The following is a 72,089-nucleotide window of genomic DNA, read 5'->3' on the forward strand; positions in this document are numbered from 1 at the left end:
CATTCCTTAGAGTCTTAGAATTTTATAGAAAATGGAACTATTGATTAAATAAACCTGAATCTTTACCCTCAGCAAAGCTTCTAATCCAATAACTTAGTTCTAGTTTTGTATAAATTTGTATTAGAGCAATAGAAAACTAATTCACCACACAAATATGTAGCACATGAATGAAATGATGTGTTTTTGAAGAAAATATCACAGTTGCTTAGGAAAAGCATCACAGTGTACTTTTATTCTTCACAGATACATAAAATATATTGAAAAACAGAGACATTGTTGAACCAAACACATCCTGTCACATGTGTTTGGTTCCATACACACATGACTTGGAAAGTTTATGTTGAGAAAGTTCAAAGACAAAAGAAAACATAACACATATAACATGAATAACATAAAATGCCCATCCATTCACATTTTTTATCTAATTTTTATTTTTTCTAAATAATCTTGAAGATTTGACTTTCAGAGATTTATGTACTGCAGGATTCATATATATGATGAGTAAATCATAAAGATAGATCATTAAGAAATAAAGAATCAAATTATAAATTTATGTATTATGAGATATATGTGTTCATTTTTTACTCTCTAAAGTAAGTGCTGATCTATCTGTGGGTCAGGGTTCATCACAAATTTGTCTGATATGTGCATTCTCTAAATATACATAATTAATAGACATGATTAATTACATGAGGATCAACAATAAGTATTGATTATAGAGCACATACTTAAAATATGACTGAGATACTTAAAATTTCAGAAACCAATATTTCCAGGATGTTAGTGGTTGAGAAGAGTCAGGAAAGGAACACACTGTGAATATACAATATAAATTGAGATTTTATAAAAGAAAGAAAGTTCATTTTTTATAATTGTTGTTATCAATTTGTTGTCTGGGAACAATATTAGGAGAGACTCAGCTTGATTTTCCTCATTATTGCCTTGTGGAAAGACCCTTATATCTAGAGGTCACTGGAGGATTCAGAGTATATCTATACTGTGATGTTACTTATCTTTTAACAAATATTCGAGATTTCAAATATTCGAGTGACTGTTCTTTGTGAAACACTCATTCGATGCATTCAAATGATGTTGCTATTTCCAGAGATGTATATTTTGAATTGCCTTCAAAATCTCTTACTCATTCTTTTGAATATCCTACATGGTGGCAAATAATTATGCCTTAAGGCTAGATTTTAATTGAGGTAAAAACCAGATGCAGTTTTAAATAGAAAGAATAAGATGGGTTATCAAATTGGATAGCACCATTTGTGGTCAAAAAATAAAATGTGAATATATAGTTATGTGATGTTTTTTCTTCATTATCTTTTAAAATTGATATTAACAAAAAGCAGACATTAACAAAAATTCCAAATATGGCAGCATAACTAGGTAAAAAATTGGGTCACCCAAGGCAGTCATATCAAAGGACAAGACTCATTTTTAGTGTAAGTTTTTTTTTTACATTAAAAGGTTCTCATCTAGAGCCAGAATAGATATTTTGCACATGTGAGAATGTAAATTTCCATTTTTAAAGAACATGTTCATTGTAGATTTGTCTAAGCATGAATTTTGTTTAGAAGATTTAAAAAATAAAATAATAAATAAGTGGGACATAACTTTACAATGCTTAAATACTGATTAATCCAGTAAATAAATAATTATTAAATGCCTAATTATTGGGCAATATCTTATGTACATGGTACACATTTAAAAAGAATATCATGCTGATAATATTTATGGCTTTAATGATGCTTACCTTCCAATGAAGAAAGGCCAAAAAATGTATATTCTATAATAAAGGAATTTTTAAAAAGAACAAGTTAAGAAAAATCAATATTGAGATGGAAAAAGGCAGATTCAAATTTCAAATAAATGGTCAGCGGAGACTTCATTGACAAGAAAACATGTGGTTAAAGACTTGGAGGAGGTAAGAGCCCACAAAGATATCTTTTGAAAGCACAGTCAAGGCACAAGAGACAGCCAAACTCTAACTGGCTCCTCTGACCAGCTCCTAGAGCTGGAGCATGTCTTTCTTGTTAAAGAACATAGTAAGGTGGCTGCTGTAGCTGCAGATGAGATGTGCATGATCAAAGAATAATATGCTGTGAACATAATTGCCTTCTAACTTATATGAAACAAACGGAGAAAAGCCAAGTAATACAAGGACAAGAGTCTATAGTATATGCAAAATAAATGGTTATGACTATGAAATTTAAGCTGGAAAAGGAGAGGAGAGAGGTATTGAAGGGAAGAGTGACAAATGCAAAATCAGAGATCTCACTGGCATGTAAAGATTGTTGGAACCGGGTGTGACATGGTTTGGCTGAGTCCCACCAAAATTTCATCTTGAATTGTAACTCCCACAACTCCCATGTGTCATGGGAGGAATGCAGTGAGAGGTGATTGAATAGTGGAGCAGGTCTTTCCTGTGCTGTTCTCATGATCATGAATGAGTCTCATAAGATCTGATGGTTTTAAAAATGAGAGTTTCCCTGCACAAGCTCTCTGTCTGCCGCCATCCATGTAAAATGTGACTTGCTCCTCCTACATTTCACCATAAATATGAGGCCTCCCCAGTCATGTGAAACTTTTGAGTCCATTAATCCTCTTTCTTTTGTAAATTGCCCAGTCCCAAGTATGTCTTTATCAGCACCGTGAAAACCAACTAATACAAAGTGCTAAAGTGTTGGCTTGAAAGGTAAAAGTTGGTGGTCATTGGGATACATGGAATTAAAATTTTGAAGGACTGTAGTTATTGGTAATGAGAAGTTCTAGAGCATAAACATAGGGAGACATAATTGAGGAGGGGTGCAGGGTAAGATAAGAAAAGGAATTGAGGAGGTACGATGTGGAAGGGATGAACTGTGTTTTTATTTTAATAACCAAGGAATAAGGTAGAGTGTCAGGAGCTTAAGTAATTGAAAAATGAGAGTAGGTTCACAGATCTACTCTCATTTGGAACAGAGAGTTTTTAAAGAGATGGAAAGAAAACTGAATAAACAACATGAAGGACACTTGTATAGAGGCTGTGGAGGGGAGAAAAAAAGCTCCAAACTTCAAGAGAAAAGCATAAAGAGCAGTGTCTGGGGAGAAGCAGATTTCTGTATGAGCAAAAAGGTAAAAGGAAGAATAGTAATGAGTTAGACAAAATGCACTGGCTCTACCTACAGGGCTAAACAAAATACTATTTAAACTATTTGGATAATTAGAAATATCTTCCCTATAGGCTTATAAGAAGAATTTAAGAATAAGTTTAATATTGGTTTTCTTTTATTGAGACAGTGTCTTGTCCAGGCTGGAGTGCAGTAGTGCAATCATGGCTCACTGCAGCCTCAACCTCCTGGGCTCAAGTGATCCTCCTCCCTCAGTCTCCAAAGTAGATGAGACTACAGGCATGTACTACCACATACAGCTAATATTTTTTTAATTCTTTTTTTTGTAGATATGGGGGTCTCACTATGTTACCCAAGCTGGTGTCAATCTCCTTGGCTCAAGAGATCCTCCTGCTTCAGCCTCCCAAAGTGTTGGCATTACAAACTTGAGCCACCACACCAGGCCTAAGTGTAAGATTGTTGAACTATTATCACATCCTGTCTTGAAGTCAATTTTGCAGTAGAATGATATTGTAAAATCACATGAGTTCTTAATTGTTAATCCAATTACCTTTGTCTTACCATGAATATCAAGTTAATCAGGTTAATCAAGTTAACGTCAAGTTATTATAATATATCGATTCAATTTTTGGGACCACATTTTAAGATGAAATTTGACAAAAAAGAGTACTTCGGAGCCAGAAAGATTCATGTGGTTACATTCTATATTATATATATGAATGGCTGAAGAAATCGAATGTATTTCGATGGGCAAAGAAAATATAAAGACATCATGGTTATCAAAATATTTTTAAAATAACCATGTTCAGTCGGAGCCAACTCCTTTCATGTTTTCCAGGGATGAAGAAATAGGATCAATAATTGAAAATTATCAGGAAAGGGTTATTAACTCATGATATTAGGTAAGATTATAATAATTACAGCTGTTCTTCAACAAAGGTAGGGGCTGCTTCTCAGATATTAAATGAAATCTTTGTCATATGAGGCATTTACTCAAAGTTTATTTGTAAATTACATGAAAAGGTATTTGCATAATTCACAGGTGTTTGAATAAATGATGGATTTTAAATATTCAGATTATTAGTGATATTTATTCAATATCCATATGCATAACAATTTTTATAGCTTCTTCTGGCTGTATATTATTGGGGAGGTATGTTTATAGATTACTCTTTAGTCATGCAACATTTTTATATTTGTTGTCATTATTCAAAGGCATATCTTTGGGCAAATATACTTAAATACAGTATTTCTCATTTCAGGAGATATACCTTTGATAGATCTCTTTATAGCTCTATGTTTCTTTATTTTTCACATTAATTTACTATGACAAAAAAGTCAAATTTAAAAGTTAATGTTAAAACTTGTATCTGGGTTTATTGATTGACTTTCTATCTGCTTTTATTTGTCAAACCTGCTACAGATATTAACTGTTTTCTAGAGCATTGATAATTGGTAGGGTTAGGAATTTTATTCTATGTCCAATCAGAGAATCAAATCTAGTCTCAGCCAGAATTAAATCATTAAAGTGCACTAAATACTGTTGAAGGCAAAAAATGAAAGCTACAATGAGAAAACACATTATAAAAGACATTTTGAATTTTGCTACAAACTGCAGAACTTAAAATTCTTTTGTGATTTAAAGTTTGTTAAAACAGCAAACATATTAATGTCATGTCATCATGGGATCTGAGAGAGAATATTTGCAGGGCAGCAGAAGTGCTAAAGCAGAAAGGAGAGGCTCTCAATGAAGAAATACAATCTCCGGAGCAAGTAATGATGCAGTTACGTCAGGGCTTGAAAGAAATGTAGTAGTTAACATGCCCCCAAATTTAAAGGCTTTTGAAAATGTTGGTTTTACTGCTAAGTCTGGAAAACCAAAAGTAGCTTTACTTCCTCTAATTGCACAGATATTAACAGAATGAATCATAAGCCATTTCAGTTTAAGCTCACTCAGTTTGAGAGAGGCACACATCTGTGTTTTGTGGGTGTTGTGGCCTGGACTATTATAGGAAATCCTATTGCACACATAGAAACATTACAATAAATGACATGGTGTTGTAGTGAATTCAGAAATTTCCATATCCTGGGAAGCTTTAGTCCCCCAGATTAGTGTAATTTTGTAAATGAGAAAAGTTCAAACTTTAAAGGAAGTACTATGAAGTATGTCTTTTGTGATGCTGCTTAATACTTGGTTTCACATCCTAACTGGCATACCCAGAGACAACACTGGAAACTTCGTGTCTTTACAACTTTAATATTTAAAACATTTATTAACTAACAGGTACAACTTTTGTATCCAAAAAAAGTGTGGCGACACCTGTAAAAATGATGGTATTTGTCTGATCTTAGCAGATGACATAGACACAGATTGAACTTCTAACTCAGTATTGAAACTTGCCCTTGAAAAAGGGGAAATATCTGTTTACAAGAAGCTTATTTTTAAAGACGATCCTAGGAAATCACTATTTTGATGGTCTTCTAGATATTAGATATAAGACGTACCAGTGCAAATTCCTGAAACATCAATATACACTTGACCTTGATTTACACAATTATAAACATGCTCTGTCACAAGTGTGACCTTGTCTTTTCTTGATGGCTCCCAAAATGGATAAATATTAGGAAACCTTTTATTTTAATGTGAGATATTAAGATAGGTAAGAAGTATGCTTGGCATGCAAATAACACAGCAAATGTCTGCACCACTATAAAGGAGAAACCATCTTTCCTGTGCTTTGATCCTTCATAATAATTTCCGTTGCCTGATTAGTTTAGACCAATGCCTATTTTTGATATTACAGTTATTGGTTCTTTTTTAAAAAAATTTATCTCTTTATTCTTGTCTGTTTTTTTATTGGCATAGCATTTCGTTGGGTTTCCATAAGCGATTTGCTCTCTCCTGCAGTGTAGTTCATTAATATTTATTTTTATTCTCATGTTGCGTCCCTTTTGAACATTGCCTGTTAATGTCAAACAACAATCAAGATATGTCATGTTCTGGGCCAAAAAGCACATCTCAATAAAGTTTTAAAAATAGAAATCATACAATGTATGTTCTCAGACCGCAGTGTAATTAACCTAGAAATCAATTACAGAAAGATAACTGGATATGAATATAAAACATCTACTTCTATGTAACACATGAGTAAAAGAAGCTAAAAGAGAAAGTAAAAAAGAGAATCTCTAAAGAAACTAAACCAAGATGAAAACACATAAAAAATCTGGCGTGCAGCAACAGCAGCGCTTAGAGAGAAATTTATAGTATTGAGTGCATACGTAAAGAAAGATCTAAAATCAATAACCTAAGTTTCCATCTTAGGAAAGTAGAAAATAAAGAGCAAGTTAAACCCAAAGTAATCAGACAACTAGAAAAATAAGAGTGAGGACTGACATCAATGACATTAAAATTAGAAACTCAATAGAGGGAAAAAAAATGAAACCCAAAGCTGGTTCTTTGAAAAGACAGATACAATTAATAAAACATTATCAGTTTCCAGGCTAAGAAAAAGAAAGAATTCAAATTACTAATATCAGAAATAAAACAGAGGACATCACTACAGATGTCCTAGTTACTGAAGGATAATAAAAAATATTATGAACAACCCTATACCCACAAATTTGCCAACCTAGATGACATGGATGATTTTATTTATTTATTTATTTTTTGAGACAGAGTCTGACTCTGTCGCCCAGGCTGGAGTGCGGTGGTGCGATCTCCGCTCACTGCAACCTCCGCCTCCCAGGTTGAAGTGATTCTTCTGCCTCAGCCTGCCAAGTAACTGGGACTACAGGCACACACCACTGTTCCTGGCTAATTTTTTTGTAATTTTAGTACAGACTCAGTTTCACTGTGTTAACCAGGCTAGTCTCGAACACCTGACCTCAGGTGATCCACCTGCCTCGGCCTCCTAAAGTGCTGGGATTACAGGCATGAGCCACTGTGCCAGGCCAGATGAATTTTTTGAAAGACAAGCTTTCTGTGAAATTTGATAAGGGAAAATATTTTAAGTGTTCTTACCACCCCCACCCCCCCACATGCTAAATACACGTGAGGATGATTGTATTAATTAATTTGGTTCTAGTAATCATTACACAAGCTATGTTGTGTTGATTAAATATTTCCAGTTTAAAAATCATGTGCTTAGGTGGTCGTTTGTTGGCATTTATGCTGCTTGGTGTTCTCTGAGCTTCTTGCATCTATAAGGTGGTGTCTACATTAATTTGAAGGAAATTCTCAGTCATTATTATTTTCATTATTTCATTATTCTGTTCTTTTCACTCTTTCTTTACTTTCGGCTAGTCCCAAGCCTTTCATAGTTGTCCCACAGTTCTAGATCATTCTGTCCTGTTTTTGTCAGACTTTGTTTGCTTTGCTTTTTCAATATTGGAAGTTTTTATGGAGATGTCCTTAAGCTCAGAGATTTCTTCCTCAGCTGTGTCCAGTCTAAAAACAAATCCATTAAAAACATTTTTAAAAAAATTTTACAGTGTTTTTAACCTCTAGGTTTTATTGTTGCTGTTGTTCTTAAGATTTCCATTTATTTACTAATGTTAGCCATCTGTTCTTGCGTTCTTTCAGCCTATTAATTGTAGTTGTTTTAAATTCTGATAATTCCAATATCCTTTTCAGGTTTGGTTCTGCTGCTTGCTCTGTCTCTTCTAATTGTGTGTTTGTTTTTCCTTTTATTGTGCTTCGTGATTTTTTTCTTGATAGTTTAACATAATGCATTTGAATAATAAACTATTGTAAATAGGACCTCAATAAGGTGGCAGTGAGGTTTAGGGGAAGGGAAATACTTCTATTGTCCTATGATCAGGTCTCTAGCATTTAGTGAGCCTATGTCACTAGACTGCAAACTTCACAAATGTTTCTCAGTCACCCTCACTTCCCTTGGGTGGGGAAGGATGGCTACCTTACTGTAGTTGAGTATTTTCCTTTCCTTCAGGGTTTTTAGATTCTGATAATACCCCAGTAGGTTAGGATCTTGCTAACAAGAGCAGAATGCTCTAGTGTATTCTTTTCTCCCTCCCGCTGCTGAAAGCATGAGAGTATTTTTCTTTAAAATGTACTGTTAGAATCTGGTGGTAAGGTTTTTATGTTTTGTTGGTGTTTCACATGCTGAATATAATTGCCATTGAAAACTATTTTTAAAAACTTTTAAAATAAGAAAATAAACTATTCATTGATTTGACATTGAAAAAAAAAGTAACTTAGAATGAAAACAGTCACAGAACATAATAGCTGGGTGCCCATTTATGAGTGAAATAAATTAACTACAAAGCGGTTTATAACTCTTAAAAGAAACATACACGTGGTTGAAGCCTTATATGTTTTTTATTAAGATGAAATTGAATGCATAGTCAATTTCAAATCTCTATGTCCATGAAAGGGAATAGCTCTTAAGAGTACTCACCCAGATGCTAAGGCTCATTAAAAGGGTGGTGACCTACTTCTCTAAACAACTTGATGATATTGCAGGACGGTGATCCCCCTACATTATGGCAGTGACTGCTACTTGTACACTTATCAAGGAAGCTGTAAAGTTCACAATGGGGCAAGATCTGACAATTTAGGTCTCCCACCAAGTGACAAGAAAGTGTATTGGAAGCTAAGGGGCATCACTGGTTAACACGCAGCAGATTGCTGCAGTATTGGGCCTGCTGCTGGACATCCCCAACATCCACTGCATTTATGTCAGTCCGTACACTCTGTTAACCTAATGCCCATTACCAAGGACACCTTAATCCATGACTGCTCCAACGCCGAAGAGGAAATATATATCAGTAGAAAAGATTGGCAGAGCCGCCCTCTTCCTAGTTTGGAAGACATATGGCTTGTAGATGGCAGTCAGTTCAAGGAAGGATGTCAAAGAAGGGCAGGATGCACAGCTGCGTTCCTATAAGAAACTGTCAAGCCTAAGGATCTCCCTGAAGGGACTTCAGCCCAACAGGCTGAGATAATAGCCTTAACCACAGCCCCAGCACTAGGAAAGGACAAGGCCTTGATTTGTTTACACAGATGCAAAATACGTGTTCTTTGTGGTCCATGCCTATGGTGCAATCTGGAAGAAAAAAGGGGACTCATCAATGCCACTAGTAAGGAAATCAAATATGCAAAAGAAATATTGGCAATTCTGCAGGTAGTGTAATTGCCTAGACAGATTGCTGTAGTCCATTGCTGGGGTCATGCGATGGGGACATTGAAATAATAATGGGGAACAACCTGGTAGATGCTGTGGCTAAATGAGCTGTAATAGGGTAGGTCCTAAACAAGAGAGGCAGGATATGAATGCCCAAAAATCTCAGGTGGGCTATTGTAAAACATTCAACTGAGTCCTCATACTAGGGCAAGAAGGCTATACACGGCTTCTCATAATGAGAAAACCAAGGAAATGACAAAGTGATGGATTACTGTTTCTATTGTCCGAAAAACCATGCTCAAAACAGACCTCCCGTACCTCCTTTGGTTAAAGTGATACAATTCAGGGGAACCTGCCAAGGAAGACTGGCAGATTGCTTTCACTCTTCGGCCTATGACTCCTGGAGGATTTAAATAGTCTTTTATACTTGTTAATATCTTTATTGGTTGGATAGAGGTTTTTCTCTGCTGGACTAAAAAGGCAAGAAGTCATAATGGGTTTACTTCAAAACATTACCCCTCCATTCAGTTTTCCTAGGTCCATCTGAAAGGATAATAGGTCTTCATTAACTTCTAACCTAATGACAAAATCTTCCATGTCTTGGGCATATGATGGGAGTTGCTTGCTGCCTGGAGACCGCAATTCTCAGGGTAAACTGAAAGGGCTAGCAGAATTTTCAAGGGTGCTTTAGCCAGGTTTTGTCAGAAAGCCAAAGAGAATTGGTTGAAGCTATTACACATAGCCTTGGCACACATAGCCTTGGCCCACATACAAGCAGCACCTAGGGGCAAAGTGGGGCTTAACGCTTTGAAATGTTATATGAAAGGCCTTATCTGCGCCTGACCAGCTGCCTTTCTTGCCCAGATGAGCATATAGAAAGAGACACAAAAACACATCATTCATTTGGGTTTCACGGTAGCTGCTCTTAATCCTTTTGGCAAACAAAGCCTCACAGTTCCCTCCGAGGTAAAACTTCACTCATACAACCCAAGGGACTAGGTATAGCTCAAGACCTGAAGACCATTTTCCCCTAGGACAAACAGCCTCGTAAGGGTAGAGCCCACCTAACTCTTCTAACTACAAATTGTTCCCTTGAACTCCAGGGAATAACTTCTGGGAGCCAACACTCCAGAGTGAACAAAGTCCCCTGAGAACCCCTCTGCAGCATACACTTGTGAACCTGTCGCAGACCTTAAATTGGTTTTCAGAATAAAAACCTCAGATAATTAAAATGTTTCATATTCATCCTTTTGCCATAGTAAACAGATTTCTTATCCTTATAGGAATCTTCATGCTTATTGTCCTTTTATACACTGTTGAGATTCTTAGTTGGTAATGAATCCCAAATCCCATTGAGACCATATAATATTTTAGAGTGAACCCTCTCTTTCCCTTATCCTGGTTGGCCATTTTAGCCTATCGGCCTCTCAGCCAGTGGTCTCTGGGAAGCCAACACACAGTACACGTCTCCCATGTTGTACCCACTGGGAATAATCTGTCCAATGTTGAGTATGCCATAGGCATCTCCAGGCTCCCATGAGGTGGCCTGTTGCTTATCTTTGAGGGGAGACATTAACCTCAGGGTGGCACCTGAGCCCATTGTGATCTGAATGGGTCATTTCTGGCCTATACATTCTGTGGAACTCACCCCTAAGGGCCGTGTCACCAAGGAAGAGGCCTTGTTCATTTAAATAGTTCAGGAAAAGGGAAAAGTGTCAAACATGCTATGGAGAGGAATCTGTTATCTACCCCTTTACCTTTAACCTCACTAGCACCTGCACTCTAAACACCAACCACTAGTGTTTTCTCACAGAGGTCTATGGGAACATAATAGACCTAACACTGGTTATCATAATCAGTGTAAACTTTGTCAAGGGATAGATAAATTCCTTGGGTATGGGAAACTATTATTTCCCACCCTCAAAGCTGTTGGAAGAGCTTCAACCGGATAAGTAAATCTTAGTCTGACTTATGGAGTACCCTTATTCCCCTAAACTGATGGGACCACCTCTTTCCCTTCGGGCCTGCAATTGCTTGGCTATTAAACTTCATTACTCCCAGGAAGGTGTGTGCACCTCCAGGACACGTTTTCATCTGTGGCTCACCCCACCACAAGCCCCCTAGTTATAAATTCCCTATGGTTTAATCTACTTGCAGTGGCTCACCCCTGTGTTGACAATGTAATACAGCTAGGACAATGTACTGTGGGCCTTCTGGGGCCCATCAGATAATATTTCATAATGTCAACACCCACTATAATAGACCTTAAAGGGTTATTGCACTAATTCTGGCTGCCCCTTGTGAGAATTTTGCCTACCTTGAGGTCACCCTAAGACTTTAAGCTGAACACTAGAGACTATGGGAGTTAAATCAAGGGAGAATCTCCAAAGTATGCACATTCTTTAAATTCACTAGCTAATGTAGTATTGGATAATCAAGTCTTAGACTATTTACTAACAGAACAAGAAGGGATATGTTCAGTCACCAATATCTCTTATTCCACCTGGGTAAACACCTTTTGAGAAATAGAGTTTAATATAAAGGAAATATTTAAATAAGCAGAATAGCTGGATTCCTTCAACCAAAAGTTTAGCTCAACCAACCAGATTTAGAATGCATTCTCACTTCCCCTGGTTTCTTTCTCTGCTTGGGTCCCTAGGGCCATTTTTTTCAGGGTACTTTTTGTTCCCTGTACATTTAAATTGATAGTAGACTTTATATCCTCAAAACTCCAGCAGTTCCCTCTTCAGCTTGTATTATTAATACAATACTAGCCCCTTCAAGCTATTTTAGGTAATCCAAAAACTTACGTGAATTCAGCAGCTGGGGAATTTAACTCCTCTAACTTTCGAAGACTCTCAGTCAGTATGAAGTAGTTACAGAAGAATGAGCTCCATCTCTAAACCTTTTAAGAATCAGGGGTGGAATGTGTCAGGGAGATTTGCAACCCAGGGTCCCCATATTTTTAGAGGCACACTGTGAAAAAGTACCTAACAATAACTGTTGGACCTTGAGTTTTTGTTGCACCAAAGAATTACAGGTGGAAGCCCAGCCCTGGCAAACAAAAACATGTTGGATCTAGAGATGCCTAAATTGGAGACAAACTTTTGTGAACTCTTTGCATTACAATTTTCTGTATTAGTCTGTTCTCATATTCCTATAAAGAACTACCTGAGACTGGGTAGTTTATAAAGAAAGGAGGTTTAATTGACTCACAGTTCCACAGACTATATAGGAGGCATGGCTCGAGAGCACTCAGCCATGAGTGCTTACAATTATGGTGAAAGGCAAATGGGAGAGCAAGGACTTCTTCACATGGCAGCAGGAGAGAGAGAGTGTGTGAAGAGAAAGGGGAAGTAGTTCACACTTTCAAACAACCAGATCTCATGAAAACCCACCCACAGTCATAAGCAAGGGAAAATCTGCCTTCTTGATCCAATCACGCCCACTATGTCCCTCTCCTAACACTGGGAATTACAATTTGACATGAGATTTCAGTGGGGACAGAGAGCCAAACCATGTCACATACTAACACCCATCCCAGAGAGGAGCTTATTCACCATTTTCTGTATATGTGATGTGTGAATAAGTATGATCCATGATTGTGCCTGTGCTGCCTTTACCTATCCTTTACATACAGTGACTCAGCCGAACAACACAGTAAATGCCCCAGTTTCACCCTTGTTCCAAGAGGCACTGCTCTGGGATCTGTTTTCCTACTTGTGATAAGTAACAAAATCCTCTTCCTTAATCCTGCTTGGATGTAGTCATTGAGCTGTCACCTGCCAAGAAATGGAACCCACCGATATGTGAGTAACAGTTTAGATTTGGTAAAATAATATGGCTAAACAATTTATGTCATTATTTATTTGTTTCAAAATGGATTTAAGGTAGGTATAAACATGAGATTTATTTTAGTGCCATACCTTAGAATAAGTCTTATCTTACCCTTTTTATACTTATGGCAAAAAATTTCCATGAACAAAATTATATAAAAAGTATACACTTAAACAAGTAATTAAATCCAGGCCTCTTGGCTCAGAAATCCATGTAATTTTCACCATATTTCATTACTTCATTGAAAAAATCATATAGTATATTTCTTTAGCTTTATTTAATGCCAACATATTATATGCCATTCTAGTTATTAAAAATTGAATATAATATTTAATTGAAGGTATTTTAAAGGTATATGGATACACAAATGCAGTCACACATATAATTTACGCACTATCATGCATACAAAATTATTTAATATTTTCCAAAACAAAATATAGTTTACTATTTGTCATGTCATTTCATTTGGAATTCTTCATTTCTTCACTGATCTGGTTTTGTAATAACCAACTATTGCTAATTTCAGTGATCAATGTAGTAAATTTTAAAATTTCAAAATTTTCAAAAAGACAGATCCATGATTAAGGGGTTGTTGAAATTCTCCAAAGTGATATTTTCCTTTAATTATGTCACTGGATTCTGGAAATGTTGGGTTATTTTCTAAGGACACTAAAGTGGAACTGATTTGGGTTTGGAAATGGAATACTCATGTTTGATTAGACAACAGTGCTACTCAGATAACTAGGAGGTTTTGCAGATTCAGCCTTCTTATGAAAGAAAACTGATTTTTAAAACTTTTTATTTCTGATTAGTCTACTAGAAATCCCCAAGGACTTCCATCTAAAATGTGCACACATATTCCGTGAAAATTCTGTGGTTACAGTATTCTCAATGCAATTATATTTCTTGTATGCAAACCATTTCTCTTTCACTAAAAGTGATGACATCATTTTGACTAAGTGTGTACTAGAAAAGCTCATTTAAGGTCAAGGAGTCTTTCCTGGTTTATGGCTATCATAAGAGTTTAATACTGGGCTTTCAATATGGAGTCTCTGGTATTAAAGCATTCTTACCTCAAATAAATACCATTAAATATATTTTGTTGCATTCTAATTTTATGGTTGCCTGATTTCCAAATATCCAGATTACATTTTACAAACTAATTCAGGATTCTCGATTAAACTTTATGGAAGAAAGAACTGCTTTCTTAAACTGTAGACAGGGAAGAACTGATTAGGTATGCGCAGACTGGAATTTGTTCTAATGGTTTATCTTTGTTGCTAGCAATTTTTGCTTGTGTATATTTCCACCTGTTAAATTACTCTATAATTTACTGTTTCCTGCTATTTGACAAGAAAACATTACAATCACAATAAAAAGTAATTTAAGGCTATTACCAATCAATGAAATATGTCCCAGTCTAAAATGAGATTGAAATAATTTATGGGGATTTTACAGTCAAATTAGAATGGAGAGTATTCCACAGGGGGGAATCAACTTCTGCAAAACTGCAAGCATCATATATTTCTTAATAAGTTCTCACAGCTGAAACAATGTTATTATTGGAAGACAGCACAGGAAATTCAGTGCAATCAGAAGAATCTTACCAATAAATGCTGTCAAAAACAGGGTATTTGTGGACCCATCCCTGAGTAATGGATTTGAAGTTAATGCAAGATGAAGTTAATGCAACATTAAACCTAGCAGGCACATCAGTTTTAGTGCTGTTGAATTATTCTCCCCAAATATGGTTTGTTGACTGACATTTTTATACCCTTAACCTTAGGAAGCCTTCCTGGTAACATTTAGCAATTTATCATTAGTATACCAGCCCTCCCCAATTGTTCATCAATACACAAAACTGAAATGTCCTAAAACACAAACATTTTATTTCAGTGTTGAAAAGCAATTACATTCAGTTTTTCTTTTCCTGGGAAATGAAACCTTGGATTTGAAGGCTTTATGAGCAATAACAAGATTTCAATGTATTAACTCACCATTTCATACTAAGAGTTCATGCAATGAATTTTACTTATTTGTAAACCAACTCACATTCATAAAAAATGTGACAACATTTGAAAAATACAAAAATTTGAAAGAAACAAATACTTAGAAGCTACTCAACTCAACAAGATGATTGAAAAATGAACAAATCTAGTGTAGCGTTCTTTTGTTTCCTTAATAAACAAACATAAAATACTCGGTTACTCTCTGCTAAGCTTTCCCTTTACCTCTCCCCTGCTCTCAATTCTCAAAGTTTAACTGCCCAATAGTTTTCCAGTCATCCTGTGGATAATAAGGAGTTGAAGTCTCCAGATAATATAGATACATGGAAATCAAACTGTCATGCGTATGAGAGCAAACATGTTGACTTATCTTTCCTTCAATATGGATTGACTAAATTCAGCTTAAAGCCAGACTCTACTTTTGATAAGGTCTATTAAAAAACAAAAAAGGAACATTACAAAAGTGCTAGAATTTATTTACTTCATTTAATGACAAAAGGAGCAATAGGGCTTCTTATGAGACTAGACACTATATGAAGTATAAAATTATTTAGGTAGTTATTTTTAAACTGATTTTAATTCCCTTGAGTAAATAATGTAATTTCCATTTAAGTTTCAATGAAATAAAACTATCCAAAATATTAAGATTAAATCCAAATGCATGTCAAATGTTGTTTAATGTATTTTTGAGTTATCCAGGATCCTTATCTTATTTAAAATTTTAAAACTTTCCAATAATCCCCTTGAAAAGTAAATGTTACTTTTACACTTAATTTGTTCTTTAAAAAAGGAGATATTTGTTATGCAGATAAAGTGCAGTAGACAGAAATACACATAAACTGTAGGTTGTCTAGTATATTATTAATATTTCTAACAGCATTCAAAACATATACCTTACATTATACCTGTAATTGCCACATTTACCCATTCCTTACTGTTTTGCTTTTTAAGACACCAGCATATTTATCCTGATAAATCATGCCAAATTAGAGGTTTTCTCTATAAAAACCAGTGGCCTATTTGATAGCAATAATAACATATAATTTTTGGTTCATAATATATGTAAAAGTAAAACATATGCCAATAATAGCTCTTAGAAATGAAAGAGTTTAAGTAGGTATATACTTTTGTAGGGTTCTTTAAACCTGAAGTTTTATAATATTATTTCAAAATACACCGAAAAAGTCAAAAATACATACAAAAATCACTAGAGTAAGCACTAAATAAGCAAAGATGTATACAAAATGCCATAAAATAAAATAAAATATTTAAAATGCTTGATTAATGTGGAATAATGCAGGAAAGATAGAACAAGAACACAGAAAACAAATGACAAATGATATGGTGGTTGATTTAAACCTGTCTTAATACTAACATAAAATGTAGTACATTAAACATTTCAAATAAAAGCAGAGATGGTATGGTTGAATAAAAAGTAAGGCCAATCTGAGTATTATTACAAGAGAAAAACTTGAAATATAAAGCTGCAGGTAGGGTAAAATGAAAAATATGAAAAAACCCCATGCAAACAGTATTCACCGGAGGGCTTCTTTGTAGATGTCAGATAAAGTAGATTACAAGACACGGAGTATTATTAGAGAAAAAGAAAAACATTTCACAATAATAAGAGAGTGAATTCATTGACAAATATAGTCATCCTTAATATTTACCTATATATAACAGAGCTTCAGGTCCATAGAAAAATGACAAAACTAAAGGGAGAAATACAAATAAAATTTAAGATTTAAACACATCTCTTAATAATTGGGATAAGAAAACAAAATGTGATAAGAACACAGAATTCTGACATCTTCCATCAACCTGATTGACACTCATACAATTCTGTACCCAAACAATGTATACTTTATTTTTCTAAAACACATGAAAGATGAATAAGATGACAATATGTGAGAACCTAAGATAAATTGGAATACATCTCCAAGGATTTGAATAATACAGAATATGTTCTCTGAGCACAACTGAATTATATTCCATGATGTTCTTATTTCACATTGCATACCCGTCAAAATATTTCATGTGTCTCATGAACATATGCACCTCTATGTGCCCACACTTCATTTTAAAAAAATAACAAAATTAAAAAATAAATAATGTCAGTGCAAAAAGGTATCTAAAGTATCCCAAATATACGAGCATAAAGCTAAATAATTCTAAATAAATTATAGAAGAAATAGACAAGAACAAGACACATTAGAAAAAAAGTAAAATTGAACTATAATGAAAGCACAGTATAGCAAAACTTGTGAGATGGATACACCCACAGTGTGTATAAAAAATGCATATTTCAGCTTTAAGTGTTATAGGTGAAAATGCTCATGCTGGAAAATAAACATTTAAGATTCTACATTAAAATACTGGGAAAAGAAGAATAAATTAAACTAAATGAGTACTAAGGAAGAAATAACAAAATATAGGTGAAAATCAATAATTTGTGCAAATAATATATAAAAATCATGAAACTAAATTTAAGTACTTTGAAAATTAATAAAATTAATATAGCTCTAGTAAGCCTTATTGAAAAAAGAGAAAGGACAGAGCTCATTTATTGGACATTAGAAGCAGCTCACGATAACCTCTTTGCTAGGGCAGGCTAACTACCTATTGCATTTCCCAGATCAATGAATAGAGAAGACTTCACTTTATATTCATGATTTAATTAATTGCTTGATCCGGTATCTAAGTCTGCGTTCATGATTTAAGTTGATGCTGGAACTTTGAATTACCCCGAAATTACTAAAGATATCATGGACTTTTCCAAGTTCTTACCATGAATAAATGTTAACTACTGTGTGAGCAGGTTGAATGAGGAAGTGAGGAAGACAGAAGATGAGTATTGTACCAGTGTAACCCATGAATTTTGCAAATATCAGCCTTATGAAACTGTGTCAAATAATAGCATTATTTAGAATGAATGTCATGTATAATAGGAATATCGACTTTTCTATACAGAACACTTTCAGATAAAAAACAGAGCTCTGGTATAATAGAGTTAAGCCTTAAGAAGTTTTGAGTTGCCAGCAATTGCTTTGTGAACAATCTAAAAAAAAGAAATACAGAATTTCTGGGGAAAGTATGATTTTTACTAAGAAAAATTGGTTGCCAAAATTTAATTCAAAGACCAGATAAGACTGGAGAAATTATTCTAAACTGGAAATCAGTTAGTCATTCAAACCTCCTTTCCCTGATACCCCATTGGTTTATGCCTCAGTCTTTAAGACCTGTAATTAGCAAGTGAGTAAAAGCTCAAATATCTCCCTAAGACTTGGAGAGCACAAAGCAGCTGTGGTTATTGGTGCCCACAGCCTCTGCAGCAATAGAAGGCATTGCCAGCTGTTTTGGCAGCAAGGTAAAACAATGTCTCAAGGCAGACACCTTCACCCTCCACATTAACCATTGTCAATCTCAGAGTTCAGGAGGTGCTCACAAATTGCCTAGAAGAAGAGATTAACTGGACCTGAACGAGATACTTAGGAAGGGGTTTCAATGGTAAGCATGCCTCCTGGATGTCAGTAGAAGTCGTCCAGCGGGCGTAGGCAAAATGTGTTTTGAAAAATCTCGGACTTCTTTGGGAGACATTTGAGATCAAGCTAAAATTATTACTTAGCAGAGCAGCTTGGTGCAGATGAATGTTTCTTATTAATACTATTGAATCTTTGTTCTTGTTTTTGCTCCCTTAGTGACGTGACTAGCCATCGATTATAGCCATGGGATCTTCTCTTTGCTGGTCCCAAGGGCGTAACTGCCCAGTTATCTTTAAAAAACTCCCCCCACCAATAATCTAGCTGCTTACTAATTAATGTTTTCATGGCACTGGATATACTTTTTAAAGAAATAAGCATTACCATAGAGTTTTATTTTTTTTAAACAACATTTAATGCATCTTACTGAGGTCTAGCATTGTTGACATAAGCAATTCTAAAAACTCAGATGTTACTTTTAAAAGTGTTTTTGTCCAATAAAAATAAAAATTTACTAAAGACAATCTAAAATATTTGAATAAAAACTTCTTACAAATGTTTTTAATAGTTTAATGGCAAATAAAAAAAACCCATTCAGATTAATTTAGAGTCTGAGTGACCTCATACTGAAGAATTCGGTCTAACATATGAGAAAAAACAAGGTGTGGATTTAGAGGTAGAGCGATCTAATGCAGATCCTAAGCTGGTATATCATACTTGCTCATAAATTGCTACATTATAATTTTGGTCCATGTTTTCCATTTAGGTCAACATACACCTGTTGGATATGTTTGCTACATAGTTTCAGGACATGACATAATTTAATAATTTTCTACATTAAACTTTTCAGATTGGCAGTTTATCAAGGAAATAGAGTGAATGCAAGTATACTTGAAATATTCTCAATAGAGTAGATTATCCAATTATTTTATGACACACGCATCTGACTAACAATGTTAATACCTGTTGCCTTCATCCCCTCAATTTAAAAGGAAAATAATAGAGTAGCTCAGAATAAAATTGTTTCTGATATTTTAAAGTCACCTAATATGAGTTATGCAGAAATTGAGTAGCACATTTATTTCAAAGATTAGGCCTTTCTAAGAATACAGTAGTGAGGTACTACACTAACATGTTTCCCAAAGCAACATATGGGCAATGCCTCAGCAGTTACAGAAGAAAAAGATGATGGGTTCACATAAAGTTCGAAGATCCTTGTTTCTGGACTATGTATCCTCTTCTAATCATAACATTTTGAAATAAGTGCCTCCTTTAAACTACAAATAAAGAGCTGGATGTGTGAAATTCATATGGCTACAAGGGAGGCTTTGCTGTGTGTGAGTTCTGAATACTTTGAACGTACCTATGTCTCACCTTTCCCCTTTCTTTTTGTCTTAACAAAAAGAAAGTCCCTTTGTGTTTGGAGTACCCCTTTCATTTTATGCGTCATTTCTAGGGCAGTTCCAAAGCAAATGTTTCTGCTTTATCCATTGTCCTCAGAAATATTTCTGTCATTAGGAAATGGTGCTTGCTTGATTTGAGATTTGTTATCTCCCTCAGTGATTGCTGGGGTGATCTGATATAGGTCAGGCATTTGTTTCCCCTCAGGCTAACTCAACTGTAAAAGTATGGATTCCTCATACTTCTCTGATCATAGTACTGATTCCTGAACAAAAGCCTTTATTAATATTTATGCCTTATGCAGAGAAACATCTTTTTAAAAAAGAGGATAGAGTGTTGTAGTGAATAATCATTATCCATCTAGGCAATAATTCACATTCCTCATCTCTGAAGTTTCAGTAAAGATGAAGTTTGTCTTCATAGCAGACGCAATGTTAGCCTGGAGGAGTATATTAACTTTCGGCATTCTGTCAGCTTCTCTGTAAAACTGAAGCAATCCCTCCTCACGTAAATCCTATTTAAACACTGAACTGTAATTACATAGGATTTGCTAATTTAAACTTGAGGTTAATATCAAGAGGATTAGTTTCATTTTTAGTTCAAAAACTTACAAGCGTGTTGTAGGCTGGATGCTGTAGGCTGCGTGCTTCATATTTTTCCTAATAGGAAATTGTAGATGTTTTCATCTATGAATTATTCCTGTAATTTAACATTTTTAGGAAATACATCATTAGTTTGCTAGTTTTTCGAACACCCTAATCAATTAGTAATATTGTGTTATAGATTTAAAACATGTGCAATTGAATGACAAGGGACTTGCCTTCTAGTTACCACTCCCTCAATAATTATCCATCTACCATGGAATCGGTCACTTCTTCTCCTTGGGCTTTGCTTTTCTCATCTGTAAATTGAACATTAAGTTTGCATGCCATTTTTTTTCCTGATCTAAAACTCTTTGACAGATAGGTATCCAGAGCAACTGATTCATAAACAGAATTGAAATCTTTATCCTCAAGTTACATGCAATCCTACACATATACCCTCAGTGTCTGTGTGAATATCAGCGTGGATCTAAGGCATAACCTAAATAATTATGAATATATATATAAGCCAATTCAAATTAGTAAGGAGAAACATGATAGTAGGTGACTTGCAAAATGCTAGTTGTGAAGTGGGATCATTGGCAAGAAACAGACCTCTTGGAAACTAGGAAGGAAGAGGTGTTTTTTTATTATTACGACCGGGAGTGAGGTGACAATTTGTCTAACAACAAAGCTCCCTCAACAAAGGGAAGCTCTGGCTTTATACAGGCTTACACTCTGGATATTACACGTAAAAAATCTTAGGTTTACAGCCTTAGAAATTACATGTGAAAGGGTGTTGGTTGATGGAGAAGAAGTGGATGGAGGAGGAGTGGGTGAGGATTTGATCTTGTTTGAGTAAAAACAAAGTCTTCCAGAGAGATTCCCCCATATCAAACCTGCTATCTATAGGAAGGTGATTTAGGAGGCGCTAGTAGGCCAGTCTTTTCTTCTGTCGAAGTGCAATGTGGAGGTCAAGGGAGAGGTGGCCTTAGATGCTTGGGTCTCCTTCCTCAGTTGGATCTGCAAAGATAATACATTTAGAATTAAAGAGTGGCTTCCTTGTCTGTGTTTTAACCACACAACCATTCTGTCAACTAGGCGTATTGTAGTTTGGTGGGAGAAGCATTTATGTGAAACTTTAATGATAAGTAAATCCATAGAGTTTAGGTTAAACTGTTTGGATTTATTATTTTTTAATTCTAGATCTGCTAAACCATGAAAATGATAGAAAATATTTATGGCAGCTGCAGAGGAAGGACAGCATGAGAAACAAGGGAGAGTTTGGGACGGCTGAAGTCTTTAAAGGTGAGGAATCTGTGGCTTCCCAGAGAAGAAAACAAGAACTGGAATGAAAGAATTCACCCTGAACTCCCTTAGGTGAATGGGGTTTATTGTCTCTGGTGTTTGGGCTCTTATCTTTAGATAGGTCATTTCAAATGTCAATTTAAAATCCTAATGGAAAGCCATTGAAAAGTACTATAAAAGTTAACATCAAGGGAAAAAATATTATTGAGGAAAGTTGATCTTTTTAACAAATTCATTTTTCAGTAAACTTTATTGTAAAAGTTGAAGACATGTGTCTAAGTGGAAATGAATTACATCTCAGCTGTGATTCACGATGTGGCATCTCACACATCACGGTGATGCATCCAGGGCAGGTTTTCTGAAAGTGCATCCGTTGAAGTCATGACATAAAAGCAATCTCTAACAAAAGTCACAGTAATTCTGTCTCTATTTCTAAAATAGTAACTTTTAAGGTTTAAATAGTTTTGTCATTTACCGTAATTTTTGTGAAGTAATGTAAAAAGATTGGCAAAGAAAATTGTTAATAAAAATGTCTAAGTATTAAATACCAACAGAGAACACATATTCTTAACTTAAGCTGTGAGTGAAATTTTAAGGAATCTCTGGGCTATGTGAAAAAAAAATCCAGGTTATGCAACATGTTTACCCAAATATTTATAATTAAAAGTTTGAAAGACAAGGAATGTTGAGTCTAATCTGGAAATATATATATTTTACATATTACTATGTTTATGTACATTTATATACATAATTCAAATTCTAGGCTTACTAATTATATAAAGAAACAAAATATATTTATTTGATTAATCCCTTTGACCCATGACTAAAAAAATCGAGAGTTAAAATAGACTTTTGAGCCCATCCTCCCTAATCTCCCTTCTGATTTGGTTGATCTATTTACACATGTGTACATAAGTGTGTATGTGTGTGTGTATACAAATATATATCCAAGATTTGACCACTTCTGTTCACCATCTTCTTTGTACTAACCTAGTCTAAACAGTGATCATTTCTCCCTAAGGCTCTTACTGTAGCTCCCTGTATCTGGTATTAATATTATTTCTTGGAGAAAATGTGCCTCACAGAGAGATTCTCTAAGGTCATATGACTCCCTCCTCAAATTCTCCAATGGCTTCTTCACTCATAATAATACCCATGAACTTAGATTTTTGTAGCTTTCCAGTCATCCCTCCTATTACACTGTGGACTTCATAGAGTTATATTCTCTTCCTTGTTCAGATACACCAGCTACACTTGCATACTGGCTATTATTTCATTATACAAGGTCTACTTCTGCCCCCAGAGACTTTGAACTTAAATTTCAACCTTCCTGAAATATTCATTCTCCACATATCTATATTCCTTTTTCCTTCTTTCTTTTACATCTCTGCTCCAATCTCCTCTTATCCAAAAAGCCTGTTTATCTTGTTTAAAAAGGCATCCACCTCTTTGTCATACTGACTTATTTAGTTTGCAATATTGGCCTCCACCTACCATATTATTATATACTTTGTATTCATTTATTTATGTTAAAAGCCATATCTATTGATCTGTGCTGATGACAATCTGTATATTCAGCATTATCAGAAGTGAGAGTAGCTTTGGTTAAGGGGAGCTAAAACAGTATACAGATTTTTATCCCTTTTACAATTTATTTTATTTGTAAGGAATCATAACAAAAGCAATAGGAAATGAGAAGCAATGGTCCTTTTAAGTAAAGATACACTAGTCTACCTGGCTTACTGTTAAGTGCTTCCTGTGCAGTCAGTAATGTTTGCTAGGCATAAATATAAAACACACACACAAAAACACGTCTTTTGCCCCTCCTATAAATCCATCCATATTCTCATTCTCTGATCTCATTTTATCAGACCTTCTAAGAACCCTGACCAAACATTAAGTCATTTGTCCCTTCCAAGACATATATATATATATATTTTACCTCAGGTAGATCCTCCCTCTACATAAGATGAAATAACCAAATATACCAGTTATAACTCAGAATGTGCCTGATTAGGGTTATAGTTCAACAGCAACCCACTTTCAGGTCCGTCAGTGAGCTGGAGTGTCCCAGCCTCCCCACGGTCGTTGTGACATGGATCTTTATCAACACTGTCATATAGAACTTCTGACTTTCACATTATTCCTTGAATTGACACCTAATTAAACTAACTGTGCATTTTTTCCTATAACTTCTAAAATAAGAGAAGTTAAAAAATTAGTAATAGTTAACAAAGTTCTCAAAACAGTAAAATGAGACAAACACAAAATTGTTCAAAAGCGCAAGCCAAGGATATCCTTTTACCTGTGCTTTATTCCAGTCCACTATAGATGAGGGTCTTAATGATTGTACCAGGAGTTATCACAATTTCGCTCCTTAAAGTAGGGAAATTTTTATTACTGTCTAATCAGTGAGTAAGCAGTTTTAGAATCCCCAGGGTCTGCTCTCTAGAGTTACTTCTATTAATTATTATTTTGTGGAAAGCAGGTCTATGCAAACTTACCCACAAAGGCCGAAAACTGCGAGGAGGAGAAAGAGGCTCACAAATACAGTTTCTCAAGAGAGAAACATTCAAGAGACTTGGCAACAGAAGTCACGTTTTGTGGTGAGATGAGATGATAGATCCCTAGCCATTATCCCCTAGACCCAGAATTTACATACCTTAGAAAAATTGCCTGGGGTGGAATTTACGGCAAGTGAGTATTTGTAGTAACATCAAGGTTGTTTAACCTAAGGCAGCATTTGCAGTAAGTAAGTGAAAGTGAAAATCTTAGAAACATTTCTGGAACTGTAGTTAATCAGAAGTCAAGAGGGCAGGTTTGCAGCCAAGATGGGGTTGCTTTAGCCTCCACAATAGTGCCTTAGCTTATGTTCCCTAACTGCACAGTTTGAACAAGGTCTTATGTTAAATTTCTTTATTAGATGTAAGAATATGAGTTGGGGAAGAGAAAACATGAGATGAGGTAGAAGAAAAAGCCTGTAGAAGGTATAGTTATTGAGATCATCACGATGAGAGGCTTGTTTCAGCAGGGATCTTTGGCGAAGAAGGCAGAATATCTCCAACAGCGATTTGCTTTCCAATCAGCTCTTATTTTTTTCAGCACTGAGGAAGACCCCTGAATGACTCCGCTATCTTTTTGAGGAACTCTTGCCATTTCAGATGGCCACTGTATAGTAAGAGTCCCAGGGCTAAAAACAAAGTGGGGATATACACATGAAGCAATGTCCTGTCACCTTCAAGTAAACTGTGGCCTGAGAAGTCTGTATGGTGCCACCCACCCAAGGTTTGAATGGAGGAATAAATAAGACTAAGTTGATGTGAATTAGGCAACTGATATTTCTGTTACCCTCAGGTTTGCAAGTCAACTGTTAAGCGATTTGGGGAAAAATATAATTATTAGGTGTTCAAATCAGGCACGTAGATACAGTCTTCGGAATTTAATTATACCCCTTCTTTAATAAAACATGTCCAGAAAGCACATCCTCTCTCTAAATGTTTTACTCATTTTATATAATTGCAGTAAGATTTTAATAGACATTATAGAAAACACAAGGGAGAAGATTTGAAAAAAAATCTTCAAATTAAAAAAAAGGAAGACTTTCAGATGTTAGCTTGATCATAAATGCCAGTTTCCAGATACTCAATTCCATAGGTCGATGCTATAGTTGGAATGTGCCCCCCTAAAAGCATGTGTTGGAAGTGTAATCCTAAATGCAATGATATTGAGAGGTTGGGCTTTACAAGAGGTCTTTATATCATGAGGGTTTCACCCTCCTGAATAGATTAATGCTGGTTATAAAAGGGCTTGTGGCCCAGTTCAATCTCTTGCTCTTTCTTCCTCTCTCGTTGCCTTCTATCATGGGATGATACACCAAAGAGACTTTCGCCAGGTGTTTAATCCTTCAACTGGGACTTCCCAGCCTCCACAAGCAGAAACCAATAAATTATGTTCATTATAAATTACCCAGTCTCAGGTATTTTGTCATAGCAGCACAAAATGGACTAAGACAATAGACTTTTTTAAAATTGATAAGACTGAATATCAATATATTAACCCTTGATTTCCATCCCTCCTTTCACAGTTGTTTCTCTCCCATTTTTTAGGCAACAGGTGTGTTGTTTCAGGTATGAGACTCTCCAAGGCACCAAACAAAGGCACCGTTAGGAAATGCGCTAAGCCTACAACTAAGAACCACTGAAGTAAACCAGAAGAGATTTAACAAGACACTCCAAGGGAAGTGGCACTTTATTGTTGATTTATCTATTTTTGTTTTAAAATTAAAATTCAGAGTGAGAACATCTTTATATGGATACCTATTAACCAATTTATTTACATTTAAAAATAAAGTTAGGTTGTTCTCAGAGAAATTATTTCTAATTTGTTTGTTTCACAACTCAGCTACATAGCAAATACTTTACAGAAATGAAGTGAAATAAATCTTTATCTTCAAGATTTAATGAATATATATTTATTAAAATATATTTATCATGTAGTACATTGGGATATCAGTGTTCTCCAGAGGGACAGAACTAATAAAACGTATGTATATATAAAAGGGAGTCTATTAGGGAGAATTGGCTGACGTGATTACAAGGCAAAATCCATAGGCCATCCACAATCTGGGGAAAGAAAGAAGCCAGTAGTGACTCAGTTCATGTCTGAAAGTCTCAAAATCAAGGAAGTTGACAGTGTAGCCTACAGTCTACTGTCTAAAGGCATAAGAAGTCCCAGGAACCTGCTGCTGCCAGTTCTAGGGTACAGAAGCTGAAGAGCCTTGATATGGTTTGGCTTTGCACTCCCACCCAAGTCTCATCTCGAACTGTAATCCCCATGTATCAGAGAAGGGTCCTGGTGGGAAGCGAATAGATCATGGGGATGGTTCTCCCCATGCCATTCTTCTAATAGTGAGTGAATTCTCATGAAATCCGATAGCACAGATGTGTGTGGCAGTCCCCCCCAACCCCCACCGCTGGCACTCTCTCTGCTGCCACCATGTAAGACATGTCTTGCTCCCCTTTGTCTTCTACTATGACTGTCAGTTTTCTGAGGCCACCTCAGCCATGTGGAACTGTAGGTCAGCTAAGCCTCTTTTGTCTATAAATTACCCATTTTCTGGTAGTTGTTTTATAGCACTGTGAAAACGGACTAATACAAACCTTGTGTCTAATGTCCAAGAGTGTTAGGAGCAGAAGCAAGCATTAGCCACAGAGAATAAGAAAGACAGTATAAGAAAAGTCAGCTAGCAAAGCTGTTTCCACCTTCTTCTGCCTGTTTTGTTATAGTCATGCTGGCAGCCAGCTGGATGGTGCCCACCCACTTTGAGGGTGGGTCTTCTCTACCAGTCCACCAACTCAAATGTCAGTCTTTCTTGACAACAGCCTCACAAACACACCCAGAAACAACGTTTTATCATTCATTGAGGCATCCCTCAATCCAGTCAAATTGACACCTAATATTAACCATCCCTGAATATAAGCCTTGAAACTATCCAAAATTATGTTAACATTGTATATTGTAATGTTTAAATGTGTTAGGGCTAGTTAGATCATTTTATAAAGGTAGTAAGATAGTAAAAATTTTCAGTATAATTAAAGTTAGAAAAGGATTATTGATTTTTGCATTTATTAGAATATTAACAGTAAATATTTTAGTAATACTGAAGGGAATATCTTCCAAATTACTAGTCATAGGCTGAAATAAAATGTATTCGAGTATCAAATACCCAAATAGGTAGTCAGTTGATTTCTGCAATAACTCAGGAAGAATGTCCATAGAGGAAATCAAACAATTTCTTGATTGCAAGTGTTGCCATTCCACTCCTGGGGAACAGATGGCTTCAGCTAAGTATATATGTGTCCTCATCAGTGGCTTTGTTGGTGCATTACACCATTGTTAACAATTTTAATTGAATGCTTAAGTGGCAACTGAAGCTTGGCTTCATGTCTTTGTTTTATTATATAGTGTCCATTTGAAACCACCACCACAACAAAAACTCAGTTCTTTTATTTTTCTCTTTTCCTAATTCCTTTCATGGTTATAGAACTATAAAGTTTCTGGCTGAGTTTTTATCCATGGGATTGAAAATGATATTGCTGAAGCAATATAGTCTATATAACCATTTTAACTTTATTAAGATTTAATATACAGATCTCTCCTTCTTTCTTGCTAAGATATAAAAACATAAAGTAATAAAAGTTTAAATTTATTGATTCAGATTTTGAATTAAAACATGCATAATTTTTTTCTTTTTGTGAAATCATGAAAAATATTTTGCCAAATAGCACAGGCCTTGGCACATGGTCGGAGTTATATTAAAGAAATTAATTCTAAATATTATTAATTTATATTCCACTAAATATCCCTCTCCATGTCTTTAAAGATTTAAAGGAGTATGTAATATGTTTTCTGAAAAAAAATAGTACATTTAATAATAATTATTAGCTCTTTGAGGAATTGCCATTCTGCTTTCCACAATGACTGAACTAATATACTCTCCAACCAACAGTATATAAATGTTCCATTTTCTCCACAATCTTGCTAGCATCTGTTATTTTTTTTCTTTTTATTTATTTATTTATTTATTTTTTTGGGACAGAGTTCACTGTTGTTACCAAGACTGGAGTGCAATGGCATGATCTCGGCTCACCACAACCTCCACCTCCTGGGTTCAAGCAATTCTCCTGCCTCAGCCTCCCATTTTCTTTATCTCTTTACATGATGAGTAGCTGGTACTACAGGCACACACCACCATGCCCAGCTAATATTTTGTATTTTTAGTAGAGACAGGGTTTCACCTTGTTGACCAGGATGGTCTCGATCTCTTGACCTCATGATCCACCTGCCTCAGCCTCCCAAAGTGCTGGGATTATAGGCGTGAGCCACCACGCCCAGCCCATTTTTTGACTTTTTAATAATAAATATTCTGACAGGTGTGAGTTGGTGTCTCATTGTGGTTTTGATTTGCATTTCTCCAATGATCAGTGATATTGACCTTTTTTTCATTTGCTTGTTGGCCACTCATATGTGTTCTCTTGAGAAGTGTCTGTTCCTGTCCTTTGCCCACTTTTTTATGGGGTCCTTTGTTTTTCACCTGTCAATTTGTTTAAGTTTGTTATAGATGTTGGATATTAGAACTTTGTCCATTGCATAGTTTGCAAATATATTCTCTCATTCTTTAGGCAGTCTATTTACCATGTTAACAGTTTCTTTTGCTGTGCAGAAATTCTTAAGTTTAATTAGATCCCACTTGTCATTTTTTGCTTTTGTTGTGATTGCTTTTCATGTTTTCTCATTAAATCTTTCCCCATTACTATGTCTAGGATGGGGGTATTGCCAAGGTTGTCTTCCAGGGTTTTTAGAGTTTGGGATTTTACGTTTAAGACTTTAATGCATCTTGAGTTGATTTTTTTTTTATTTATGGTGTAAGGAAGGAGTCCAGCTTCAATCTTCTGCATATGGTTGGCCAGTTATCCCAGCACCATTTATTGAATAGGAAGTTTTATCTTCATTGCTTGCTTTTGTCAGCTTGCTGAAGATCAGATAGTCATAGATGTGTGGTCTTATTTCTGGGTTCTCTCATATTTTCCATTCATCTGTATGCCAATTTTTGTAACAGTGCCATGCTATTTTGGTTACTGTAGCCCTATAGTATATAGTTTGAAGCTGGGTAACATGGGGCTTCCAGCCCTGTTCTTTTTGCTTAGGACTGTCTTGGCTATTCTGGTTCTTTTTTTTTCTTTTGGTTCTATATGAATTTTAAAATAGTTTTGTTTAGTTCTATGAAGAATGTTGTTGATAGTTTAGCAGGAGTAGCACTGAATCTGTACATTGCTTTTGGTAGAATGGTCATTTTAATAACATTGATCATTTCTATCCATGAGTATGGAATGTGTTTCCATTTGTTTGTATCTTCTTTGATTTCTTTGAGCAGTGTTTTGTAATTCTCATGGTAGAGATCTTTCACCTCCCTGATTAGCTGTGTTCCTAGGTAGTTTATTCTTACTATGGCAATTGTAAATATAGTTCAATTATGATTTGGCTGTTGTTGGTGTAAGGAAATACTTGTGATATTTTTTAACATTAATTTTGTATCCTGCAACTTTGCTGAAGTTGTTTATCAGTGGAGGAGCTTTGGGGCTGAGACTATGGAGTGTCCTACATATGGAATCATGTCATCTGCAAACAGAGATAGTTTGACTTCCTCTCTTCCTATACAGATGTCCTTTATTTCTTCTACCTGATTGCTCTGGCAAGATTATTGTAGTGAACTCCCCAAACTGAAGAGATCTCCCCTCAAATTTAGTGTGAATGTCCAGACTGATGATGCCGCACACACTAAGAGATTATGAAAAGTTTTCTTATTTATATAAATGAAGATCTTTGTAGAAAACAAGGCAACCCTCTCAAGCAAGTCAAAAATGACTTGAGAAAACAGGAAAGGAAACTGGCTCAAGGTTTTACTGAGACTAGGTGTGGGGCTGGGGTAAGAGTTCCCGTTCATGGTGTAAATCTCCCACTTGCATCAAAGGAGGCAGCATCAGGTTGCCCAGAGTTGGGGGACAAGGGAGAAGCAAAGTATAGTGTTATGAAACTGTTATCAATCAATCTCAGAAGTAGAGTCAGATGCTTTATTACAAAGTTTTAGATCTGAACAACTTAGTAAATCACTGTCATGTCAGGAGGAAGCAAATTAGAGGGCGGAGCAGTACTGGACAGGGCTGTGGAGTACAGTGTTCTCCTGTGTGCTTGTTATAATTGAGATGTCTATTAATTTTATTAGCTACCCCTTCTAATTTCTTGCCTCTTTTTTTCCTTCTGTTTATCATAATTAAAGGCAGTATTGATTATAATTAAAGGTGTCCAGTAGAATATGTTACATAATTAATGACCTCATGGTCCAATATGGCAGCCAAGTAACCTAACAATCACAACGTATGTGAAAAATGCTGTTGAAATACCACTTGGATACTAAAGGATCAAAGACAGTTGGCACCTGTTGCTACTTGGATAAACAGAAATGTTTTGTGGAAGAAGTAACATTTAGCTGAATCCTGAAGGAATCAGAAACCTGGATAAGATAGAAGCTGAGTGTGTTAGGCTGCTTTCACACTGCTGCAAAGAACTACCTGAGCCTGGGTAACTTATGAAGAGAAGAGCTTTAATTCATTCACAATTCCACAGATTTAACAGAAGGCATGACCTGGAGACCTCAGGAAACTTATAGTCATGGCAGAAAGTGAAGAGGAAGAAGGAGTCTTCTTCTATGGTGGAAGGAAAGAGAGAAATCAAAGAGGGGAGTGCCACACATTTTCAAACAACTAGGTCTCATGAAAACACTCTCACTTTTATGAAACAGCGAGGAGCAGGTCTGCATCCATGATTCAGTCACTGTCCCCGTGTCCCTCTCCCAATGCTGAAAATCATAACTCAACATGAGATCTGGGTGGGAAAACAGAGCAAACCCATATTATTCCACCCACAATCACTCCCAAATTTCATGTCCTTCTCACATTGAAAAAGCAATCATGCCTTCCCAACTGTCCCCCAAAGTCTTAACTCATTCCAGCCATTAACTTAAAAGTTCAAGTCCAAAGTCTTATCTGAGATAAGGCCTATGAGCCTGTAAAGTAAAAAACAAGTTAGTTACTTCCCAGATACAATGGGGGTATAGGCATTGGGTAAATGCTCCCATTCCCAAAGGGAGAAACTGGCCAAACAAAGGGACTACAGGCCTCATGCAAGTCTGAAACAGAGCAGGGTAGCCATTAACTTTCGAACCTCCAAAATAATCTCTTTTGGCTCCATGTCTCACATCCAGGGCACACTGATGCAAGGGGTGGACACGAAGGCCTTGGGCAGTTATGCCCCTGTAGCTTGGGAGAGTACAGCTCCCAGGGCTGCTCTCAAGGGCTAATGTTGAATGCCTATGGATGCCTGCAGCACTTCCAGTATACAGGACAAGCAGTCAGTGGATCTAGCATTCTGGGGTCTGGAGGATGGTGGCCCTCTTTTCACAGCTCCACTAGGCAGTGTTCCAGTGGGGACACTGTGGGGCCTCCAACTTCATACTTTTGCTTTGCACTGTCATAGTACACATTCTTCATGAAGGTCTGCTCCTGCAGCACGTTTCTGCCTGGACATCCAGGTGTTTCTGTACATCCTCTGAAATCTAGGTGGAGGCTCCCAAATCTCAGCTGTTGTCTTCTGTTCACCTGCAGGCACAACACCACCTGGAGGCTGCCAAGGCTTGGGACTTACACCTTCTGAAGCCATGGCATATATTGTATCTTGGTCCCTTTTAGCCATGACTGCAGCTTGAGGCTCTACAGAGCAGTGGTGATCTGAACCAGGCCCTCAAAACCCCTTTTTTACCCATAGGCCTCCAGGTCTGTAATGGGAGGAGCTGCTGTGAAGGTCTCTGATATGCCCTGGAGACATTTTCTCCATTATCTTGACTATTAACTTTCAGTTTCTCTTCAGTCATACAAATGTCTGTAGCTGCCTTGAATTTTACCCCAGAAAATGGGTTTTTCTTTTATACTATATGGTCATGCTGAAAATTTTCCAAACTTTTGTGTTCTGCTTTCCTTTTATACATAAGTTCAAATTTCAGGCTATCTCTTTGTGAACACATATTACTATATACTGTTAAGAGAAGCCACACCAAATCTTGAAAACTTAGCTGCTTAGAAGTTTCATCCACCGGATACCTAAATCATCTTTCTCATGTTCAAATTTCCAGAGATCCCTAGAGCAGGGGCACAATACTTTCAGTTTCTTAGGTAAAGCACAGCAAAAGTAACCTTTGCTTCAGTTCCCAATAAAATCCTCATCTGTCAGCTTGAACTGATCACTGTCCATATCACTATCAACATTTGGTCAAAATCATTCAACAAGTCTCTATGAAGTTTCAAACTTTTCCACAACTTTCTGACTTCCGAGCCCTCCAAACTGTTCCAACTGCTGCCCCTTACCCAGCTCTAAAGTTGCTTTCACATTTTCAGGTATCTTTATGATAATGTTCCACCCCTAATACCAATTTTCTATATTAGTTCATTTTCACACTGTTATAAAGAACTACCTGAGACTGGGTAATTTGTGAAGAAAAGAGTTTTAATTTACTCACAGTTCCACTGACTTAACAGGAAGCATGACTAGGGGGCCTCAGGAAACTAGTAATCTGGCAGGAGGTGAAAGGCCAACAAGGACCTTCTTTACATAGTGACAGCAGAGAGAGAGAGAGAGAGAGAGAGAGAGACTGAGACAGAGAGAGATTGCGAGACACAGAGACTGAGAGAGACAGAGAGAGACAGAGACAGAGAAACAGAGACAGAGAGAGAGAGATGGCGAGACACAGAGACTGAGAGAGACAGAGAGAGAGAGACAGAGACTGAGAGAGACAGAGAGAGATGGCAAGACACAGAGACTGAGAGAGACAGAGAGGGAGAGACAGAGACTGAGAGAGACAGAGATGGCAAGACACAGAGACTGAGAGAGACAGAGAGAGAGAGATGGTGAGACACAGAGACTGAGAAAGACAGAGAGAGACAGAGACTGAGAGAGACAGAGAGAGAGAGAGAGAGAAGGGAAAAGTGCCACTCATTTTCAAACAACCAGGTCTTGTGAGAACTCATCATTCACTATCATAAGAACAGAAAGGGCAGATCCACTGCATGATCCTATCACCTTCCACCACATCCATCACCCAACGCTGGGGATGACAATTGATCATGAGATTTAGGTGGGGACACAAAGCTAAACCGTATTGCTGGATAAAACATTTATGGGCAGAACAAGCAGCATCTGCAAATATATGGAGGCATTTATGACTTCTTATTTGTAAGACTTTGATTCTACTAGTGATAATTAATTCTTAAGTTCTGATACATGTAGTTTACTTTCTGTTTGGAAGTACAATTTGATTTATATTCAGTTTTTGGTAATAGATAATTTAATTATTTGGTTAACATTAATTTGGAGATCAGTGAGTGAAAGGACCTAAAATCTTCTTAAAACCATAGGGTCCAGGTTAAAGGGAAACTTCTAGCATGTGTTATACATAAAAGTAAAATAACTTCTCGTTAAACCTCAGGATATCTGAGCATGTCTATGCACTTTGCTGCTAAACACAATGCTTGGTATTTATAAAATTCTCTATTATTTTGATAGCTCTGTCCTGTTCCATCATATTTCTGGTCTGATAATATGTGATAATGCTGTTCTATTGATTTAAGTCTTTTTATTTTCTAATTATTTTCTGGAGAAGGCTAAGGCAATTCAGTAAGTTTCAACTAATTTTAAACTATGTTGACCAAAAGTGGCTCACTAATTTTGGATTGAGAAACAGCTTGATAAGAACGAAGGCTTTGACCAACTAGTGCTTCTTGCTGTGGTGGAAGGCTGGAGTTGCACTGTAATAACAGTGTGTTGAATATTTAGCATTAAATATTTAGAAAAAAATCATCATTTCACCTTGTTATCCCGTTTAAATGCCTCTAATCCCTTCTTCCCATGTCAGGTCCCCATTCCTATTCTACATCCAATGTTGTTATGAGTTGACTGTCAAATAATTATAAAAATCTCAAGATTTTAAAACTACAACACACCACCACCCAGGGAGAGTGTGTTTTGTCCTCGTAAATGAGTCCAATAATTTTCTAAGTGACTTTATATGTTGTCTGAATAATGGGATTTTAAAATATCTGCACTGGTGTTTTGTATAGTGATCTTTTCATATGCTTCGCAGTCATTTGCCAGTGCCTGCTACTTTCCTCAAAACGCTGTCTCTGTCTCCTTGGACTTATTTTAAAAGTCCAAGTTGTATGATTTCTGGCTTGGTTACTTGCAATTCCTGAAATAGTATTTTACTAGAGTTTAGCTACTATGTTTTTTTGCCAGCTTTCACAACTCTGTTAACAATTATTTCTATTAATTAGTCTAGTCCCTGGACCAATATGGATGCATAGTCAGTATTTGCTATTAAAGCAGTGACAGCTAATACTTTGAGGAGTACGGGGAGTTCAAACTACTCTGCAAATCTGACTGCCCAAACAGAATCACACCATTTGATGTCTGTTACTAAATAGTTGGTGTAATTAGTGTTCATTGCAATGCATCAGATGTATTCCTTAGCAGTCACTAATAGATAAAAATGGCTCTAATACACAGTACAATCTGTTTCTATAGTTACTGTGGAAGTGACTTCCTTTGGCATCAAAGCAAATGTCAAAAGCGCAATCTTAGACAAGGAAGGCATGGTGCCATTATGTTAGCTTTTATCCTTCACACAGTCTTAATTTCATTTTGAAGTAAGACTTCAAACTAAGAGAATTGACTGAAAAACAAGCACTTGTTGAGAAGATAATTGTTTAAACTAAAATCTCTTTTAAAATAGCATCCTTTGTTAACAAAATCTACAAAAATATCATGGCCAAATAAGAGACCACCATACTGTTGACTGAATCAAAGAGAAGAGGCAATGAGGCAGGACAGATTAAATGCAAATATAAAAGAAGCAACCTTAAATGAAAGCATAATATACAGCAAAGTGAGATAAAAATCACAGACATACATAAATCACATACTTTACCCCATTTATTCTGCAAATTATTTGTGTTACTATTGGATTGAATCATCTCTCTCCTAAAAGCAGATTAAAAAGAATTAGTGCCCTTCTGTGTACCAACATTACTATAAACTAAAAGCTTAATGTATTATTGTTAAAATATGGTAGACATTCAGAATAGTATGATTATTGCTTAGCCTCATCCTAACTTAGGAATTCTATTTCTATTGAGTAATGTTGTTCAGGGAAATAGAACAACTTTTCATTTTTAACCCACAAATCTTTTCCTTGAGCACATTTTTGTATTAACTTTTGATTGGCCCCTCAGAGCCTTTCCCTAGGTTACATTCTTAGAGTTGCAAATTTGTGAAAATCTCGTTTCAAGAAACAACCAAGAATATATTGGTTTTATGATCTGGTAATAGAATGTCTGGTTTACATGCTCAATTTTAATGAAAATGTGGTGAATGTAAAAAGCCTTTCAAACTGTCACCATGTATGTCAAACACGTGCAGTCACTGTTTGTATATTAAATTTCCTTCTGGCCTGACAGCAGGCCCACACATTTTATTTTTTTAATTAGTGTATCCACATCTCTCACTCTTTACTTTCTATATCAGGGAGGGAAAAACACTCTTCGTTACCATGAGCTCTAACCAGTGTGGACACATCTAGTTCTTTTGAATTATCTAATTATCAGCAAGATGCTTTTATAGATATTTTCTTTGCTGTCTTTCAGACTCAAGTTCCATGTTCCATAAAGAGGTAATAGGAAAGGCATTATCATCTATGTCCAGTATAATTCTGGAATGGCGAGGCAGTCAATGGAAGCATCTGCTGCTTTTCTTATTACCACAAGTGCAGAGAAAATAAAGAAGAGTAGTGAGGTAAAGCTTTTAAGGGTCCCATTTTCCATGTCAGGCATGGAGCATCTGGGCTAAGATTACTTTACAAGCAATTTGTGAGTTCCAATAGCAACATTAAGCAGAAAGAAAAAACAACAACTATATAACAGCCTTAGGAAGAAATTGGTGTGTAAATTTTCCTGTTTTAAGTTTAAGCAAATGAGAATTATTCAGTATGTTTTGGGAAGGTGTTACAATTGGCCATAATCTAGAGAAAATTACATGTTTCTCAGTATCAAATTTGTATTACTTGGTGGGTCTTTTAACTCTCAAGAGTAAGAAAATGATTGAAAATTTTTTAAGTAATCTAATTGACACATTTTGAAAATTGGATCTATTACAGAAAAATTGGTATTTTTTGGTTGCAAAGCACAGAAATCAATTCAACTACCTTATGTCTTCAGAATAATTTTTTAAAAATCTAATAATTTGATGATTTAAACAATAAAAATCTGAATATTGTATTCATGTGCTTTTCTTCTTGAATACCATTGATGAGCTTCCTAGAAGCTAGATTAGCATTTTATATGGAAAATTTAAGATTAAAAATAATACATATAGACTTCCAAGAGTATAGGATGTTGTTAAAGTATGCCATGGAAAATTAGATGAATTAAATTTCAAACTTACTCTGTCTAAATTAGTAAGCCAAAGAAAGAAGTTATCTGGAAATACAAACCCAAAATATGTTTTCAGAAGAGGAGTAGAAGATAGGAAAGAAAATAAGCATAAGTATAATATGAATTTAAAATAAAGTATAAAGCCCAGAATATAGCTGCTGTAGGGAGTAGGATAAAATGAGTCACTACTGGGTAATTCTGAAACCACCTCTTTAATTAGAGTTCACAAGCCTCTAGAATTGAGTAAACCATAAATTCAGGTATTAAGCTGTGACCAGGTGGGTTTGGGAAACAGGATGTGTGCTGCTTCATAAAAACTTTCCTGAAGCTACAGAATAACAATACAGTTTAAATTTGTTGTGAAATGTAGTTAATGAGAAAGAAAGCATGCCATGCTGAAGGAGAGAAGGAAGTGAGAAAAGCTAACATATATATAAGAGTGACTTGATCAGAGAGGGTGTTCTGGCTGTTCTGATAAGATGAGAGCATAACAGGCTCCTACAATCCAGGGAGGAGCACTGAGGAATGAGCTACCTATCTCAATTGGAGAATGTTCTAAAAGAGGTGTGGGTTAATACAGCCAATCTGGGTCCTCGAGGATGTCATCAGGGAAAAGAATTCTAACTCTTGAGGCCAAGGCATGAGAAAGGATCTGAGTGAATACAATTTCTACTGATACATCAAATCTTTTTTTCATTTTATGTATAAAGAAAATGTCCTTATTTTCGTTGATACATTTTTAATTTTGCCGGTGTAAACAATATGCTGAAGTAAACAAACAGCAAATTGTTATGGAGTTATTCTGAATTGTGAGCATCATATTACATGACCAAGAATAAAGCATTTTCTTTTTTAGGGTGTTTTATTATTTTTTATTATACTTTAAGTTTTGGGGTACATGTGCAGAATGTGCAGGTTTGTTACATAGGTACACACATGCTATGGTGGTTGGCTGCATCCATCACCCCGTCATCTACTTTAGGTATTTCTCCTAATGCTATCCTTCCCATATCCCCCCACTCTCTGCTATCCCTCTCCTAGCCCTCCAGCCCCTGAAGGGCCAATGTGTGATGTTCCACTCCCTGTGTCCATGTGTTCTCATTGTTCAACACCCACTTATGAGTGAGAACATTCAGTGTTTGGTTTTCTGTTCTTGTGTCAGTTTGCTGAGACTGATGGTTTCCAGCTATAACCATGTCTCTGCAAAGGACATGAACTCATCCTTTTTTATGGCTGCATAGTATTCAATGGTATATATGTGCCACGCTTTCTTTATCCAGTGTATCATTGTGTCCTCTCTTCTTTTCTTGATCAGTGGTTTGTAGGTCTCCTTGAAGAGATCTTTTACCTCCTTTGTTAGTTGGATTCCTAGGTATGGTTTGTGATGTGTAGATTCGTCTCACAGAATGGAAGCTGTGTTTTGAATCAACAGGTTGGAAACACTTTTTGTGAAGAATATATGAAGGGAGGTATGTGATCCTATTGAGTCCCATAGAAAATAATTGATTACCCCTTATATAATCTAAAAACAAGCCATTAGTGAAAATGAATTGTGATGTGTGGATTCATCTCAAAGAATAGTACCTGTGGTTTGATTCTCTGGGTTGATATCAGGCTATTAGTAGAATCTATAAAAGGAAATTTCTAAGACCATTGAGGCTTATAAATAAAATTGAATATTCCACAATATAAACTCAATACAAGCTATCTGTGAAAAATGCTTTTTAATGTGTGGATTAATCTCACAGAATGGAAACTGTCCTTTGATTCACCAGAGTGGAAACATTCCTTTTGTAGAACCTGTGAATTGACATTTCTGAGGCCTTTGAAGATCATAGTGAAAAACAATATCCCATGGTATAAACTCTTAATGAGTTTTTGTTGAAAATGTTTTGTGATCTGTGGATTCATCTCACAAAATGGAACTTCTATTTTGCACACCAGGTTGGAAAAAGTCTGTTTCCAGGATCTACACAGGGACATTTCAGAGACTATGGTAGTCTGTAGTGAAAAACCGAATATTAACGTGATAAAAATGAGAACCAAGCTATCATTGAAAGTGTTTTGTCATACTGGCTTCATCTCACAGAATGGAATTTGTGTGTTTTTTTTCCAGGGTTTGTAAACACACTTTTTTTGGAATCCATGAAGGGATATTTCTGAGCCTGTTGAAACCAATAGAAACACAGAATAACTTGATATAAAAACTACAAACAAGCTATCTGTGAAAATGCTTTGTGATGTGTGGATTCATTTCACAGAATGGAACATGTATTTAGGTTCACCAGGTTGTAAACACCCCTTTTGTTCAATCTATGAAGGTACATTTCCAAGTCCATTGAAGCCAATGTCAAAAAACAGAATATCCCACAATAGAAACTACAACAAGCAATGGCTGAAAATGCTTTCTAATGTGTGTACTCATCTCACATTATGGAACCTCCATTTTGATTCATGGGTTGGCAATTCTTTGTAGAATCTATGAAGGGACATTTCTGAGCCCATTGTAACCTATAGGGAAAAACTGAATATCCCATGATAAAAGCTATAAAAAGCTACCTGTTAAATTGCTTTGTGATGTGTCAATTTATCACACAGAATGGAACCAGCATTTTGATTCAACAGGTAGGAAACACTCTTTTTGTAGAATCTACAAAGAGATATTCTAGAGCCCTTGAAATCAATAGTTAAAAAAAAAAGAATATCCAGTGATTAAAAACTAGAAACAAGCCATCTGTTCAAACACTTTGTAACTTGTAGATTCATTTCACAAAATGCAACCTGTGTTGCATTCACAAGCTTGGAAACTCTCATCTGTAGAATCTATCAAGGGATGTTTCTGAGTCCTTTGATGACCTAAGGAAAATTAAATATCTCATGATAAAACTAGAGAAAAGCTGTCTGTGAAAATGCTTTGTGATGTGTAGATGCATCTCACAGGATGGGACCTGTGTTTTGATTCACCAGGACAAAAACAATCTCTTTGTAAAATCTGCAAAGGGAGACAGAACCTATTGAAGCCTCTGGTGAAAAACTGGAGCAGAAACAAGCTATCTGTGAAAATTCTTCATAATGTATCAATTCACCTCACATTATAGAACCTGTTTTTTGTAGAATCTATGAAGGGACATTTCTGATCCAATTGAATCCTATAGTGAAAAACTATGTATCCTTTAATAAAAACTAGAAACAAACTATCTGTGAAAATGCTTTGTGATGTGTGGATTTGCATCAAAAAATGAATATTTGGTTTTCGTTTAGCAAGTTAGAATCACTCTTTGTGAATTTACCAAGGGAAATTTCCGAACTTACTGAGGCCCTATGGAAAAACTGAATATCCCGCAATAAAAACTAGAAACAAGAAATCTGTGAAAATGTTTTGTGATGTGTGGACTCATCTCACAAAAGGGAACCTGTGTTTTGGTTCACCAGGTTGGAAACACTCTGCAGACTCTACGCAGGGACATATGTGAGCCTTTTGAGACACATAAGAAAAATCAAATACACCTTGACATAATCTAGAAACAAACTATTAGTGAAAATGCTTTGTGATTTGTGGATTTATCTCACAGATTGGAACCTGTGTTTTTATTCACAAGCCTGTAGACCCACTTTTTGTAGAATCTATGAAGGGACATTTCTGAGTTTATTGTAGCCTATAATGAAAATTGAATATTCTGCAATAAAAACTAGAAACAAGCTATCTGTGAAAAGTCTTTGTTACATCTGGATTCATCTCAAAGAATGAAACCTCTGTTTTCTTTCGAGAGTTTGGAAACACTCTCTTTGTAGAATCCATGAAGGAACATTTCTGAGCCCACTGAAGCCGATAGTGAAAAACAGAATATTCTGATATAAAATCTACAAACAAGCTACCTATGAAAATACTTTGTGATGTGTGGATTTATCTCACAAAATGGGAACTGCATTTTGATTTGCCAGGTTGGAGACACTCTTTTTGTAATACCCATGAAGGGACATTTCAGAGATCATTGAAGCAGATAGTGAAAAGCAGAATGTCCCTCAATAAAAAGTAGAAACAAGCTATCTGTGTGAAAATGCTTTTGGATATGTGAGTTCGTCTCACAGAATGCAAATTGTGTTTTGATTCAGCAGCTTGGAAAAACTCCTTTGGTAGAATCTACAAAGGGAGATTTCTGGGTTATTTGGTGCTCATAAGGAAAAATCAAATATCCCAAGATAAAATCTGGAAACAAGCTATCTCTGAAAATACTTTGTGATGTGTGGATTCATCTAACAGAATGGAACCTCTGTTTTGTTTTATAAGATTAGAAACACTCTTTTTTGTAGAATCTATGTGGGAAAATTACTGAGCATATTGAGGGCCTTAAGGAAAAGTCTAATATCCCATGATAAATACTATAAGCAAGCTGTCTACTAAAATGCTGGGTTAGATTAGTGGTGGTGGCTCATACCTGTAATCCCAGCACTTTGGGAGGCTAAGGTGGGCAAATCACAAGGTCAAGAGATCAAGACCATCCTAGTCAAGATCGTGAAACCCCTTCTCTACTAAATATACAAAAATTAGCTAGATGTGGTGATGCATGCCTGCAGTCCCAGCTACTTGGGAGGCTAAGGCAGGAGAACCATTTGAACTGGGAAGGGGGAGGTTCCAGTTAGCTGAGATCGTGCCACTGCACTCCAGCGTGGTGACAGAGCAAGATGTCATTCCAAGAAAAAACAAAGTTCTTTGTTAAGTGTGGATTCATTTCATAAAATCAAGCCTGTGTTTTATTTACCAAGTTGGAAAACCTCTCTTTGTAGAATCTATGATGGGACTTTCATTGGCCTTTGGAAGCCTATACTGAAATAGCGAATATCCCATGATAAAAACTAGGAAAAAACTGAGAAAATGCTTTGGTATATGTGGATTCATCTCACAGAATGAAAACTGTGTTTTGATTAATAGGTTTGAAAACACTATTTTTTAGAATCTATGAAGGGACATTCCTAAACCCATTGAAGCCTACAGTAAAAAAATGCGTATCAGTGATAAAAATTAGAAACAGTCTATCTGTGAAAATGCTTTCTGATGTGTGGATTTCTCTCACAGAATGAAACCCGTGTTTTGATTCACCAGGATGGAAACACTATCTTTGTAGATTCTACAAAGGGACATATCAGAGCCAATTAAAACTTGTAGTGAAAAACTGAATATTCCACAATAAAAACTGAACAGAAGCCTCAGAAATAATACCACACATATAAAACAATATGATCTTTGACAACCCTGACCAAAAAAAAAAAAAAAAAAAAAGCAATGGGGAAAGGATTGCCTATTTAATAAATGTTGCTGGGAAAACTGACTAGCCATGTGCAGAAAGCAGAAACTAGATCCCTTCCTTACACTTGTACAAAAATTGACTTCAGATGAATTAAATATTTCAACATAAGACCTAATACCATAAAAACCCTAGAAGAAAACTTAGGCAATACCATTCAGGACATGGTCATAGGCAAGGACTTCATAACTAAAAATACCAAAAGAAATGGCAACAAAAGTCAAAATAGACAAATGGGATCTAATTTAACTCCAGAGCTTCTGCACAGCAAAAGAAACTTTCATTAGAGTGGACTGGTAACCAAAAGAATGGGGAAATAATTTTGAGAACTTAGCCAAATTTACAAGAAACAATAAACAAACCCATAAAAAAGAGAGTGAATGATATGAACAGATACTTCTCAGAAGAAGACATTTACGCAGCCAAAAAACATATGAAAAAAAGTTCATCATATAGTGCTTCTGGGCCTTTTGGCTAAGATCAAGTGAAAAAAAGTTCATTATCACTGATCATTGGAGAAACGCAAATCAAAACCACATTGAGATATTATCACACACCAGTTAGAATGGTGATCATTAAAAAATCAGGAGACAATAGATGCTGGAGAGAATATGGAGAAATAATGCTTTACACTGTTGGTGGGAGTGTAAATTAGTTCAACCATTGTGGAAGACGTGTGGCAATTCCTCAAGGATCTAGAAATAGAAAGAGCATTTGATCCAGCAATCCCATTACTGGGTATATAACCAAATGATTATGAAACATTCTATTATAAAGACACATGCTGGCATATGTTTATTGTTCATAAGAGCAAAGACTTGGAACCAACCCAAATGCTTATCAGTGATAGACTGGATAAAGAAAATGTGGTACATATACACCATGGAATGCTATGAAGTCATAAAAAGGATGAGTTTATGTCCATTTCAGAGACATGGATGAACCTGGGAACCATCATTTTCAGAAAACTGACACAAGGACAGAAAGCAAAACAGAAAGTAAAATTCCAGTGCAGATTGCAACCAATTGTTTTGAGAACCCAGTCTACACTAGCAAGTACCATATGACCTGTTGTAGCTAACTCCTACTGAAGCCGATGGAAGAAATTTTTCAAAAAGAACTTGGGAAAATGATTATTTACCAAGTTGAAGGTCCAGGGGAGTCAGATTTGAAAATAATAATGGTTTTAAGAAATTATTTTTTTATATTTGAAGAATAAATTGTCATTAAGAAATTGCAATGTTAGAAGTATTTAGATTAGCTCAGTGAGAGTAATCTAAGATAATTAAGGATTGGTTCTTGATGTTGATCAGTCCAACAGATACAATCAGACATGTTAATCAATCAAGTATAATTTAATTACATAGCTCTCTAGAAAAAAATATAAGTATCAGAAGTATAAATAGCTAGAAGACATTACTGTAGTGAATCATGAATACATCATACAAAATGTAGACTCTGAGAAAAATAAAAATTATTGCAAAAAAAAGTGAGAAATGAGGAAATATTTATAGGAATCAAAAGTGCACTAGCAAAATAAAGGAGTCTTAAGATCAGTGCATAGATTGGTTTGACCTAATAAAAGCTTCCGCTTCTAAATAGCATACAAAAAGGCTAATTATATGATGTCAGGACAGGCCTTGCGTGACAGCCTGAATAGACTTCCTGTGAGGTCAGGAAAAGCCTCCTGTAACTAAGCTAGTTAATATAACCAGAACTTTCCTGTTGCAGGATACAGGTTAGATGAGAGCAGTTCATAGACCAGAGAAGAGATGAATATTTTCTCGGAAAATATTAGTGGCTTTTAAAGACAGATTTCATAGGTAACCAAGGACTAATGAGTACATACATATTTTCATTGTGAAAATGGCATACCTGCAAGAATGAAAAGAACAAAAGGAAGGCATTCATGTGTCAAGTAAAATGTGTTCAGGTCATCAGATTATTCCTGATTATCAGGTCTATCAAAATTATCTTCAGAAGGAGAAATAATTTATTTTTTCAGTCTTAAAAATGCAACATGTTCGGCATATCTGGATTCCAAATCCGACCATACCACTTCCTAGAATTATGAACTTGGGCAGATTAATTACTCTCCCATCTCCTCACAGTCAAAACAGTATAACGATAATAGTACTTACCTCAAAAGAGTTTTTGCAAAAATGTAATTTAAGAAGTCATGTAAAGTGCATGGATTCATGCCTTGCACAGAGCAAGCACTCAGAAAATGCTAGCTTACATAACTGCAATTTTCAATAAAGGCCATCAGGGATTATTTTTGGAATTTTAATGCTCAGTATTTTGAAGTTACAAACAGAAGCTTGTTTAAGGTAGTAACTGTGATTTGCTAAGGCAATTTCAGTTGTATGTTTTTTTAACCACATTCTATTGCACACTAACAAACTCATTTTTTTTTAAATGTAAAGCAAATTGAGAAGTTGTGCCTGTAATTCAAAGTAAAACACTGGAAGGCTTGTTAATCTTTTATTTCATTTAATATTCTGTAGAGTATATCCAGGTAGGTTTTGTTTAAAGTTAATTAGAAAAATCGACACCCGATTTTGATAATATTAGTATGTTGGTCTTGGTATTTCAATGAAATGCTGAAGTTCTTGCCTTAAGCCTTTCATTAAATTATGAATCTCTTTTAGGCTCACTGTGCTAAAACAGGTTTGTTAATTATTCTTTTTAAAAATGTGAATGAAAAGATAAGTGCCTAAAAGAAAACAGTTAGGAAACTGTATTAGCAGTTCAAAGTTTTAGAAGGATAAAAGCTCACATCAGGTTTCTTTTAGGGAGATGACAAGGGGAAATGGGTGTGAAAGCCAGCTGGAGATAAACCGATGACTATGACCTGATGACATTTTCAACAGAGTAGATTAAATAGCCACAAATAAAGATGCTTCAGAACTGTGAACAAGGGATGACTGAAAACAAAGGAATTATTCCTAAATATGGCAATGCCCAAGCAGAGATCCACTTTGGCAAGGCATGGTGGCACATCCTCCAAACGCCTTTTAATTCTCTCCCCTAGAGCGACTTGTTTAGGACCTGTGATCCTCATTACAGATTTATACTCAAAATCAATGAGACACAACAGACTTCAAGCAGCACCAAATTTGTGTAGCTTTTAGAAACAGAGGCAGAACAGAATACTACAGAGCATTCTCATGTAAAGATCATAATATTTTTATGATTCCCGGGCCTACTTTTGATTGTCTTAATCTTTGGCACACCACACATTCACAGCAACAGAGAGGGCTGAGTACACCTGGGCAGCCTCAGCTTGGGAGGCCCAGCTTTAATAGCTCTTCATTTTTATAAGTAGTTATCCATGTAGCTTCCCAAGGTGCACATAAGTGTCCATTCTATTGTGTTTCTCCAGGTCATCGAGAATTATCAGTTATTAAAATATAAACAATTTTACAATAGATGCAGACATTAAATCTAGTATATACCATGCCACTGGATTCTCATGTGTTTTGGGACTAAGGAATAATTTCCTTAAAATGTCTTGAGTTAATGTCGCAGGGATATTTAAGAATGGGTTAAATTCCCACCTTTTTAAGATTAAAGGAAAAACCATATAACAAGCGTTTTACTTTTTCTCCTACTAGTTCACTTTCCATTTTTTCAGGAGATGACCAATTATTTTTTAAAGTTTGTAGGTCTTTTGCTTAAGTATATAGGTTAATGTACTCCTGAACTTATAATTGGACAATGGAACACTTTTTGTAACCCCCTTTATGTAATATGCAGCCTGATTGTATCACTTACTACATTCTTACTTTAAATACAACTAATTTGAGTCTAGTGGGTCTTGCTACTTTGAATTACAACAGTGAAAATTAGATTTCACTGTTCCAAATGTCTGATTTTCATTGTTTTGTATTTTTCATATGTAAAATCAATTTCTTCTTTCTGAGATGTGTATGCATGTGTGTGGGGTGTGTGTTTGAGTGTATGTCTGTGTCAGGAGAGAGAGAAAGAAAGAGACTGTGTTGAAATATTACCTATATAAAAGCCTTTCTATGAGATCAGGCCAAAGGAATCTTCTCAATGACTTCTGATATTTGGAAGATCATAGGTTAGGTGTATTGTAAAATGTCTCTAATTTTTTATTTGTCTGGTGTTTTCTAATGACTACTCCTAACAGTTTGCTTTACTCTACATATCTTTACATTTGTTTTAAATGCTTGCATAGGAAGATTGATACTGGTTTCAAAAACTTGTAATGCCAAAGGGATCAAGTTGTATTTTAACCTCACTTTGGATACAGGATCAAATTCTCTCATCAAAGAATGAGCAGAAAGATGAGGAGATAATGGTGCAGGCAGGGACTAGGAGAATCACTTAACACTTGAAATTTTTTTATTTTCTCCCTCCTTACTGTGTTTCTTGAAGGTAATCAGGAAGGACCTGAAGAGTTGACTATATTTTTATCTTTCTCCCCTTTCTAATAGTATACTTAACTACTAGTTACTGACTTACCATATGTCTTTCCATAACAGACATTTGCAGATTAATTATAGGTAAAAGAACCACTATTTTCAAAGAAGAGAAATATTTGGTCAAGTTCACAAACCTCGTAAGTCTCAGGGCTCAGAGTCAACTAACATGTTGACTTTTAAGGCCTAAAATAATCTCTTCTGATTTTGATTCCAGAATAACAATAAAATCAAAGGCGTTTGTGGGAGAATAGAAACAAAAATCTGTGAGTAAAAGTCTGCAACAGGAACTGTCAAGAAGAAAGGAAATTATAATGAACATATCCCAGTTGCTAAGAATTCTTAACTTTTTTTTACTAAAAGAAAGTTTTGGTAGACTCATAGTATTTATAAAAAGTTTAGAAAAGAAGGACTCCTTGACAAGGGAACAAGAGGAGGTAGAATAAAGAAAAGTATTAAATTTCCGTGTTGCAATAGCCAGAGTGGTAGCCAGAGAAGCGTCATGTACAAAACCAGCAGATGTTGATATAAGGCCATGGAAAATCAAGGCGGCTCTGACCACGAGGAAGAAGAAAAAAGTTCTTGAGGCCTTCAATGAGTGGAGGAAAAGAGGTGAACAGCTACGCCCTGAAAAATCTGAATCTATAGAACAGTGTAACAGGAAAGTAATCTGCACTTCAAAAAGCTAAAGGTTGTGGTCTTTCCAGCAGTAGCAGTGGGCAGCCTTGAGAGCCGGGCCAGCATTCTCTGGGGACCCTGGTGTAGTGACCAGTCCCTGGATCCTCTGCATGACTCTCGTTCACAGCTGAGAATGCTGTGAGAATTGCTGCTATTTAACTGGTATGCAATAGTATCACTCCACATTTTAAAAATGTTGAAAAATCAGTATGCTAAACGGCAAATGAGTGCTTTTCTGAGTCCACTGAGCACCTGCTGTCACCGTTGCCCTTTCCCCAGGGACTCTGCTTCACCTCTGCTTGAACCCTGTACTCGCTCTTAGAGTGTGGTTACATCATTCTTTGTGTGTCACTGCTGGCAGGACATCAGAAAAGGGGCTGCTTTCTATTGTCCCTATAAGGCAGACACCTCATCCCCTTTCAAAGTTTACTTCCTAATTTAGCTCAGCATACTTTTTCATTAATTGAATTTTGTATTTTGATGAGTACATAATAGGCATATATATATACATGTGTATATATATAGGTATACATAATAGGCACGTATATATATATACACACGTATATATATATGTGTGTATATATATACATATACACATGTATATATATATGCCTATTATGTACTCATATATATATGTATATATATATGATATATATGTGTATATCCACTAAGACTTCAGATGCTATGATTTGGAATGCCTCCCACAAAGTGCACATTTTTATATTTTTATGATGTTTTCTCACATTAAGTTAGATTTCTGGTTATAAACTGGGAAGAGAAAAACAATGAAAGTGACATTGTTCCTGACATTTACTCATTCAAAGCTCTGATTTTTCTGTATCTGCTACTAGCAAATTACACAACTAGCATAACCTTAAATTTGTGAAAATACCAGCCATCAGAGCGATAAAACTTTTAGATGGAACTCTGAACAAAGGAAGTACTAGCATAGCATTTAAAGTTTATTCAAAACCTACAGATCTCATGCAGTTACATATCAAAAAAGTAATAAACTAATAAACACACGAGTAATTTTTTGAAGTACCTTATTATTTATGTAAATCAGGTGTGAGGGTGTGGAATGTTTTCCTGGGGTTGGCCTATATGAATCTCAGGGTTTAAAAAGTGCTGTGAGTTAATACACTTTGGCCTTTGACTCTAGATGAGTCAGGGTAATTCTTACACAAAGTCAATTTGGGGAGTGTTCTGTAAACAGGAGCATCCACGGTAGCATCCTGAATATCCACTGTCATCAACTAGAACCTCAGACGCTATGATTTGGAATGCCTCCCACAAAGTGCACATTTTTATATTTTTATGATGTTTTCTCACATTAAGTTAGATTTCTGGTTATAAACTGTGAAGAGAAAAATTACTAGGCAATGTTTCTTTAAGCAAAGTTCTTATAGCTACTTAGTTGTGTCTATGCAGTAGATCTCTTTCAATCTGTGTTCATCCCTTTCATAGTGAAAGCTTTCATTGGTAATTGTAATAATGGTCTCTAAATTCTGGCTTACGGGAAAGTCAAAGACACCAAATCAGGTGGATACTTGCATTTTTCCAGCCAAACAGGACTTTATTCCACCTGTTTTATTAAAACTAAAACACTCCATGAGGTATCTTCTTTCATCTATTAGAGACCAACTGTAAGACTCAAATGATTGTACAACACCTTTCCTGAAAAAAACAGAAAAGCTAAGAATAATCTGCCCCTCTCTATTTATTATATTGTCACAGTGCCTTGTTAGCTCTGGTATAGCTGTTTTATAAAAGATCAGAAGGAAAGCTTTCACAGAGATTGGAGTCTTCATTTGCTGAATTCACTAGGAATACAGCATGTAACTCTGTCAAGTCATCTTGCTAAATGACAAATGAAATTCCAGAGGCCAAAGTTTGCTGAGAAAAATACATCTCCCTCATTTCATCTCCCTAACACAACCAAAGATCCGGTTAGCCTAATTTTTGTAATATTATGCTTTTTCTTGGATAAACCATCTGGTCTCAGGCTTAAATCAAGTCAGATGCTTTAAATACAGATTGAATCCTAGCTTTGTTTGATGTTAGTGGTTTCCTCCGGTATTTACCTTGGACAAAATGGTAAATTGCTTCTGTTTATTCTCAGTATTAAAAATTACCTACATGCTTTTCTGCTTAGCTTTGACTATCATCATTTCTAGTTACTCATTACATAATTAATAGCTATCAAACATTTTACATTAATAAGCTTTTCTGTTTTTGTGTGTTTAATTCTAATTTAAAAAGTAAAATTTTGATTTATCTCTTTCTCTCAAGCAATATGTAATGAAAACCCCAGAAAAAAATTTTGAAGGTAACCCAGCAATTTCTGTATTTTTTGAGAATTCTTTTTTATTAATATGTTCAATTTATTTTAATATTTCTTAACACAAATTGAAAGTGCTCATTTACACACAAGCTGTAAATGAGCACATCAATTTGTGTTAAGAAATCTGCTGTCTTTAATGTGAGTGTTCATATGATCATTTGCTCTTTGACTTCCAACATTACGTGACAATATTTCAGAAGGATGCTCATAAGTAGAGTGACTCTTTTTGGCTACAAAATTTTATTTGATAATTTTTTTTTTTACTGTAACTTTTGTTTAAAAAGAAAATCCTTGGGAGAAACATGATAAATTTTCCTGGCCATAGTCTTTACTAGAATTTTGTTTTTCATCTTATACACATTTGCCAACAATTAATTGAAGTTAATCCACTAAGGGGCTACCTCATACATAATCTCCAGTACTAAGTTCTTCTTGTGTAATTAGAAAGCTACCTGTCACTATGGACCAAGACAACTATCTTTCTAGAGAAATAGCCATCACACTTTGCTTTTACTTTTCAAATGTTCTGAGTTTTATTTATATCAAATTTCATCAATATTAATAAAAACTCAAAACATTTGAAAAGTAAAATGTTTTATTTTGCTTTTGACTGTTACTCAATTTTCTTAATTTCTCAAATACCTCCCCTCTCTGATACCTCCTTAAGCATATCAGACTTAATCAACACCTTCTCCACTTTAATAGAAATTTCATGGTGATACAACATAGGATCAACATTCAACAAGGTGACTTGACATTTAGGCAGCATGTAAGAAATTTCTGTGAAAGCATCATTAATCTAAGACCTGATCCCCTTGATCTTTCCTTTTCTTTGATGTTGTTTTAATTTAGTATGAAGCTTGAGTGTAATTTGTGGTTCTCTACCTTTAAGTTGGGAAAATAATGGTATCTCACATCATTATTTCATTATTTACCTTCTCCATAAGTTTTTGCAAGAAAAAAATACATGTGAGGATCAAGTGGCACTACAAAATACTTCTATAATTTTTATGATTGGCATCTTCTTTACATACATTGCTGTGCCCAGTGAGGCATAGAATAAATATACAGTAATGTTTACTTAGTGAAGAGATGCTTCCTGGCTAAAGTAGTGTGAAGGATTTTTAAAAGAGGAGGAATAACAAAGAAAAAGAAAGAGGGAGAGAAAAAAAGAGTGAGCAAAAGAAATAAAGATTACCAAATGAAATATGAAAACTAATATATTTACAAAGAAAAATATATTTTTAATATATATATTACAAATGTTTTCTGGTATTTGTAAAAATCCAAGTGAATAAATTATTATTCCAAAAATGTACTCCAGGCTCAAGTAAACAAATATATTTTAAGAGTACACAGGCATAGTTACAATATATACTTATATCAATATTGTATTTTCCTTTCTCAAGGAGGCTAAGGCTTCCACTAATGAGAATATATATTAAATAATTACATTTCAACCAAGATGATATGGTGAAATTCAAAATATATATAAATTATACTTTCATAATTCTGGTATTATGGATAAGTTGCCTCCATTCTGAGGACAATAAGTCCCTAGAATTTAATCACAGATTACAAAGGCAAATGGAAACAAAAATTAGGAGAGGATTGTAGGGAATCCATGAGCCCCACATGTTGATGCTCCAGAATTGTAGGGATCCATGATCCATGAGCTCCACATTGGGCACCAGAATGCAGAGAGCCAGCCCTCCATCACCTGTGGGTACCCCTAGTTCGGTGACAACAAAGGAATGAGAAAAAGACAGATTAAGAGAAAAAGTGGGAACAGGGGGCCATCACTTTATTATTCTGGAGGCGACAGTGAAGGCCCCTAGCTCTGATAATCTGCACTATTCATTGATTACAATCCCTTTGATCTATAGGGTAGGAGGTGGAGTGATGGTGGAATAAATCAGTGAGCCAGAAGTGAATCAGTGAGTGGGAACTGGTGTGTCATCCTGAGGATCGATAATAGTGGCGGTCTGGGAGTTTCACAAAACGAGAACATGTGGTTTTCTTTAGCTTATTATGGAACCTGAGCCTCATAAGGAGCCTAGAAGTCTGGCTACGTCACAGTGCTATGAAGGGGTTTTATGTTCGTTACCAGAGCCTAGGTCACCTTGCACTGGAACATGAGGCATGGAGAGGCCTTCCTCCTCAGAGGCCTCCTGTGGCCTTCTGAAGTTTGTTATTCCTTGTTTATATGTTACTCATGACCAATTTATGTAGGCACTCTGTATGTCCTTTCTCCTTGCTGCTTTTCCAACATAGGATAAAATGCTGGGAGCTTTGTTAACTTATACACTGCAAGTCTGTATTTAGAATTATGTGCATATTTAAATACATACATGTAACAACAGAGATTAGGAAGGGAAGCAACACATGCAATTGTGCAGCCAGTGCACACTTTCAGGTCCCACAGCTGATTTTCTCCCCTTGGCTGAGAACCCAAAGCTATCGTCTACCCTGTCTCACAATGTAACCACAAAGTCTAATTGCTCAGTATGCATCTAGGAATACAATAAATGATACTGAACTGAAATATTACTTGATTTATAATGGGAAAACCTCTAGGCTCATGGTAAAAGAACAAAAAAACAAAAAACAAAAAAAACCTGATGTGTAGCTAAAATGGAAAGTCACTCATCTTATATCCAGTGTTCAGACTTAAGCCAATTTAAATGCCCATTAATGAAATTAATGAGATTCCTTGAGAAAGGAAAATACAATAGTCACATGAGTATATATCGTAACGACACTTGAAATCTTTCCCCAGGAGCAAATATAGCCACTATCTATCTAGGATACCTCATCATGATAAAACAAAACACACACTCTTTTGATAGTTTAATTAGACACTGGCTGTAAATGAAACCTAGTTGTTGAGAACCCCAAAATGACACTAGGGTCCAACAATCAAAATGGGTGTTTTGAGTGGTCATATTGAAAATAGCATTTTGGCCTAAATTCAAGGGCAGCAAATATATACTTTGGATTAGCATGGTGACTGCATGACTATTTCTTGAGTGCAAAACAGATCTATGGCATCCTTAGAGAGATGGCATCTTGTTGGTTCTCCTTTTTGTTTCTCTGGAGAAGTCTAATACATAGTGATATACCCTCCATTTATGCCTCACCATAGAGCTATGTCAGTTTTACCAGTATCCACTGTCATCTTTTCAAAGATAGTTGAAGGCATTCCCTTGTACTTTCTTGTTCTATTAAATAATGGCATCATAATAAGTGAACCTAATGAGAAAAACTTGGTAAGAATCTTAGATGCCCTTTTTCTAGTAGGTGGCACATAAAGTAAAAATGTATTTTCTGCCACCGCTTTCTGGGAATCCAAGGTACAAAACAATTTAGGATATCTGCTTCAAAGACAAATATAACTTGCTGTACCTATCTCTAAAAAAGAGGCTAAATTCTTTTTGGTGTTTGGATTTAGAAGCAAGTCTCAAATACATTTTAATTTGATGATGCAAAATATTCACTGGTTAGGCCAGATTTGCAGGCTCAGAAGATGGTTTGTTTGAACTGCAGTCAGATACAATATTTCACTTGGACCCAGTGAAAAAACAGTCTCATAATCCCCAAATGATCTTCAAAATTGGAATTGTCAAAAGGAATGTGTGATGAGCATCTAAGAATAGAAACCCATAGAGCTGACCCATAGATCCTAGGGGAAACTGAGTCAACTTCTGCAGATAAATACTTTCTCTTTTTAGAAACAGCACTTGGATTCTTATTTGACCAAACACTGTACTATAGGGACATCAGTTGACTATATCACTTGAGCTGTGCACAATTAACTAGATATTATCTAATACATTCAGACATAACTTTGTCCTCAATTCACTATGAAGTGAAAGTGGTATACAGAATTGGATCAAGTAGGTCCTGGAGGTTTAAATCATTTGTATGAGCAGGTAGCTCACACACTTACGCCACTTAATCCTGCTTCAATTGCCTCTTTCTTCAACCACAGCATAATTGTATAGGAAGCTCTTTGTGATCATTGGCAAAAATCATAAATAAAAATTTTGATTTTCTTTCATTTTAAACAATATGTTGACACTAATCAGAAATGTACCGAGGCAGCATATCATGATAATTCTAAAAAAGAGAGTCTCTGAAGAGCAGTGGTAAAAAAATATTTTTAAGGAGAATGCTGAACAACTCAATTGGTACCATATTGGTTTGCCATTGCTAAAAATTATTGTGCCCATTAGATATCCCACAAAATTGATAAATAACATATATAATACCTCAGTGATATTATGCAATCAGCATTCATTTCTCGTGTATTTTCAGGGTCAACTGATATAGGCTGGGCTTATATTAATTTCCCCTGTCATGCTTATGTGGCCAGATATGCCGTTGGCATTACATGTCTCTCGTCTTTGAGATCAGGGAACTACTTTGATAGTTATAAATCAAGAGGCTACAGATCAATACTGAATGTTTGCGTTCATCTAAAGGCTTTGGTTGCATCAAATATAATGCATGACATTGGCCAAAACAAATCATATGATGTAGTATAGTCAAGATTTGAAGATCATTCTGGCCAATATAAGGGCACCACAATGTATCATGGCAAAGGGCAGGAATTCAGAGTGGGGATAACAATTGGGGCTAATGGATGTAATCTATCATATTTACTCATCCTGTACTAACAGATAGTCAAAATTATAGATCTACCCTGATTAACAGACTTGCTAATGTCTTGACTTGACAAGTAGAAATGTGTAAAAAACAAGACTGGAAACTTGATTTCAAGGATATCTAGGGAAGAAGATTGTGAATTAATATTACAAAATGGGCTGAAATGTGTGGATATTTGTATTCTGTATGACTGCTACCAAAGGACATCAACTCGAGGGGAGGCTCAGAATAATCATACATGCATAATTAGACATATGTGGATGCTAATTAGCTTCATTTCTCATCTATCTAATACAGCACATTTTTTATTCATCTGGGCCTTAAAGAAGCCACATCTGACATAATTAAGAAAAGATCAATAAAAAAATCTGTCCTTTAAATATAGTCCAATATTTGGGGATCTATAAATCATGCCCTCCTCTTGATTGTCATCATCTATCCTCCTGACAATAGGGCCAACTGAATTTATTTTTATTTCTTCTATTACAAATAAAAAACACACACATGAATATCAGTGGCAGTGAACCCATATGGAGGTTAAGGCAGAGGGTTCAAATAGCCTAAAGATTTTGCTATAATATAATGGATTATTTTTTTATAATCTCGAGAAATTTAATAATACTGTGTGACTCAGCTCAGTCTTTCATCATTTCTCAATAGCAACATGGCATAACTACAAATTTGACCTCAATGCCTATTGTAAGTCTTCCACAGTACTTCCAGATAAATATTTTTATGAGGTGAATAATATCATGCATAATCCCTGCTTAAAAACCTGAAGACTTTCCTTATTGATTCCAGAATATTGTCCAGGTCAGGTGCAGTAGCTCAAACCTGTAATCCCAACACTTTGAAAGGAAGAGGCGGGCGGATCATCTGAGGTCAGGAGTTCAAGACCAGCCCAACCAACATGGTGAAACCCCGTCTCTACTAAAAATACAAAAATTAGCTGGACATGGTGGCGTATATCCGTAGTCCCAGCTACTCAGGAAGCTGAGACAGGAGAATCGCTTGCTTTCGGGAGACAGAGGTTGCAGTGAACTGAGATCACACCACAGCACTACAGCCTGGGTGACAGAGTGAGACTCAAAAAAAAAAAAAAAAAATTGTCCAACTTGGCTTGGCAGAAATAAAGCGTTTGCATCTAGGCTTATCTTTGTAGGTTATCATTTTCTATCTTGCCACCTACATTCAATACCATAGGGGGACTGTGTCTTTTTTTTTACTTGTAGTTAATATTCATGCCAAGGCGTTTTGTTTGATAGACTCTCCATTCATATATTTAATGTTCTTTTGTGTAAAGTCTCTGAGTTAGGTCCTAGCTCCTGTTCCATCAGTATTCCTTAGTCAAAAATAATTTGAGTATTTTGGGTAAAAATTTTAAAAACAAAACAATCTTTGGGGATTCTTTCACTCTTTAAGCTCTTCTAGTCATACAAAAATATGTGAGTAGACATTCCCCTTCAGGCTAGATCACATGCTAACAGCCCATTTCATAGACATTTTTCAACTAAATATCTGTTAAAGTCTACCATTCTGCTTAGCATCCTCATCACTTCTCAGCCTAATCCTTGTGTGGCCATAGATTTATTCTTGATTGTAAACTGTCCTGTTCTAGGCCTATCCTTTCAGCTTAATCTTTCACTTCATGTCTCATTTATATTACATAGGCAGACTTTAAACATTCTACTCCCTCAGCTCCTTGGTTTTCTTTACATTCCATTTGGCTAACAACAGTTCACTTTTCAGCACCTCTCTTTTTCCTGACTGCATTTGATTCAGCTGAGTGCCTTTTTGATGTTTTGCCATGTAATCTTATGAAGTCCTCTATCATAGCAATATCATGTCGTTTTCTAATATTTTCTTTGCCTCTGGCTCTCACTAGACTGGAGAACTAGATGGTACCTGAATGTCTGTTTTTTGATAAATTAATACATTTATTAGGCTGTTTGTCAATCAGAAAACCCATATTTAGGTCTCTTTTTATTATACTGAAACCTCAGAGAGATTTTTAGAGGCCCAAGATCTAAAAAAGAGCTATAGATACTCTTCTGAAATTGAGGTCTAGATTTCAAATATCACCATTGAGTAAAACTCTTGCACATTCTCTTACAAGTTCAGCAGAAAGAAAATAAAATATATAAAATCACTGTGGTCATGTCTAGTGTATTAAGATCCAAAGACAAAACTGACATGAGGTTTCAGCCTTTTACAAAACAATGCATTTGTTTTATTATTTTCAGATGTCTTTTACATTTCTCTTTTTATAATTTAGCTCCATGAAAAGCCAAAGAGTTAGTACATAAAATGAACCTGGCTCTGTCATATGATTTTAAAGTACATTTTACATACCTTTTAGAATTGTTCTATAAGGTATTTCCTATAATTAAAATTACTTTATAGATGGGACAACAGAGAAGCTATTTAAAGTAACTTGGTAGCATATGATGGAGCCAGGATTTTGAGTTATTCCATTAACTGTAGAGTAATTTGCTTAATTTAATAAAATTATGTGTCACTCCCCTGGTCATTTGCAAACCAATAGACTAATCCTGGACCCTCTGGCTGACAAATAACATCTGGAGATCTATAACATATTTTTTGATCAACTGTGAATGCTAAAACAAAAGTGAAAATCATGAGAAGTTTTATCCAAAAAGAGAGGATAGAGGAGCAGAGGAGAAGTTATATTTAAGGTCAGATTGCTGTCTGAATGCCCAATTCCTAGACAAATGCCAGTTCCACCTAGACATGCTTTCTCCTTCAGCTGAATTGGGTCACCCTACATCTCTGGATTTGGTTCATACATAAATCTACTTCTGGGGCAGGACAGTTTGCTTTGGCCTTTACCATAAAATCCGTTTATGAACTAGATCAACAGATTATTTTTAGCATGAAGAAGTGAACGGATGAATGAGCAGCATTTTTATTTCTAGAATATTTCAAAGTTTCTATTAACATACACGACTTCACCTGAAAATCTTCCTGCTGTTCCCTAAAAATGAATGCCACATTGGCTATAAGACTATTGCCAAATAAACTTATTTAGGTTGAAAGGAAAAAAAAAATATTGCATAGTTTTAGGTATTATTATTTTAAATGGCTTTGCTGGGACATTTTCTGAAAGAGCACACTTCTTTTCAACTGTTTGTTAGTGAATATTTTATTGTTTTATAAGAAAAAAGTAGTCAATGATGATGTTTTTATCATTCTTAACGACTTTTAAATAAAGTAACTGTGCTATTATGTCTCATTGGAATAAAACTACGGATGTAGGAGAATTTGTTATTTTTTAGAATCCACTTTATATTTTTTATTTGAATGATTGCTCTCTTTGCTTGCTCCTTCTGTACTACCTTATATAGTACCATTTTGTCACAATGATAATGCTGTCATTTAATAAAATGAAAATTGTTTGAATTTAATAGTTTTGAAATGTAGGAGTTTCATAGCAGGAGTAAAATAATTACCTTTAGATATTGTACTTTATGGATTATAACTGAGAAAGAGGCTGCTTACCTAATATCCTGGGTTGACTATTACAAGGTCACCTGAAATGAACACTGAAACTCAGTCTCTTGAGTTTGGATTACCTTTATTACTTTTAGAATTTGCAATAATTTTTGTACTATGATGAAATGTGAAAGGCTGCAAAATAAAATGGTTGTGAAGAATTAGAAATTATAAAATACAAATCATTCAATTTCTAAATATTGAGGATCCTCTTTTTTGGATTAAAAAATAAACATCTAGTATAGTTTTAAGTCAGGAAGTGTGATGGCTCCAGCTCTGTCCTTTTTGCTTAGGATTATCTTGGCTCTATGAGCTCTTTTTTGGTTCCTTATGCAATTTAAAGTAGTTGTTTTCCCCTAATTCTGTGAAGCAAGTCAATGGTAGCTTGATGGGAATAGCACTGAATCTATGAATTACTTTGAGTAGTATGGCCATTTTCACGATATTGTTTCTTCCTGTCAATGAGCGTGGAAGAAATTTTCATTTGTTTGTGCCCTCTCTTATTTCTTTGAGCAGTGGTTTGTAGTTCTCCTTGAAGAGGTCCTTCACATTCTTTGTAAGTTTTATTTCTAGGTATTTGATTCTCTTTGTAGCAACTGTGAGTGGGAGTTCACTCATGATTGGGCTCTCTGTTTATCTATTATTGGTGTATGGAAATGCTTGTGAATTTTGCACATTGATTTTGTATCCTGAGACACAGAAATTTCTTACCAGCTTAAGGAGATTTTGGGCTGGGACGACAGGGTTTTCTAAATGCACAATTATATCATCTGAAAACTGAGACAAGTTGACTTCCTCTCTTCCTATTTGAATATGCTTTATTTGTTTCTCTTGTTTGATTTTCCTGGCCAGAACTTTCAGTACTATGTTAAATAGGAGTGGTGAGAGAGGGTATTCTTGTCTTGTGCCAGTTTTCTAATGGAATCACTCCGATTTTTGCCCATTCACTATGATATTGGCTGTGGATTTGTCATAAATAGCTTTTATCATTTTGAGATATGTTCCATTCAATACCTAGTTTATTGAAGTTTTTAGCATGAAGGGCTGTTGAATTTTATGGAAGACTTTTTCTGTATCTATTGAGATAATCATGTGGTTTTGTGTCATTGGTTCTGTTTATGTGATGGATTATATTTGTTGATTTGCATATGTTGAACCAGCCTTGCATACAAGGGATGAAGCCAAATGATTGTGGTGCATAAGCTTTTTGATGTGCTGTTGGATTCAGTTTGCCAGTATTTTATTGAAGATTGTTCATCAATGTTCATCAGGGATGTTGGCCTGAAGTTTTCTTTTTCTGTTGTGTCTCTGCTAGATTTTAGTATGGATGATTCTGGCCTCATAAAATGAGTTAAAGAAGAGATCCCCTTTTTCTACTGTTGGGAATAGTTTCAGAAGGAATGGTACCAACTGTTGTTTATAACTGTGATAGGATTCAGCAGTGAATTCATCTGGTTCTGGACTTTTTTTGGTTGGTAGTCTACTAAACTATACTACAAGGCTACAGTAACCAAAACAGCATGCTGCTGGTACCAAAACAGATATATAGACCAATGGAACAGAACAGAGGCCTGAGAAATAATGCCATACTTCTACAATGATCTGATCTTTGACAAACCTGACAGAAACAAGCAATGGGGAAAGGATTCCCTATTTAATAAATGGTGTTGGGAAAACTGGCTAGCCATATGCAGAAAACTGAAACTGGATCCTTTCTTTACACCTTAAGCAACAATTAACTCAAGATAGATTAAAGACTTAAGCACAAAACCTAAAACTATAAAAACCATAGAATGAAACCTAGGCAATACCATTCAGGACATAGGTATGGGCAAAGGCTTCATGACTAATACACCAAAAGCAATGGTAACCAAAGCAAAAATTGACAAATGGGATCTAATAAAAAGTTTCTCCACAGCCATAAAAAAAGTCATAAAAGAAAAGGAAACCTAGGAAGTGGGAGAAAGTTTTTGCAATCTATCCATCTGACAAAGGGCTAATAACAAAAAAAATAAATAAACAAATTTACAAGAAAAAAAAACAACAACAAACAACCCCATCAAAAAGTGGGCAAAGGAGATGAACAGGCACTTCTCAAAAGAAGACATTTATGCAATCAATAAACATATGAAATAAGCTCATCATCATTGGTTATTAGAGAAAAGCAAATCAAAACCACAATACCACGATGAGATAACATGCCAGTTAGAATGGTGATCATTAAAAAAAAATGAGGAAACAACAGATGCTGGAGAGAATGTGGAGAAATAGGAACACTTTTACATTGTTGGTGGGAGTGTAAATTAGTTCAATCATTGTGGAAGACAGTGTGGTGAATCCTCAAGTATCTAGAACCAGAAATACCATTTGACCCATTACTGGGTGTATACCCAAAGGATTATAAATCATTCTACTATAAAGACACATGCACATGTATGTTATTGCATCACTATTCAAAACAGCAAAGACTTGGTACCAATCCAAATGCCCCTCCAATGCTAGACAGGATCAAGAAAATGTGGGCAGGGCTCAGTGGCTCACACCTGTAATCCCAGGACTTTGGGAAGCTGAGGAGGTAAAATCACAAGGTCAGAAGTCGGCCAACATGGTGAAACCCTATCTCTACTAAAAATACAAAAATTAGCCAGAGCGTGGTGGTGGGTGTCTTTCTTGAATCTCTGCTATTCGGAGGCTGAGGCAGGAGAATCTCTTGAACCTGGGAGGTGGAGGTTGCAGTGAGCCGACACTGTGCCATTGCACTCCAGCCTAGATAACAGAGCAAGACTTCGTCTAAAAATAAAAAGTGGCACATATACACTGCAGTTTACTATGCAGCCATAAAAAAAAGGATGAGCTTATGTCTTTTGCAGGGACATGGCTGAAGCTTGAAACCATAATTTTCAGCACACTAACGCAAGAACAGAAAACCGAACACCGCATGTTCTCACTCATAAGTGGGAGTTGAACAATGAGTACACCTGGACACAGGGAGTGGAGCATCACACACCAAGGCCTGTCGGGGGTGAGGGGCTAGAGGAGGGATAGTATTAAAAGAAATATCTAATGTAGATGACAAGTAGATGGGTGCAGCAAACCAACATGGCCCCTGTATACCTATATAACAAACCTGCAGATTCCGCACATGTATCTCAGAACTTAAAGTATAATACACATAACTTTTAGAAAATAAGATAAAATAAGTTTAGTACTTTTTTTGTAAATGGCACTTGTCTAAACTTTTTTGGCATTGTTCAACTGATGACAAGGTAGAAAGAAGGATTATAATCTTACGTCATTATTTAGCTTATATTGTACATATAAGCAATCTATAGCTTCCCCTAACAATATTTGATATTCACTAAGAGTTTGATTCACTCTGATATCTTGAAATATATTTTCATACATAGTGTGAAAGAATTATTTTTCCTATTTATTGTGAGCTCCTTTAGAAAAAAACCTACTGACATAATTTGAGATGTGTTGTTTTAGACCCTAAATTATATTAAAATTGTATGAATATGGAAATTTCTAGGAAATTAATCATACATTTTATAGATATTAAAGTTTTAATGTATTATACTTTGTCAATTTTTAACTGTATGAAAAATGCCCTTTAGTGAAGACCTAAGACAACAATGACAAAATTCTTCTTGAGATCAATAGAAACACTCTGGTACTATATAGCCCTTAGTTTAAATTATTTACAAAGCCACTAAGAATTTATTTAGAACAGAGGTAATTGATTTTATAGGCTGGCTTATTAAAAATCAAGTGTTGTCATTTGTATACCTCAGGCAGCATTTCACCTTATCAATGTACCATGACTTTAGGCTAACAACATGGTCTTTAATAGAACATAATAATACAACTAGGGTTCATGTAGTCTATCTTTTGTCAGGAAAATAGATCCACTATATGAAGTCTTGATTATTAATTTTCATAATGTCACATTTTTATACCCTGATTATAAATGACCTTTCATTTAGGAATTAATTATCTTGTGCTATGGCATTTGTGTGTTTGTTTCTGTTTGCCTCTGTTACTACTAAATGTTGATAGCTGCCTCCTTTGGTTCGATATTCATGTAAGAATGTTATGAGAACAGTCTGGAACAAAGCTAAATGACATATTAGTGTCCTGATCAGAATAAACAGCATATTGGCTAAGGGCTGGGAAGCAACAGAATTCTTTGTGATTTTTGCCATTTAGAACAAATGAATTATAGTGAAACAGGGACATCTGGTGTAGGAGAAGGATGCAAAACTTAGAAAGAACACTAAGATGAGTTAAAATGATATTTAGATTCATTTGTTTTTGCCTGTCACCACCTGTAAATTATACTACCCTAAAATATAAACCTCAACTTAATGTATGTATTTATACATACTTGGGAATAAAGTATATAAATACATAAAAAAAGATGATTGAAGGATGAATAAACAAATATATCATGAAACAAATGTATCAAAATTAACATTATTTTGTTAATGTTAAGGATGGTAGTTATAGAGTATTACTATATTCACTGTGTGATTCTTTTATCTTTTCTCTATGTTTAGAAGTTTTCATAATTAGATATTTGGGAAAAAATAAAATGTAAAACCTACACTTGGCATTAAAGTTAACTGCGATAAAAAATACAAATAATTAGTCAAGAATACTAAGATTAAACATGACTCATATATATAGGAAATGCTTTAAAAAGGTGTCTACTACTTTGCCTTTTTATAGTAATAAAACTTTTCTGTCTTAGCTGTTGCTATATTGGCTGACATCACTTAGTAAACTAAGTTCATGCTGTTAATTATGTAGTTTTCCACCATTAATAACCATTCTATTTTTCTTCATTAAGAGCTACATTAAGCACAAAAGATAGAGTAAAATGTTTGTACTTTTTTGTCTCTAAGTGAGAAATATACCTAAATTCAAGGATTTGGGGAATGTTTGAATTCGCAGTAACATCTTACAATTACTGGAGTTGTTCTATGTCATGTCAAAGTTAGTTCCCGGAATTACAAACCTCTGCAACTTCAAAGAATGGTTTAATCAAGTTTTGTGCCAATACGCTAGATTTGAAATATCTTTACTTCAAAGCATATCTATGTTGAAAAAAGCCCAGCATTTTATTAAAATTTAATGAAATCCTTAACACTATTATTTTTTCCCTCAAATTTTTATGCTTCAGTAAAGAGACAAGCAAAAGACTGGGCTTTAGACAATTTTCTCTGAGTGATTAAATAAGTCGACTTTGTGCTCAGCACATTTAAAGATAATCATTAAAATTTAGGCCACATCTAGGGAATCCAATATTCAATTACTAAATTTAAGCGCTCTTTTTACTACTACGATCCTTTGCAACCCTATAATGTTTGTGAGAGTAAGTGCAAATTAATAAAGTTTGCTAATAAGAGGTTCTAAATGTTCAACTGTTTTCTTTGTTAAGTGATATTCTGTTTATTATCACCTGTATTGCTCCATATGGAGAAGTCACTTTCTTTTTTTTTTTTTTTTTTTGAGATGGTGTTTCACTCTTGTTGCCCAGGCTGGAATGCAATTGCACTATCTCTGCTCACCACAACCTCCACCTCCCTGGGTCAAACAATTCTCCTGCCTCAGCCTCCCAAGTATCTGGGATTGCAGGCACTCACCGCCATGCCCAGCCAACTTTTGTATTTTTAGTAGAAATGAGGTTTTTCCATGTTGGTCAGGCTGGTCTTGAATTCCTGAACTCAGGTGATCTGCGCGCATCTGCTTCCCTAAATGCTGGAATTACAGGCATGAGCTACCACGCCCAGCCAGGAAAATGCATATATTAGTATAAATAATAATTACACATTGTACTTCTAAAATATATGAAAATTAATAAAATTTTGGAACATTTATGACCATAAAAGAGACCATTTCCTACAAGACATAATATGTAATAGAACGTACTGTTCATTTATCTGATAGCTGTTAGACAATATGATATAAAGTTAGGCAACTCTAAGTACCTGCTTCACTACTTTATATGTATGGGCTCATTAAATGGAATTAAACTTCTATACTTTTCAGAAGGTTAATTTAGTTAATGAATTCAATATATTTATCTACTGTGTCAATTTATTCTCAAGATTAAATAGCATGGTACTTACAAACAAAGACAGGCTGCATAGTGCTTAAGAATATTGTCGGATTGCAGGGTTTAAATATTAGCTCTAACACTTTCTGACAGTGTGACCTGGGGAATTTACTTCATCTATTTTCCCCAGTTTTTCTAAAATGAGGATTGCAATAGTAATACCTACCTCATATCATTAAGTGCTAAATTAATATTTGTGAATACACTTAAATCAGTGCCCTAGAAGTGAGCACTTCATAATTTCACTTGCCACTGTAGACAAACACACAGTATTATACAGTTATACAAAATACATCTAAACTATTGTCTGAATGTTGGTGTCACTTTCAAAATTCATATGTTGGAACCTAATACCCAATGGGGTACTGTTAAAGAGTGGAGCATTTAGGGAAGTTATTAAATCATGAGGGCACAGCCCTCGGGAATGGAAATAGCACCCTTAAAAAAAGGGTGAAAGCTCCTGTTTGCCCACCCAGCACGTGAGAACACGGAAGACACCGTCCATGAGTTACAGGCCCTCACCAGACACCAAATCTGTTATGTCTCATCTTGGACTTTCCAACTTCTGGAAGAACTGTGAGCAATACATTTCTGATTATTTTGTTCGTATATTACCAAGTCTAGTTTTTTTTGTTGTTTTGAGGTGGAGTCTAACTCTTGTTGCCCAGGCTGGAGTGCGGCGGCGTGATCTTGACTCACTGCAACATCTGCCTCCTGAGTTCAAATGATTCTCTAAATTTTCAACTGTTTTCTTTGAAAAAGAATGTAGCTGAGACTACACGCATGCACCACCATGCCTGGCTAATTTTATATTTTTAGTAGAGATGGGGTTTCTCCATGTTTGTCAGGATGGTCTTGAACTCCTGACCTCAGGTAATCCCCCCGCCTCGGCCCCCCACACCTAAGACATTTTTATAGGCATTGAATGCACTAGGATAATTTATAAATTATATTTCCGGCACATATTAAAATTACATTTTATGAGTTGAAATATCTACTTTTTCATAGCAATGATTTTTGTTTGTTTTGCAAAAAAGAATCTGGAGGTCTAAAAACATAAAAGTTAAATTAATTTCTATAAATGTATTACACAATATTTCTACAATACTTTGTCAAGAATACTGACCAGGCCAGGTGTGGTAGCTCATTCCTGTAAAGCACTTTGGGAGGCCAAGGTGGGTGGACCACCTGAGCTCAGGAGTTCGAAATCAGCCTGACCAACATGGTGAAACCCCATCTCTATTAAACATACAGAAATTAGCCAGTGTGGTGATGTGCACCTTCCCAGCTACTAGGGAGGCTGAGGCAGAATTGATTGAACCTAGGAGGCAGAGGTTGCAGTGAGTTGAGATTGCAAAACTGCACTCCAGCCTGGACAACAGAGAAAGACTGTCTCAAAAAAAGAAAAAGAAAGAAAATATAATCTGACCGTTAGGGAATTAAGATGTCCTGACAGCAATATCTGAATCCCCATTTACAGCTGTTGTTTATTCAAGCATCTCTTTAGTAACGTATAGTTTTATTTTTTCTCTTCCTTTGCTCTTGGCAAATTAGCTTGCTTTTAAAGACAATCCTTTTCCTATTAGAGGGAGATTATTTCTTTGACAGGAAACTATAATCAGCTCTGCCACTCTTTTAAAACTTCCTATTTGGTACTAGAATCTAAGAAACTCATTTACAGATTTCATTGTCAAAAGTATATTTAGTCAGTTCAGGTAGCAATCCTTGCAAGATTTAGGTACATAAAACTCAGTATTAACTACAGCTCATCTTTATAGTCATACATATTTTTTAGAAGTTGTGTAGAGCATAGAAATTTGTTTTTCATTTTTAGTTTATTGAAAAGGTTTACTCTAATCTACAGCATTATGCTTATTAAATATAAATAGAGATATTGTATATAGTCAGCTTGATAAAGCAAGCTATCCATGAGGAAAACAGAATTAAAATGTGAGCTTTGTGAGAAGCAGAAATTCACTGGGTTTTTACCCAGTGTGCTGGGGGCTCCTCCTTTTGGAGAGAACATTTAGAGCTCATGCAAAAGCCTTCTGCCTGGAGTAGGGTGTCTATTGGTGCTTGGCTGACATTTAAAAACTCCATTAAATATTATTCTTAAAAGACATAAATGTTATTATGTTTGTATGGATACTAACCTTGGAGGGATGCATAATTTACCTCAATTATTCTAAAACCCAATGCAATTTCATTCCATAGAGAAGCAGGATTTTAAAGGGATTTTGGAAAAATAATTCTAACATTAATATGTTGCCATAAAAATTGACAAATTACTAAAGCTATTTTATAAAAGATATTATGTGCAGTGGGGGTGGAGGAAGAAAGGCTGTTCCACCAGATATCTCAGGAATACTGCAAAGGTGTAGTTGTTAAACTGTGCAGTGTTGGCGCAGGAACAGTAAGCCTACAGGAACATATGACAGTGGAAGGCACTCTAGGTCACATGACCACCGGCAGAAATATGTAATTCTATTACAGGGAGGAGTTATGGCTGGGGACTCTAATCCAACATGTCACATAGGTGGTATTTATATTCTACCATCCTCAAGCCAACATAAATTTACAGGAAAACATATGTAGGAAGGTCTGACATAACATTGTGTCATCATTTGATTCTTCTCAAAGCCAGTGACAAGGATTTGAGTGAAGCTAACTTATCTGGAAAATGATCTAACAATTTTGAAGAAAAGGAGTGGGAACAGTGTGACAGAGGAAAAGGGAAAATAAGTCAAGTACATTTTATGGAGATGGTTTTCTATGTGGACAACTAGAACCAAATTCTCCTAGTGTCCACCTGAGGAAGCATGGAAATTGTCCTTCTGAATTGTTTCCTCCAGGCTGGGCTTGGGTCATTTATTCAGTCCTGTGCTTATTGAAGGTAATTCTGAAGAGTCTGAAGAGTTACTTACCCACATTTTTTTGATTGAGGAAGCTTCTTTTGCTTTTATTGAAGCAGAAAACAGGAAAATGTTAATTTCTTTTTTCAAGAAATGGGATGCTTCTGTATACATGAGAACTTCGTGTCATAGGTGGCCCTACAGAACTGAAAGCTTTGACAACACATCAATTATGATGGTAACATGTAAAATAGATACTAGTTTCCTATCCATGGTAGAATATAAGAACAAAACATGTTATATAGAGTCAATCCAGTTTTCAGCTACTTTAAGGAGAACAAATGCTATATGTAAGAATCTTGGACTAAAAAATATTGAATTAAAAATGACAAAACTATCAATATGTTTGAAGCATTTATATAATTAACCTCTGAATAGTATCATGTGTATTTATGGATACACATATATCACTTAGACATGTATGTATACATCAATGAATCCAGGACAGTGAGTGCCAATGTCGGGAAGAGAAAGAAAATTCAAGCAAGGGTATAAGACCAAAGCATTCGAACAGCTATAATGAACAAGATGATAGCAATAATGAACACGATGATAACAATAATGAATGAATAAAGTATGAGTAACTCAGTTCTATCGATCTGAGATTCCTGCACTTGAGATTTCTTGAGTTAGATAGATAGATAGGTGGATAGACAGACATAGACAGAGAAATAGTGTATGTGTAGGTAGAGATAGATATCTGTAAGTACCTAGCCTACATCTATATTTCTATGCCTACCTCTGTTATCATCTGTTTATTATCCATCTATTTATGTAACTTCTTTCTCAGCCACCTACATTTATACCACAGGCTGTTTATTTTTTCCTTAAATAGTAAGATGATTAAGAATCAGATGAAACAAAATAGTAAACAAGAATAAAATCTATCACTTAGATAAATGCATTTTCTTTCCAAGTTTTCTAATTTAATACAAAACAAAAGCAGTTAATGAGTTTAGAGAGAGCTCTTCTGATCTACCCAATTTTCAGAATAGAGGCAATGGTTTTTAAGGTGAAATGAAATGCTCTTCTAACAAATGTATCTAATTATTATGTGTAGATATCAGTACTAGCATCACTATCAAATCTAGAGTTGCAATAACTTAAGTGAATATTTTAAAGGTAATTTGTGTTGTTAGAGTAGATTGGCAAAGGCTCTTAAGTATTTAGCATTCATGAGATTATTTCCATATTTACAAAACTATGGAATCACATTTTTCAGCATTGTGACAAATGTGTTTGTTTAAAGACTGCAGTTCTATTTTTTGCATTTTTAAAGGAACAAAATATATTGGACAGGTAAAGGTAGTATTTAAAGTACATCAATTTTAAAACTCCAGTAAATAGTAAGTTTAACTCCTGGATTTGAAATAATAGAATTGTGTACAATTTATAAAATAGAACTGAATTTTCACTCAATTTTCAGATTTTGAAACAAAATAAAAACTGACATTTTCATTATGCAATCTTTCAATTTGTAAATCTCAGAATGCTTAAAAATTAGTAAAAGTTACTATATATGTACAGTATAAACTAAATTAACTCTTCTAGAAAAGGAGAATGCCAAAACTTGCCATGTATACTAGTCAGTTCTGATGCTGCTATGGAGAAATACCTGAGACTAGGTAATTTATAAGGGAAAGAGGTTTAATTGACTCAAAGTTCTGCATGGCTGTGGAGGCTGAGGAAACTTACAATCATGGTGGAAGGCATCTCTTCACAGAGCAGCAAGAGAGAAAATGTGTGCCAGCAGCAGAAATGACAGATGATTATTAAACCCTCAGATCTCACGAGACTGACTCATTATCATGAGAACAGCATGGAGGAAAGTGCCCCCATGACTCAATTACTTCCACCTGGTCCCGCCCTTGACCCACAGAGATCATTACAATTAAGAGGAGATTTGGGTAGGGACACAGTCAAATTATATCATTTGGCACTTGGCCCCTCCAAAATCTCATGTCTTCACATTTCAAAACACAATCATGTCTTTCCAACAGTCCCTCAAAATCTTAACTTACTCTAGCATTAACCCAAAAGTCCAAGTCCAAAATATTTGAGACAGGCAAGTTCCTAGCCTATGAACCTGTAAAATCAAAAGCAAGTTAATCACTTCCTAGATACAAGGAAGGTGCAGGTATTGGGTAAATACACCCATTCCAAATGGGAGAAATTAGCCAGAACATGGGAGCTACAGGCCCCATGCAAGTCTGAAATCCAATAGGGCAGTCATTAAACCTAAAAGTTCAAAAATGATCCAGGTCATGCTGATGCAAGAGTTGGGCTCCCACAGCCTTGTGTAGCTCTGCCCCTGTGACTTTGCTGGGTAAAGCCTCCCCTCCTGGCTGCTTTCATGGGCTGTGGTTGGGTGCCTGTGGCTTTTCCAGGTGAATGGTACAAGTTGTAAAATTTGCTATTGTGGAGTCTGGGGGACAGTGGCCCTCTTCTCCCAGCTCCATTAGGCAGTGCCTCAGTATAGAGACTCTATGTGGGGTCTCCCATCCCACATTTATCCTTCATACTTTCCTCGTAGAGGTTTTCCTTGAGGGTTCTGCCCTGTAGTGAAATTCTGTCTGGACACCCAGGCGTTCACACATATCCTCTGATATCTAGGCAGATGTTCCTCTACCTCAATTCTGGACTTCTGTGCACCTACAGGCTTAACACCACATGGAAGCCACAAAGTCTTGCAGTTTGTCCCCTCTGAAGTAATGGTACAAGCTATACATGTACCCCTTTTAGCCATAGCTGGAGCTGAAGCAGCTGGGATGAAGGGCAACATGTCCCAATGCTGTACTGAGAAGGAGGTTTCTGAACCCGGCCCATGAAACCATTTCTCCCTCCTAGACCTCTGGGTCTATGATGGGGGTGCTGCTGTGAAGGTATCTGACATTCCCAGAATGTCAGTTGGCACTTGGCCAATGTCCTGATGATTAACATGTGGCTCTTTGTTACTTATGCAAATTTCTGGAGTAGGTTTGAATTTCTCCCCAGAAAATAGGTTTTTCTTTTGTAACGCATTGCCAGGCTGCAAACTTTTCAAACTTTTATGCTCTGCTTCCTCTTAAATGCTTATGCTCCTTAGAAATTTCATCCATTAGATACCTTAAATCATCTTTCTCTAGTTCAAAGTTTCACACGTCTTTGTGTGACTCTTTGCTACAGCATAGGAAGAGTCACCTTTATTCCATTTCCCAAGGATTTTTCTCATCTCTGCCTCAGACCACCTCAGCCTGCACTTCATTGCTCATATCACTATCAGCATTTTGCTCAAAGCCATTCAACAAGTCTCTAGGAAATTCCAAACGTTCCCATATCTTCTTATCTTTTTCTGAAACCTCCAAACTGTTCCAACCTCTTCCTGTTACCAGTTCCAAAGTTGCTTCCACATTTTCAGGTATCTTTACAGCAGTGACCCACTACTGTAGTACTAAGTTACTGTGTTAGTCCATTCTCATGCTGCTATGAGGAAATACTGAGACCAAGTAATTTATAAAGGAAAGAGGTTTAATTGTCTCAAATTTCTGCATAGCTGAGGAGACCTCAAGAAACTTATAATCATGGCAAAAGGCACCTCTTCACAGGGTGGCAAGTGAGAGAATGTGTGCCAGGAGTGGAAATTACAAATGCTTATAAAGCTAACAGATCTCATGAGACTCACTCATTATCACGAGAACAGCATGGGGGAAATTGTCTGATGAATCAGTTACCTCCACCTGGTCCTGCCTTTGACACGTGGGGAATATTATGATTCAAGGTGAGATGTGGGTGGGGACACAAACAAAGGGTATCACCATGTTTTTGAGAATGACAGTAATGAATGAATAAAAATTATTAAATATATGAAAAAATGTATATGACATAACATTATTTATGCTTATAGAAAATTTTGAAAGTATTTGAGCTAGAGCTACTTTATAAAATAATTAAAAAAAATCACAAATTAGTGAAAATATAAACCCACTGAACTATTTTGGAATATATTTATTTATAAATATCTTATTAATTTGAATATTATCCAAAAAACCTAAGACTAAGAAATACATTATGCAAGTTATTTCTACTAAAGAGAACACTTAAAACCCAAATTTGGAAGACAGAACATACTTATGAAAATCTATATGCTATTAACTATGTTTCCTTTCCTTGATGTGACAGAATATCCACTTTAAATCTTTTTAATATTGCTTGTATTTGCATGAAACATCTCTCCAAGGAGACACAAGAAACTGGAAACTGTAGTTAGCTCTGAAGAGGAAATCTGAGGGGCTGCTGGTGATGGAGGAAAGGGGACTTACATTTGTGCCTGCATTTTTATTTTTCAGAATATTTTCTGTGTTCATTATCAACCTGAAAATCAATGATATAATTAGGCAAAAATATAAAACAAAGTAAACTTCTAAAATTTTATAACTAGTACAGAGAAAGCAACTATTTAAGCCTTTATGTTAATTACATATAATATTCTTTCTTGGTATGAAGGATATCTACTAACTTCTTAAGGAATATTCTTTTAAATTACTGTGTTTATGTCTCTGAAATTGTCGAGACTAGGAGCATTAAACACATGTTAGTTAAACTAAAATGTATTTTCTTACAACTTTCTGGCATTTTATTGTAAAAACAATATTGGATTTTTTTACTGTAAAAGTAACATATTACTCGTAAATAAATACTATATGTCCCTTTGAATCTGATCTTAAATACACACTATGAATTTTTAATGTAAAAATAACATATTACTTATAAATAAATACTGTATGTTCCTCTGAATCTGATCTTAAATGCACACTATGAAGTGTTTCTTGTGCAAAGTGAAATGCAATTGCAAGGGCCAAGAGGCAAAATTTTATTTCTGCTATTTAACAGAGTTAAGATATTACATTGGAAACTCTTTGTACTGTTTTAGTATAGCAAGAGCATGAGGGAAGTTTTGTTTTAGTCTTTCTTTTTACACTTCAAGTTTTTTAAGTTGGATAAACAAAATACAGCATAAAAGACATACTTTCATATGACATTTATAATTTCCACCCCATTTATAATCTGGAGAACATCATCCTCAGCAAACTGACACAAGAACAGAAAATGAAACACCGCATATTCTCACTCATAGGTGGGTGATGAAAAATGAGAACACAT

This window comes from Callithrix jacchus, chromosome 21 (assembly GCF_049354715.1).
Source record: "Callithrix jacchus isolate 240 chromosome 21, calJac240_pri, whole genome shotgun sequence".
Taxonomy (NCBI): Eukaryota; Metazoa; Chordata; class Mammalia; order Primates; family Cebidae; genus Callithrix; species Callithrix jacchus.